Source organism: Lathyrus oleraceus, chromosome 3, assembly GCF_024323335.1.
Source record: "Lathyrus oleraceus cultivar Zhongwan6 chromosome 3, CAAS_Psat_ZW6_1.0, whole genome shotgun sequence".
Taxonomy (NCBI): domain Eukaryota; kingdom Viridiplantae; phylum Streptophyta; class Magnoliopsida; order Fabales; family Fabaceae; genus Lathyrus; species Lathyrus oleraceus.
In genome coordinates this window covers 198,737,845-198,809,933 of record NC_066581.1, presented here as the reverse complement: position 1 = coordinate 198,809,933, position 72,089 = coordinate 198,737,845, and the positions used below count along the sequence as shown (strand labels likewise).

General features: G+C 35.6%; 1 protein-coding gene across 1 annotated transcript; it reads right to left on the bottom strand.

Moving 5' to 3' along the window:
* Positions 1-12,504: 12,504 nt before the first annotated feature.
* On the bottom strand, positions 12,505-71,577 carry LOC127130403 (uncharacterized). The gene is made up of 6 exons (XM_051059419.1): positions 71,471-71,577; positions 15,276-15,607; positions 14,249-14,337; positions 13,704-14,102; positions 13,425-13,610; positions 12,505-13,305 (listed from the first exon to the last, which is right to left on the bottom strand). The coding sequence occupies exons 1-6, from the start codon at positions 71,575-71,577 to the stop codon at positions 12,505-12,507; spliced, it is 1,914 nt and encodes a 637-aa protein (XP_050915376.1).
* Positions 71,578-72,089: the final 512 nt, after the last annotated feature.

The window sequence follows — 72,089 nt, the reverse complement described above, 5'->3', positions numbered from 1 at the left end:
TTAAACAAGGACATCAACTTTTGATGATGACAACTAAAGTATTACAATAAGTTAAGCATGGATTATTAAACAGATAAAGATGCAAACCTATCTTTGTGGTTTGATAAACTTGACGATCCAATGATAGCAAACAAAGAATAATCTAAAGCATCATCTTAAACCCACTCAAGCATGTGTCAACATAAAGAGTAAAATCCGACAAACACTTGAAGCAATATTTGGTGATCTCCTAATTTAGTAATGAGTGAATGATTGTAAGTAAAAATAACTTTATCCTAAAAGTATATGGCTAAAAGCACACACACACACACTAAAACATTTTTCAAATTGTTTTATCAAAGCAAATATATTCAAAAATGTCTTGAAGTTGTGCCAGATGACTTTGGAGCTGTTAAAATAGCTAGAGGGAAAACTTTAGCTTATCTAATTGATTAAGTCCTTTGTCTAATCTATTAAATTATTTCAAACTTATGCCCCAAGAAATTCAGACAACACCTTAGTGATGTACAACTATTAGATATATTTTCCTTCCTTTTATGCAACATACAAATGATTATTTCCATCTTCTAATCGATTAGACATAGGTGATAATCGATTAGATTGTTACAAAATATGTTAAATGAAATTTCCTTTTTAAGCCAACCCCGAGCCTATAAATAGAGGTTTTATTTCTGGTTTCAAATTATCCAGAATTGTGTTTTGACACTTTTATCTCTTACTTTCACTCCTTCTCTCTCTCTAAACATTTCTTTTACATTCTCTAATTGTGTTTTTAGCCTAAGTGCTTTTGTGACAAAAATCCTTATGTTAGTGAGATCATTTTATAATTGTGAAATGGGTAGAATTGTAAAATTTACAAAGGGAACCTTTTGTCTATACGTTGGTTGAATATTGTCCAATTAGATATTTGATTGGATTAAAGCTAAACCCGTAAAAAAAGTTACGCTTGGGATTGGGTATTTCAGTCCTAGTTTAGGTTGGAGATCAATTTGTATAAAATCCCACAGGTTCTTGATCATCTCGGTGTTAAAACCAAGATAAGCTTAAGCTCTCCCCAATACTTAAAAGCTTCACAAGTTCGAGATCATCCCGGTGTTAAAATCTCACAGTTTTTTTGTTAGCCCGATTAAAACCAATGTATTGAGCTCAAAGGTTATGGAACTTGAAGACTAACTGCTCCAAGGTCTGTGTTTGTAGAAACAAGACTAACTGCTTGAATCCACCGTTTGGGAAGGAAGATTGGCCCAATCACTCTCAAGCTAGCTATGAAGAAAAGACGCAAATGTACTCATCAATCATCTTGAATATTGTGATTAAAGATTAATTATCACTTCCTTATATAAGGGGGTTTGTGAGTCTTTCCTACTAAAAGTTCTCATTGTTTAATGCAAACTCTCAAGATCAATTCTTGGGGGGAGGATTATGTCATTTTGTTTTGACTGAACCTCTATAACTCTTGGTGTTTCTCTTTTCCCTTAAGTCCTTTTATTTCCCCAATTTAATTTCTACATTTTATTTTTTAAAATCTGATTTTATTTCACAAAGTTTTCAAAGCCACATTTTTCCAAACCACACAACCCCCCCCCCCCTCCCCCCTCCCCCCTCTTGTGTGTGAAGTCTTAAGTCCAACATCATGATACCATGTTACCTATAATGAAGTATTTTTTGGGTTGAAACAGTATAAAGTCTTCCAAGCTTAGCTTTAATAGATAACTTTTCCATCCTTCAAATTCCTCCACAAGGATATTCAAAGACAATCACCAGTCTCTTATATATACCATTAATGAATCAATGTGAAGCAATAGACTGATCAGATCCAAGAAACAATATACTTTTTTTAAGATGAGGTCTTCCTAAACCAAAAATCCTTACCCTACCCACTCCTATAATTGAGAGATACCCATAACACACTAATAAAATATTGCACTAAAGGCCATCATCATTTGTAAGAAGATTCAAACGTGATTTTCCTTTAAGAACATAGATGAATAGATGCGGATCTATAATACCTATCCCACTTCCACACTTCGGCTTGCAGACATCTAACCACCAAACCTAATAAATATAAGACACCCTTTAACTCCTCCATAATAATACATCCTATAAATTAGAAAATTTACTTCAACATCTTCAAGAAAGAAAGGTAAAATATGAGGATTGAACTCAAGGGGTTCCCACATAGAACATATATTTGAGTCAATTAGAAATACGAGAGGCCAGGGATTCCCACATAGCCTCCAAGAGAGGATTATTGATTAGTATATTTTAATACACTCTATTTTACTTTGTGTTACTACAATTATAGAACTTCTTGCTTTTATTTGATTGGTTTTAGTGTGTTTTTAAAAGTTAAGTTTAAATTTACTTTTATTTTATTTCTGTTTTTTATTTTTGGAATAAGTTTTATTTTGATACTGTCGCAGTGAAGAATCGGAGACCAAGCTATTGATTAGACTTGACTCATGAATCAAAATATCACCACCGAACTTTAATTTATCCAAGGGAAGGGGAAAAGATTCAAAAATAAACCCAATATGTATATGCAAAGCTAGAAGATTAAACTTAAGCTAAGCAAAAGGGGGGAGATTCTAAAGGTACGGGGGTGTGTTAAGAAAAGGGAAGGTATTAGCACCCTAATCATCTGTAGTACTCTACAGGAACCTTTTAAATATATGTGTTTGGTTTAAAATTGTTTGCTATTTAATTGGGGAGATGATAAAAAGAACATCTTTTTATTGTTTGATGATTTGGAAAGACATTGAGTCTTATGCCTACGTACCCGTGAAGGATCAAAACCTCGTAGTTCGAGTTCAAAAGTAAGAAGGGATTTGTTTGGGTTGATTGTATGATAAAGAGACAAATTGTCATCTTAAGGAGAAAACTCACATTTAAACAACCACAAACACGTGGAAGATAGATATTTGCATCAAATTGAAAGAAGGGCTCTCACTTGGATATAAAATCAACAAGTATGCCACATACCTCTTCCAAATGGAAAAGAATCAATATCAATCTGAACAATGTTATGGGGTAGGAAATTTAAATCTCAATTAGGGATGACTCATGTCTAATCCTTTTATGAAAAGGTTTTAAACATGGAAAAGCCAAAGTGGCAAAAGAGTTTGAATTAAGTTTGTGTTTTTTAGGTCTTATGAAAAGATCTTTGAATATGCTTAAGTGCTTTGAAGCATTTGACTAAGAAATAAAAGGGGAAACAATGACCTAAGTTAAAGTTCATTATGAAAGTGGTTATAAGAAGGAGAGAGAGATAGAATCCTAAGGTTTACATTGAGGGGAACCTAAGATTATATCTAGAAGTTTTTGGATTAAGGGGAAACAAAGTTGTATAGAATGCAGATGAACACACACATGCAAAATGACAAAAATGTCATGATCCCTTTCCCTTGGATATAAATAATAACAAGGTTGAACTTGCATTAACATTAAGGCATAAAATATGGCTAAATACAATGGAAATCACAAGGTATGGATGACAATATTAAACATGGTTTTTTAGGGATTGAGATAAGCAAAAACAAGACCTGACGAAGTTTCACACAACATCACAAGACACATCATATTGATGGTGAAGACAAAATCATACTTAACATGGTAAAAGCATTCATTGGTACATGGTAAACACAACATGAATCAATTTAGGTCAAACATGCATCACATTATAAGTCTTCACAAAATAAACATTAGACTTAAATCAAAGTTCATGATAAGACCAAACTTAAGTGGAAACCTAATCCCCTCCTAAGCATGTTTTTAAGGTGAATCAATGGATACATTGTATGAAGATAATCAAGTTCAAACATGTTAAGGATAACAATCAACATTTAAAAGAGTGTGCTTTAATCATACAAACTTTCAACATCAAGAACAAATAAGACATAAGCCGAAAGAATCAATTAGGAGCCTTAAAAAACACTTAAAACACATGTTTTCCATCCAATCAAAAGTGGTGAAATAAATAATATTTTTGGGATTTTTTTGTGTCATCATAAAATAGACACTTTCATGAACACATGGCAAAAAGAATGGGTCAAAAATGTTAAGGGATCATGAAGTTATGGACATTTGAAGTTATGAAGAAAAGTGAACATTTAACAAGTGAAAACAAAAAATTCATTACACTGCCCAGATTCAAACCCACGCCCAGTAACTTAACAAACCAGTGTTTTACCACTGGGTCGCAATGTCAATTCATGTATTTAGTCACATCAATTAAAATATATATTAAAGTGACTTTTAAAATTTAAAAATGGCTCCAAACTTCATTTTCCTCATTCATCCCGTAGTCCATAATTTCCACCATTTTCACTTATTGTCAAAGCTCTAACTCTCTCAATTCTTAACGAAATTAAAAGTTGTAAAGACCAAAACTGCTTAGAATTTCGCAAGGAATCTAATGGTACTCACAAATTTCATTTATTGTTCATAAATATCCAGAAGTCAAACAAAATGCATATGAACCCTAAAAGTTGAATTTAAAATTAAATTCCAAACATCACCGATTAAGACCAATGATCATAGGGGTTTTGTTCCTGACATCTTGGCAAGTGTAATGGTAACAAGAATGATGCAAAATGGTGCGTTAAATTATAAATTGTAGAAATGAATACATACCTCAAAAATGAAAATCGTCCTTTGGAGTAGGGGTGTTCCATATGTGATTTTATGATTTGAATAACTTCCTTACACCTCTAGGAAGGTGTTTGAATGCCTTGCTTGAGCTGAGAGTGCTTGGTTCTTCCTTTCCAAATCAAGTTGCAAGTTATGAAAATGTGATTTGGAAGATGATGGTAGGGCTGTTACAGAAGTTGTTCAAGTGTTTGGACAACTTCTAATGGATGTTTAGAAGTTGTTTGAAGTGTTGGTTTGGAGAAAATACAAGCACAATGGAACTTGGAAGTTTGAGGTTTGGAGAATTTGCTACAATGGAGTTTTTGTGCCAATTCTGGTGTATTGAGTTATGAGGCTTACCTTTCTATTTATAGAGGCTCCATATGGTTCATGTAACTTGCATAAATCAATCTTGGTTCAATTGGAATGCTAGTTTGATGACTTGGTTTCGTTTTGCACAAAAAATCATAATGGATCATGACGAAAAGGTGGAGTGAAAGGAGGAGTTTAGAGGTACTTTTAGGATGTTTCTTCTGGTTTAGAGGTTAAGTGATCAGAAGAAACAAGTTAGAAGCTCAATGCAGGAGTGGTTGGAAAAGTTGGCCTTTATCAAAATGGATATGAAGCTTTTTGCAAAACCATCCAAATATGGCATCAAGACTTGATCGATGGCTCAATCCATTGTGTAATGAATCAAAGGTTTGTGTAATCTTATGATTAAGGTGAGATTTAGAAGCAAGATTGCTTGTAAAGCAAGATCTTGTAGCTTTTGCTCAAGGTTACATGATGAATTTGTCATGAAAATGACCCCAATATTCAGATTTGGATAGCCAACTTTAACTCTTCGAAACCCCTAGCTCAAATACGATAATTTCATGCTCTTGGACTTTTTGGAAAGCTAAGACAATACTCTACAACTTTCATTTTGGGAGTTTTCCTTGAATAAATGTTTATCATGCTGAAAAGGGATGATCTGGTAAGCCACTTTTTGAAGGAAGATTTGGTTGAAAGTTTTTCTAAGTGTTTTAAGTTCATGGTACCAACTTCATGGCTTCATAACTTTAAATCCTTGCATTCTTTGGGAATTAATCATTAAGGAAAAAGTTGAATTATAAAGTAAGACCTTTAATATGATCATTGGAGCAAGGAAAATGGTGGTCTGGATCACAAGTTATGGCCTTGGAAAGATGGGTACTTGAACATGTATTTTTTCATAACTTAGAAAATTTTACAAAACCAAATCTTGCCCTTTTTGCAAGTAACCTCAAATTTCTTCTTTACTCTTGATCAAATGCATCCATCAACCATATTTTAATTATCCTTGAGTTGAGAGGTCCATGGTTGACCAAAAATTTCGAAAGTCAAACTTTGACTTTGCCTCAGTTGACTTTGTATCAGATGAATCCAATTGTTGCAATCTTTAATGAACGGGATCTCTTAGGCATATTGGATGATGTGAATGAATAACTTATGATGTATTTGAAGTATTTGAGCCATACTTTAAGCTTTGGGATCATGCCTTGGCTAAAAAGTCAACCAGTTGAGTTTGGGTCAAAACCCTAACTGAGGGTATCAGATGAACTCTGGCCTTGATAAATTTGAGATGGAATGATCTTGAAATTGATTCTTATTGATGGAAGTCACTTGATTACTTGGGAAGGACGAGGAGTTTGAAATGTTAAAACTCATGCCATGTCTTGATCGATCAATCTTTGAAAGCTCTTGGTGCAAAACCCTAGCTTAAGACAAACAAAGTAGAAAATCTTTTTGTATTTTCAATAGGTTAGTAGTGCAAAGATGCTATATGTCATGCAAATGATACAAGTGATGATGGCATCTTAGGGTTTAAAATTAGGGTATGACGGATGCCCCTATTTAAGTTTCTTCAATCTGGAGATATGAATATTGGAATTTTAATCTCAATGTGATTGAAGAGATTTAAATACAAACATGCATGGTTTTTGGCCCTAAGAGGCCACCAAATGCTTATGATATGATATGCATGCAGGACTCAGGAATTCTGTGAGGAACAATGTCACAGGGGAGTAATATTAGTTGATAAAACACATAGGGATAAAGGAACACCACTATGGGGACAGACAAAAGGAAATTCCACCGAGAAAAAGATTACAACTTCAGTTTGCAAATTCTAATGGATCTGGGATCCCTGGGGAATAGATCATTCCAAATGATCATGACTTCAACTTAAGAAATATCTTCGCAACAGGTTTCTCAAAGGTAGAGATGACAATCTGTTCAAATAACGAGTTCTAGCTTTCGCAATAGGTTTCTCAAAGGTAGAGATGACAATCTGTTCAAATAACGAGTTCTAGCTTTCGCAACAGGTTTCTCAAAGGTAGAGATGACCACCTGTTCAAATAACAAGTTCTAGCTTTCGTAACAGATTTCTCAAAGATAGAGATGACCTTCTGTTCAAATAACGAGTCTGAATAAGCTTACATGATCAAAACATGAATCAACTTCTTCTTTACTTAAGTATTCCACTTAGAAAAGGCAAAATAAACTTATCCGCGATTCGGGTCATAAGCCAGCGAGCGGGCCTTGGTTTCTTCTTTAACCAAGTCTTCCTCTTGGAAAGGATCAATGAACAAGCTCCTAAAAAGGTGACCACTTGTTAGGGAAAGATAAGTAACTCCACCGGGTATCTTCGAAGGATGCGGGTCAGTTAATCTTATAAAAATCTGGAATTCTCAAATAAAGAGAAAATCACAGTAAGGGTCTTCAATAGACTTCCACCGTCATTTACTGGGGAAAGTACCATTGGCTGTAACTAACACCTCACTGGTGATATAAGTCCTTGTAACGGAATACCTCATCGGGGATATAAAGTCATGTGGTAAAAGAAAGGTGCTTGTAGTAGTCTTCAACAAACTTCTCTGACGAAATTTCCTAGGTAGATGGCCATTTGTTGGAAAGAACGATTGATATGTTGATAACTTCATTGGGGATAAACAGACTTCTCAAAAAGAGGCTGCCATTTGTTATCCAAAATGGGCGTCAATAAGCTTCTCGGGAAAAGACAACTACTTATTGGGGATCAAAGATCATGAAATAGGCTTCTCAAATAAAGAGACAGCTACCTGTTGGAAGTCTTTATCAAACTTCTCTGGAGAAAAAACCATTTGATGGAAGAAAACTTCTATATTGATAATTCCTTCGAGATAGAAAAGCTTATAAAAAGAGATAACCACTTGTGTTCATACTGGGGAAAAGGATATGTCTTCACTGGCGATAATGAAGATGTTTCTCCTAGGGAGACAGTGCAAAATAAATGCACTCTCGGTCTAGGTTTAACAACCTAGAGAGATTCACCATTAATTTCCAAATATTTGGCTCACTCCAGGAATAAATTGTGAGGAAAAGAAATCAAACAAGACTCTACAAATGGGGAATGAAGCTCAATTGGGATTTTATCATATCCAAAGATGGAAAAGGACAACTAAAACAACCATCTTCCACGAGGAATAAACTCAGTGGGGAGTTAGAAAGGATATAAACTTCCTGCTTAAGGTTGACGAATCCTATAGGGAAGGAAACATAACACCCAAGGATGAACATATTCAAAGCAATTAAGGTAAATGTCATCAAGGAATGCAAAAATGGATGTGAATTTGGTTATTCATGATATATATGCATGTATGTATATATGCATGTATGCACGTTATGTTTATAATGACAAAAATAGATAAAACAGACACGTTGGGGACATAATACGTTTCATAGCTGAACATTTGGCTAGTCTCATTAAGGTGGAAAACATCACTGGAGATGAGTTAAAGGTCATCAAAGGAAAAAGTCTTGTTGCGAGGTCCAATTCTCTTTAGGGTGAGGAAGATGCTTCATCTGGGGATGAAATGTGAACCTTTGATGGGGCAAAGATCTTGCTACTGGGTTCCAATTTCTCTGGAGAAGAAGACTTCACTCAGGAGAAAAAAATGTAGACTCTACCAATGGCGATTCTAGATTGGTCAAGAAAACCTTCAAAATGATTCTTTTGGGGACATCATCACAATTTGATTCCACAGGGGAAAATGAAGATCACTGAAAAAGCTTGATTGTTAATTTTAAAACTTGATAGAAAATCCAGGCTTAGCACTTTGCTGGGGAACATTGAGTTCCAACATCCAACACTTCATAACTTACTCGTTGCTTGGGGATTTAACTATGAATGTTCTTTTTTTGCATTCAAAAATCAAAACAAAATTTTATTTTGAAAACAAAAACAAATCGTTTTTTTTTTCAAATATTCGTTTCAAGAATTTTTATCAAAATAAAAATGATATTTTTTTGGAGCAAAAACAAAATAAGGATTGCCAATAAAAGGATAAGTCTCGAATTTTATTGATAGAATGGTGATCCGCAAATGGCATGATCCCATGGATATTTACAAAGTTAGAAAAATGGCAATATAGGAAAAGGCTACATTAAAATACAATGAAACTATTCTCCCTAACAAATTTGAACTCCAGATGTATTTGGGCTTCTGATAAGAGCCAGTTGAGAGCTTTGACAGGCAGACATTGCTTCAAGTGATCCAATTTGATCTGATGCAGTTACTTGCCATAATCCTTTGTTTTGCCTAGATTGCCTTTTCACGTTTGCAATCTACCAGGATAATCATTTTCTGTTTATGTCTCTAACTTTTGCTTGGACCGCCCTTTCAGGTTTTCAGTCCACCGAGACGCTCATTTTTGCCTAAGCCGCCTTTTTGGGTTTTCGACTTAGCGAGCTATTCTTTTATTTTTCTAGGCGAAGTATTTCTTGACTGCACCAGTATTCACAGGACGTGGGAGCTCCCCACCATCCATATTTGTAAGAATCAAGGCCCCCTAGGAGAAGGCTTTCTTGACAACATATGGACCATCATAATTAGGAGTCCACTTGCCCCTAGAATCAGATATGAAAGATTGAATCTTTTTAAGCACAAGGTCACCTTCTCTGAATATGTGAGGTCGAACCTTCTTGTCCAATGATTTCTTCATTCTCTACTTATATTACTGACCATGGCATAAAGCCGTCATCCTATTTTCTTCAATCAAATTCAGTTGGTCATACCTGCTTTGACACCATTCAACTTCGGATAACTTAGCTTCCATCAAGACACACATTGACGGGATCTCTACTTCTATTGGGAGCACTGCTTCCATGCCATAGACAAGAGAAAAGGAGGTTGCCCCTGTTGAAGTGCGGACGGACGTACGATATCCATGCAAAGCAAAAGGGAGCATCTCATGCCAATCCTTATAAGTCACTACCATCTTCTGGATGATCTTCTTGATGTTCTTGTTGGCAGCTTCAACAACACCGTTCATCTTAGGTCTGTAGGGAGAGGAATTATGATGTTCAATCTTGAACTCTTCACACATTTCCTTCATCATTTTATTGTTCAGGTTTGAACCATTATCAGTGATGATTCTGCTTGGCACACCATAACGACAAATAAGTTGATTCTTGATAAATCTAACTACCACCTGCTTGGTCACATTTGCGTATGAGGCCGCTTCAACCCACTTTGTGAAATAATCAATAGCCACCAGAATGAAACGATGTCCGTTGGAAGCTTTGGGTTCAATCATACCAATCATGCCAATGCCCCACATAGAGAAAGGCCATGGAGAAGAGAGAACGTTGAGGAGAGTCAGAGGTACATGTATATTGTCAGCATAAATTTGGCATTTGTGACACTTCTTCACATACTTGCAACAGTCAACTTCCATTGTCAGCCAATAGTAACCCGCTCTTAATAGGTAGAATTCCCTTATTCTTTGCATGCTAACATTAGGTAAATGTTACCCTTTGTAAATCCTAACACATAGGTCCATATTGCATGACAACTCTAGAGCAGAGCTTCCCCACTTTTAGACCTTCCGTGCGTCTCCGTTCTTGTGGCATGTCAGTCCGTTCTATTGCAAAGAGGTAACTGCCTAAGACTCGATTCAGCGAGCTGCGACACCTACTGCTAGGACGTTGAACACACTGCCCACCCTCCTTTGACACAGCTGGTGTCCTCTTTTATAAGTCCATGTTCAGATGGCAATCCTTAACCCCTAGTTAGTCGAACTACGTTTTGCTCTGATTCTCATTCCAGATGAGATACGTAGGCATAAGACGCGACGTCTTACCGAGCACACTTCTCTTTAACCCATAGGTAGCCGAGCTACGAAGACTCTGATTCTCATACTCAGATGAGATACGTAGGCAGTGGATGCGACATCCTTGCGAGTCATTTTCTTTTAACCTTCCTTTTAGTAAATAGTACTTTAGATATACCTACACCCTTTAGACTAGAACAACACTTATGAAAAGGGCTCCCTGGGGGTACCTAGGATATTTTGGGTGCTTAAAACCTTCCCATTTCATAACCAACCCCCTTACCCAGATCTCTGACTTTTTTACTAGTTTTTGATTCGATAAAACTTTTAGGTTTTTGTTCGCTTTCTAACCATTCCTTTGGATAAATAGAAGTGCGGTGGCGACTCAACTTGTATGGTTTACCTCGGATTTAGTCAATATCTCTAATGGTAACGAATACCCCGCTACACATAGACCTCAATATCTTTATGCATCATATCATGGAAAAAAGTGGCCATGGCTCTCTGGTATGTTGCACCAGCATTATTTAAACCTAAAAGCATCACTCGATAACAAAATGTTCCCCAAGGTGTAATGAATGTAGTCTTATCCATATCTTCAGGTGGAATCTTAATATGATTATAACTGGAAAATCTATCCATAAAAGAAAAGACTTTGAATTTAGCTGTATTGTCTACCAACATATCAATGTGTGGCATAGGAAAATCATTTTTAGGATTGGCTTTATTCTAATATCTGTAATCAACGCACATAAGAACTTTTTCGTCCTTCTTTAAAACAGGCACAATATTGGCCACCCACTGCGGATATTCGGAGGTAACAAGGAAACCAACATCAATTTGCTTATGTACTTCTTCCTTGATCTTCACTGTCATATCAGGATGAGTTCTTCTCAACTTATGCTTGACCGGTGGACATTCTGGCTTCAGCGGCAATCTATGCTCCACAATATCAGTATCAAAACCTAGCATGTCTTGATAAGACCAAGAAAACATATCAGAGTATTCTCGGAGAAGATCGACCAACCCCTTTTTAACCTATGGATGAAGTTGTGACACAATCTTGACTTCCTTGATATCATCCTCGGAATCCAAGTTGACCAATTCAATCTGCTCTTCAAATGGTTGAATGGTTCTTTCCTTGTGCTCTAGAAATCGGGATAACTCATTGGGAACGTCGCCATCATCATTCTCTTCCTCATCTTCAAACACAGGGAAATCAAAGTTTGGAGAGGGAGTAGGATCATTATGTTCAATGGGTTTGAGAAGCAACCTGCATAATGATTTGATATTTTTATTTTAGAAATATTAAGTGCAACTAAATATTATACAGATATGGGAAAAATTATTGCTTATTTATGTTTTTTATGATTACCATTTTCAGAAAAAGCAAAAAGTAAAAACAACATAAAATGTGGATGAATAAAATTGTATTTTATTGATGATAATTTGAAAATGCCCAACAATGTTTCACTTCTCCCTTAGGCATAGGAGAAGGATTTTTCATAAACAATAAGACATATTACTTTGAACGATGGAATACAATAGAAACGTCAACAGCAACCCAGTTGTTGCAAGTCTGTCCGTGTATCACAAAGTTGGCGTTGTCCCCTTCGTCTTTATCTTTAATGATTGCAGCTGAGTGTTCTTCTTCTCTATGTATGAACCTTCCATTGTGGAAAATTTGCTGCATAGCCTTGGCGTCGCCTTTGAGTGGCCCTTGCTAAAATCCTAAACCATCCCTGTTCTTGTTCCCAATGACTTATACGACACGACCCCACTTGTCAATGCCACCAACTTGAACAACTTCTTTTGCATCTTTTAGATAAGACATGGATGCCCCAGTATTCTGAACTTCATCAACTATAGATAAAGCTTGGAACAGAGTTCTAAGTTCTTCTTCAACTTTGACATAACTGAAGGAAGATAAATGGCTTGCCAACAATGCTTTCTCTCCTCCCACAACAACCAATTTTCCATTCTTAACAAATTTAAGTTTCTGATGCAAAGTCGACGTGACGTCACCAGCTTCGTGAATCCACGTCCTTCCCAGTAAACAGTTGTAGGTCGGGTGAATGTCCATTACTTGAAAAGTAATCTGGAACTCACTCGGGCCTATTTTAACTAGAAGGTTCACTTCTCCGATGACATTTTTACGAGAACCGTCGAACGCTTTCACCACCACACTGTTGTACCTCATGGGTGCGCCCTGATAAGACAACCTTGCCAAAGTGGATTTGGGTAGCAAATTCAATGACGAACCGGTGTCTACCAAAACATTTGACAAAGAATCTTCTTTACAATTTATGGATATATGGAGGGACAGGTTATGATTTTTGTCTTCCCCATGAAGCTCTTCATCACAAAAGCTCAAATTGTTACATGAAGTGATACTAGCGATGATATGATCAAATTGATCCACTGTGACATCTTGCTCACCATATGCTTGCTCAAGCACCTTCTGCAACGCCTCTCGATGTGCCTCAGAGTTCATCAGCAAAGACAAGACAGAGATCTTTGATGGAGTTTGGAGAAGTTGCTCCAAAATATTAAACTCACTCTTCTTGATTAACCGGAGAACCTCATCATCATCATCCTTAACCTTCAACCCGCTGGATTCACCATACTGATAAGTTGGAGCGTTAATAGGATTAACCACATGAACATCGCATCCTTACCTACCACAACATCCTCCACAACCTTTGGAGGTACTGGGCCAAATACACGACCGTTATGGGTCACTTTAACAACATATGGAACACTCACTACTGAATTTGCTGCGGGAAGATGAACCTCTTGCCCATTCTCAATTATAGTAGCATTATACTTATAAGGTACAACTTTATCGAATGCATACGGGACTGGACCCTTTAACCGTATTACCAACAGCAATACTGATATATTATCACTTTTATTGATACTATCAAATTGGATTACTACTCACTCCGGAGTCTTGAACACTGGCACAATAACATTCACATCATTACCCATATCTCTGGGATGAATAATCTGAATAACACCTTCATCTATCAATTTCTGAATGTCGCTCTTGACAATCATACACCCTCGTGGATTAACACTGTAGATAACACAACCATCATGGTCATGTTCACAATCACTGACGAAACATATGGTTCTATGCATCTCTACCAAAGACCTTTGAATACGACGAACACCAAACACCCTGAAATTACCAGGACAGCGATATACCATATCCACAGAAGAATTGCCATGAACTGGCAATGGATTAGCTTTAACATTTGGCGCACGATCCTCAAAGGAAACCATAACACTCTTGATCAACTTATGGACCTCGTACTTCAATTGGTAGAAATTTTCCATATCATGGCTAGGCTCCCCCTGATGAAAAGCACAGTGCATATCGGGCTTGTACCACCATGGTAGAGGCTCAGGCGTGGGCGGAGGATTCCTTGACTGAATCAAATTCTTGACAACCAGGGAAGGATAAGTTTTGCATAAGTCATAGAAATGGGATCAAAAGTGACCTTCTTCCTCTCAAAATTATTATGTTGATTGTTATTGTAGTTATGATTGTTATGGGTACATTGTTGTTGTTGTTGTTGTTGAACTGGTACTGATTGAATAGAATTATTGGTGAATACTAGAATGACAGTTAATACTTGATGATGCTGGCGAGACCTGGAATATTTCTTCATACAAGGCCTCCTTTGCCTCCCCACAGACACTGCATTGGTTTTCCCCTGCTTCTTCTTAGAGAAACTCCCACCGTACTTCTTGCTCATATATGCTTCTTCTTTAGACAAACGGCCCTCTCAGACACTCTCTTCTAAATGCATCCCCATTTTCACCATTTCAGTGAAGTCATTGGGAGCACTGGAAATCATATGTTAGAACGAACTTAGAGTTTTGAGAAATATCTTAGTCATCTCCTTTTCCTTCAATAGGGGACTGATTAAGCGACAAGCTCTCTCTACCTTTGCGCGTACTCTTTGAATGTCTCTTTATCCTTCTGATACATGGACCTCAACTGATCATGATCGGGAGACATATCTATGTTTTACTTGTATTGCTTGACGAAGGGCTCAGCCAAGTCATTGAAAGTAAAGATACTAGCACTGTCTAAACCCATATACCACTTAAGCGCGGCACGAGTCAGTTTATCTTGAAAGTAATGGATGAGCAATTGATCATTATCTGTTTGAGTATACATCTTGTGGGCGTATATTACAAGATAACTCAAAGGACAAGTATTTCCCTTATACTTCTCAATGTCAAGAACTTTGAATTTAATAGGGATTTTCATGTTGGGCATTAAGCACAACTCAACAGCACTCTTTCCAAATAGGTCTTTACCCCTTAGGGTCTTCAATTCCTTTCCTAACTCTTGAAATTGGTCCTTTATTTCATCCATTTTCTCATACACACCAGGGACCTTAGACGGCTCGGAATGGTAAATGGTTTCCTCGACACGAGGCAAAGTATGCACGACAGAAGGAGGAACATACATGACCGAGCTAGATGCCGGCATAGGAGAAAAAGTTGGAGCATAACCTTCAAGCATAAAGTTCGGAGGCATTCCCCACGGGAATCTGGTACGCATAGCTGGTGTAGACTGGATGGAAGGAATTACAGGCACTGATGTTGAAACGACCTCAGAGATGACAGTCCTTTGATGAGGAGTTGCAGGAGTTGGAGATGGTTGATTCTGAGCAGCAATGACAGACTCCATCAGAGCAGTAAGCCTAGGAACTTCTTCCTTGAGCTCTTGTTTCTCTTGTTCCAAATGATCCATTCTTCTTTGATGATTAGCTCGAGTAACGTAGTGATGAGTCAGCTTGTCTGATACAAAGACGAAGAACAGTAAGACATTTGGCTGAAGAAACCTGTTGTGCAAATGATGCATGAAATGCAATGTTTTTACTATATTTTCAAGGAGCATTTAAAGCCTTACTTGAAAATATTTCAATTAATAAAAATCATTAATAACAATTGGATTGGTCATAAAAATCTCTTTTTATTCATATAAATTTGGAAGGATTACACTGAGTACAATTTCAGAAATGGAAAAAAAAACAAATACAAGTGAAAAGGAAAGTATCATCCTAAGGATCCCTAGTAACTGAATCAGCTGAACTGGCCAAGGGAGTGTACTTCCTTTGGATGCGCCTGATCTTTGACTCATAAGCTATCTTCATCTGAGCTTTCTCAATGACGAGCCGATCAATCATCTTCTTCCAAGCACCAGAAGACTGAGGAATGCTAGAGGAAAGTAAATCATCTAGCTATCTATGTCTCTTCATTGCATGCTCTTCAATAATCTTAATAAGTGCATCTTTGATCAAGGGAAGAACCTCACTTGATCAATATTATCCATTCATCTTGAGGGATGAAGTTCAAACTTTATCAACCCCATAAATCCGATAGTATTGATCAATTTGAAGTCCAATTCAACCAAGATCAAGGCCAAACAGAAGATGAGTCAACACAAAATCAATCAAATAGCTCAACAAAATATCAAAGCAATTAAATAATTTAAGTTCAATTTTTAAATAAAGAAAAATAATTTTTAAAAGGCAAAAAACCTCAAATCCCTTCAAATCATCAAATAAATGACCAAGGAATTTATCATAGGCCAAACAAGGTTAAAGGACATTAGGCTAATTTTTTTTGGAATTTTTGAAAAGTCAGAAGTATTTAAAATCAATTAAAAACAAGTCAAAAATCATTAAATTCACTAAAAATATCAAATCCAATCCAAAATATAATTTCAATTCAGAAAATAGAAGAAGAAATTATTTATGGAATTTTGGTGAAAGTCTCATATTTTTTGGATTAAAATTGGATTTATAATTAATTAAATGACAAAAGGTTATTTAAAATATTAATTCAAAAAATAAATAAAAAATAAAAAAACATGGGCCATCAGATCTCCCTCATCAATTGAGGTAGTAGATTTTATGCTCACACGTATTAAGTCCACCATGTTCTAAATTCAATGTGTGTAAGACACCAATTTTGACCCTAACATCCCTCATGCAATCTCATCATATGCATTAGCATTGGGATCATACCTGGGCATCCTCCTTACCCCTCTTTCATTGGGTTTGTTTTGGGAAAGATTACCAAGCACCATGTGATTGTATCATACTTGTATATTTATCATTTTACTAACCAAAAAACCAAAAATATGTCTTTGTATTTTCCTAACTCTTTTGTAGGTAGGGCATGGTCCCCATTGGTCTATCAAGTTCATATCTAGGGTTTAAGACCCTCATGTTTAAGAGCAAAACCAAGGATTGATCCACAAAGTCTCTAAGCATCATATATGAGTCCCCATGATCTCTACATGTTATTTTGATCAAGTTTTCTTCAAGAGTTTGGAGTTGAGTTTCCTTGGAAACCCTAGTTTGTCTAGGTATCCTGAGTAACTTCTTCAACAAGCTTCCTCACCAATTGATCAAATTTCTCAAGGGAGACTCCAAAATTCATCATCTTATGCATATGTGATCTACCATGAACCTAAAAAGTCGAGAGAATTGCAAGTTAGCAAGTTGGTTGATAGTGGTTGGCCAGATAAATTCATCTGAACCTCACTTGATCAATATTATCCATTCATCTTGAGGGATGAAGTTCAAACTTCATCAACCCCATAAATCCAATAGTATTGATCAACTTGAATTCCAATTCAACCAAGATCATGGCCTAACAGAAGATGAGTCAACACAAAGTCAATCAAATAGTTCAACAAAATATCAAAGCAATTAAACAATTTAAATTCAATTTTTAAATTAAGAAAAATAATTTTTATAAGGCGAAAAACCTCAAATCCCTTAAAATCACCAAATAAATGGTCAACGAATTTATCATAGGCCAAACAAGGCTAAAGGACATTAGGCTAATTTTTTTTGGAATTTTTGAAGAGTCAGAAGTATTTAAATTCAATTAAAAACAAGTCAAAAATCATTAAATTCACTAAAAATATCAAATCCAATCCAAAAAATAATTTTAATTCAGAAAATGGAAGAAGAAATTATTTATGGAATTTTGGTGAAAGGCCCATATTTTTTGGATTAAAATTAGATTTATAATGAATTAAATGAGAAAAGGTTATTTAAAATATTAATTCAGAAAATAAAAAAAACATGGGCCATCAGATCTCCCTCATTAATTGAGGTGGCAGATCTTATGGTCACACGTATTAAGTCCACCATGTTCTAAAGTCAATGTGTGTAAGACCCCAATTTTGACTCTAAGATCCCTCATGCAATCTCATCATATGCATTAGCATTGAGATCATACCTTGGCATCCTCCTTACCCCTCTTTCATTGGGTTTGTTTTGGGAAAGGACACCAAGCACCATGTGATTGTATCATACTTGTATATTTATCATTTTACTAAACAAAATACCAAAAATATGTCTTTGTATTAGGCTACTCTTTTGTAGGTAGGGCATGGTCCCCATTGGTCTATCAAGTTCATATCTAGGGTTTAAGACCCTCATGTTTAAGAGCAGAACCAAGGATTGATCCACAAAGTCTCTAAGCATCATATATGAGTCCCCATGATCTCTACATGTTATTTTGATCAAGTTTTCTTCAAGAGTTTGGAGTTGAGTTTCCTTGGAAACCCTAGTTTGTCTAGGTATCCTAAGTAACTTCTTCAACAAGCTTCCTCACCAATTGATCAAATTTCTCAAGGGACACTCCAAAATTCATCATCTTATGCCTATGTGATCTACCATGAACCTAAAAAGTCAAGAGAATTGCAAGTTAGCAAGTTGGTTGATGGTGGTTGGCCAGATAAATTCATCTGAACCTCACTTGATCAATATTATCCATTCATCTTGAGGGATGAAGTTCAAACTTCATCAACCCCATAAATCCAAAAGTATTGATCAACTTGAAGTCCAATTCAACCAAGATCAAGGCCAAACAGAAGACGAGTCAACACAAAGTCAATCAAATAGCTCAACAAAATATCAAAGCAATTAAACAATTTAAATTCAATTTTTAAATGAAGAAAAATAACTTTTAAAAGGCGAAAAACCTCAAATCCCTTAAAATCACCAAATAAATGGCCAAGGAATTTATCATAGGCCAAACAAGGCTAAAGGACATTAGGCTAATTTTTTTTGGAATTTTTGAAAAGTCAGAAGTATTTAAAATTAATTAAAAACAAGTCAAAAATCATTAAATTCACTAAAAATATCAAATCCAATCCAATAAATAATTTTAATTCAGAAAATGGAAGAAGAAATTATTTATGGAATTTTGGTGAAGGTCCCATATTTTTTGGATTAAAATTAGATTTATAATGAATTAAATGAGAAAAGGTTATTTAAAATATTAATTCAGAAAGAAAAAAAAATACATGGGCCATCAGATCTCCCTCATTAATTGAGGTGGCAGATCTGATGGTCACACGTATTAAGTCCACCATGTTCTAAAGTCAATGTGTGTAAGACCCCAATTTTTACCCTAAGATCCCTCATGCAATCTCATCATATGCATTAGCATTGGGATCATACCTTGGTATCCTCCTTACCCCTCTTTCATTGGGTTTATTTTGGGAAAGATCACCAAGCACCATGTGATTGTATCATAATTGTATATTTATCAATTTACTAAACAAAATACCAAAAATATGTCTTTGTATTTGGCTAACTCTTTTGTAGCTAGGGCATGGCCCCCATTGGTCTATCAAGTTCATATCTAGGGTTTAAGACCCTCATGTTTAAGAGCAAAACCAAGGATTGATCCACAAAGTCTCTAAGCATCATATATGAGTCCCCATGATCTCTACATGTTATTTTGATCAAGTTTTCTTCAAGAGTTTGGAGTTGAGTTTCCTTGGAAACCCTAGTTTCTCTAGGTATCCTGAGTAACTTCTTCAACAAGCTTCCTCACCAATTGATCAAATTTCTCAAGGGACACTCCAAAATTCATCATCTTATGCCTATGCGATCTACCATGAACCTAAAAATTCAAGAGAATTGCAAGTTAGCAAGTTGGTTGATGGTGGTTGGCCAGATAAATTCATCTGAACCTCACTTGATCAATATTATCCATTCATCTTGAGGGATGAAGTTCAAACTTCATCAACCCCATAAATCCAATAGTATTGATCAACTTGAAGTCCAATTCAACCAAGATCAAGGCCAAACAGAAGATGAGTCAACACAAAGTCAATCAAATAGCTCAACAAAATATCAAAGCAATTAAACAAATAAAATTCTATTTTTAAATGAAGAAAAATAACTTTTAAAAGGCGAAAAACCTTAAATCCCTTAAAATCACCAAATAAGAGGCCAAGGAATTTATCATAGGCCAAACAAGGCTAAAGGACATTAGGCTAATTTTTTTTGGAAATTTTGAAAAGAAAGAAGTATTTAAAATTAATTAAAAACAAGTCAAAAATCATTAAATTCACTAAAAATATCAAATCCAATCCAATAAATAATTTTAATTCAGAAAATGGAAGAAGAAATTATTTATGGAATTTTGGTGAAAGTCCCATATTTTTTGGATTAAAATTAGATTTATAATGAATTAATGGAGAAAAGGTTATTTAAAATATTAATTCAGAAAGAAAAAAAAAATACATGGGCCATCAGATCTCCCTCATTAATTGAGGTGGCAGATCTGATGGTCACACGTATTAAGTCCACCGTGTTCTAATGTCAATGTGTTTAAGACCCTAATTTTGATCCTAAGATCCCTCATGCAATCTCATCATATGCATTAGCATTGAGATCATACCTTGGCATCCTCCTTACCCCTCTTTCATTGGGTTTGTTTTGGGAAAGATCACCAAGCACCATGTGATTGTATCATACTTGTATATTTATCATTTTACTAAACAAAATACCAAAAATATGTCTTTGTATTTGGCTAACTCTTTTGTAGCTAGGGCATGGCCCCCATTGGTCTATCAAGTTCATATCTAGGGTTTAAGACCCTCATGTTTAAGAGCAAAACCAAGGATTGATCCACAATGTCTCTAAGCATCATATATGAGTCCCCATGATCTCTACATGTTATTTTGATCAAGTTTTCTTCAAGAGTTTGGAGTTGAGTTTCCTTGGAATCCCTAGTTTCTCTAGGTATCCTGAGTAACTTCTTCAACAAGCTTCCTCACCAATTGATCAAATTTCTCAAGGGACACTCTAAAATTCAACATCTTATGCATATGTGATATACCATGAACCTAAAAAGTCAAGAGAATTGCAAGTTAGCATGTTGGTTGATGGTGGTTGGCCAGATAAATTAATGTGAACCTCACTTGATCAATATTATCCATTCATCTTGAGGGATGAAGTTCAAACTTCATCAACCCCATAAATCCAATAGTATTGATCAACTTGAAGTCCAATTCAACCAAGATCAAGGCCAGACAGAAGATGAGTCAACACAAAGTCAATCAAATAGCTCAACAAAATATCAAAGCAATTAAACAATTTCAATTCAATTTTTAAATGAAGAAAAATAACTTTTAAAAGGCGAAAAACCTCAAATCCCTTCAAATCACCAAATAATTGGCCAAGGAAATTATCATAGGCCAAACAAGGCTAAAGGACATTAGGCGAATTTTTTTTTGAATTTTTGAAAAGTCAGAAGTATTTAAAATCAATTAAAAACAAGTCAAAAATCATTAAATTCACTAAAATTATCAAATCCAATCCAAAAAACAATTTAATTCAGAAAATGGAAGAAGAAATTATTTATGGAATTACGGTGAAAGTCCCATATTTTTTGGATTAAAATTGGATTTGTAATGAATTAAATGAGAAAAGGTTATTTAAAATATTAATTCAGAAAAAAAAAATTAAAAAAAACATGGGTCATCAGATCTCCCTCATTAATTGAGATGGCAGATCTGATGGTCACACGTATTAAGTCCACCATCTTCTAAAGTCAATGTGTGTAAGACCCCAATTTTGACCCTAAGATCCCTCATGCAATCTCATCAAATGCATTAGCATTGGGATCATACCTTGGCATCCTCCTTACCCCTCTTTCATTGGGTTTGTTTTGGGAGAGATCACCAAGCATCGTGTGATTGTATCATACTTGTATATTTATCATTTTACTAAACAAAATACCAAAAATATGTCTTTGTATTTGGCTAACTCTTTTGTAGGTATGGCATGGTCCCCATTGGTCTATCAAGTTCATATCTAGGGTTTAAGACCCTCATGTTTAAGAGCAGAACCAAGGATTGATCCACAAAGTCTCTAAGCATCATATATGAGTCCCCATGATCTCTACATGTTATTTTGATCAAGTTTTCTTCAAGAGTTTGGAGTTGAGTTTCCTTGGAAACCCTAGTTTGTCTAGGTATCCTGAGTAACTTCTTCAACAAGCTTCCTCACCAATTGATCAAATTTCTCGAGCGACACTCCAAAATTCATCATCTTATGCGTATGTGATCTACCATGAACCTAAAAAGTCAAGAGAATTACAAGTTAGCAAGTTGGTTGATGGTGGTTGGCCAGATAAATTCATCTGAACCTCACTTGATCAATATTATCCATTCATCTTGAGGGATGAAGTTCAAACTTCATCAACCCCATAAATCCAATAGTATTGATCAACTTGAAGTCCAATTCAACCAAGATCAAGGCCAAACAGAAGATGAGTCAACACAAAGTCAATCAAATAGCTCAGCAAAATATCAAAGCAATTAAACAATTTAAATTCAATTTTTAAATGAAGAAAAATAACTTTTAAAAGGAGAAAAACCTCAAATCCCTTCAAATCACTAAATAAATGGCCAAGGAATTTATCATAGGCCAAAAAAGGTTAAAGGACATTAGGCTAATTTTTATTGGAATTTTCGAAAAGTCAGAAGTATTTAAAATCAATTAAAAACAAGTCAAAAATCATTAGATTCACTAAAAATATCAAATCCAATCCGAAAAAGAATTTTAATTCAGAAAATGGAAGAAGAAATTATTTATGGAATTACGGTGAAAGTCCCATATTTTTTGGATTAAAATTGGATTTGTAATGAATTAAATGAGAAAAGGTTATTTAAAATATTAACTCTGAAAATAAAAAAACAAAAAAAAACATGGGCCATCAGATCCCCCTCATTAATTGAGGTGGCAGATGTGATGGTCACATGTATTAAGTCCACCATCTTCTAAAGTCAATGTGTGTAAGACCCCAATTTTGACCCTAAGATCCCTTATGCAATCTCATCATATGCATTAGCATTGGGATCATACCTTGGCATCCTCCTTACCGCTCTTTCATTGGGTTTGTTTTGGGAGAGATCACCAAGCACCATGTGATTGTATCATACTTGTATATTTATCATTTTACTAACCAAAATACCAAAAATATGTCTTTGTATTTGCCTAACTCTTTTGTAGGTAGGGCATGGTCCCCATTGGTCTATCAAGTTCATATCTAGGGTTTAAGACCCCCATGTTTAAGATCTGAACCAAGGATTGATCAGCAAAGTCTCTAAGCATCATATACGAGTCCCCATGATCTCTACATGTTATTTTGATCAAGTTTTCTTCAAGAGTTTGGAGTTGAGTTTCCTTGGAAACCCTAGTTTTTCTAGGTATCCTAAGTAACTTCTTAAACAAGCTTCGTCACCAATTGATCAAATTTCTCAAGGGACACTCCAAAATTCATTATCTTTTGCATATGTGATCTACCGTGAGCCTAAAAAGTCAAGAGAATTGCAAGTTAGCAAGTTGGTTGATGGTGGTTGGCCAGATAAATTCATCTGAACCTCACTTGATCAATATTATCCATTCATCTTGAGGGATGAAGTTCAAACTTCATCAACCTCATAAATCCAATAGTATTGATCAACTTGAAGTCCAATTCAACCAAGATCAAGGCCAAACAGAAGATGAGTCAACACAAAGTCAATCAAATAGCTCAACAAAATATCAAAGCAATTAAACTATTTAAATTCAATTTTTAAATGAAGAAAAATAATTTTTAAAAGGCGAAAAACCTCAAATCCCTTCAAATCACCAAATAATTGGCCAAGGAGTTTATCATAGGCCAAACAAGGTTAAAGGACATTAGGCTAATTTTTTTTGGAATTTTTGAAAAGTCAGAAAAATTTAAAATCAATTAAAAACAAGTCAAAAATCAGTAAATTCACTAAAAATATCAAATCCAATGCAACAAATAATTTTAATTCAGAAAATGAAATAAGAAATTATTTATGGAATTACGGTGAAAGTCCCATATTTTTTGGATTAAAATTGGATTTATAATGAATAAAATGAGAAAAGGTTATTTAAAATATTAATTCAGAAAATAAACAAAATAAAAAAAATATGGGCCATCAGATCTCCCTCATTATGTGAGGTGGCAGATCTTATGGTCACACGTATTAAGTCCCCCATGTTCTAAAGTCAATGTGTGTAAGACCCCAATTTTTACCCTAAGATCCCTCATGCAATCTCATCATATGCATTAGCATTGGGATCATACCTTGGCATCCTCCTTACCCCTCTTTCATTGGGTTTATTTTGGGAAAGATCACCAAGCACCATGTGATTGTATCATAATTGTATATTTATCAATTTACTAAACAAAATACCAAAAATATGTCTTTGTATTTGGCTAACTCTTTTGTAGGTAGGGCATGGTCCCCATTGGTATATCAAGTTCATATCTAGGGTTTAAGACCCTCATCTTTAAGAGCAGAACCAAGGATTGATCCACGAAGTCTCTAAGCATCATATATGAGTCCCCATGATCTCTACATGTTATTTTGATCAAGTTTTCTTCAAGAGTTTGGAGTTGAGTTTCCTTGGAAACCCTAGTTTTTCTAGGTATCCTGAGTAACTTCTTAAACAAGCTTCGTCACCAATTGATCAAATTTCTCAAGGGACACTCCAAAATTCATCATCTTATGCGAATGTGATCTACCATAAACCTAAAAAGTCAAGAGAATTGCAAGTTAGCAAGTGGGTTGATGGTGGTTGGCAAGATAACTTCGTATGAACCTCACTTGATCAATATTATCCATTCATCTTGAGGGATGAAGTTCAAACTTCATCAACCCCATAAATTTAATAGTATTGATCAACTTGAATTCCAATTCAACCAAGACCAAGGCCAAACAGTAGATGAGTCAACACAAAATCAATCAAATAACTCAACAAAATATCAAAGCAATTAAACAATTTAAATTCAATTTTTAAATGAAGAAAAATAATTTTTAAAAGGAGAAAAACCTCAAATCCTTTCAAATCACCAAATAAATGGGCAAGGAATTTATCATAGGCCAAACAAGGTTAAAGGACATTAGGCTAATTTTTTTTAGAATTTTTGAAAAGTCAAAAGTATTTAAAATCAATTAAAAACAAGTCAAAAATCATTAAATTCACTAAAAATATCAAATCCAATCCAAAAAATAATTTTAATTCAAAAAATAGAAGAAGAAATTATTTAAGGAATTTTGGTGCAAGTCCAATATGTTTTGGATTAAAATTAGATTTATAATGAATTAAATGAGAAATGGTTATTTAAAATATTAATTTAGAAAATAAAAAAAACATGGGACATCAGATCTCCCACATTAATTGAGGTGGCAGATCTTATGGTCACACGAATTAAGTCCACCATGTTCTAAAGTCAATGTGTGTAAGACCCCAATTTTGACCCTAAGATCCCTCATTGAATCTCATCATATGCATTAGCATTGGGATCATACCTTGACATCCTCCTTACCCCTCTTTCATTGGGTTTGTTTTGGGAAAGATCACCAAGCACCATGTGATTGTATCATACTTGTATATTTATCATTTTATCAAACAAAATACCAAAAATATGTCTTTGTATTTGGCTAACTCTTTTTTAGGTAGGGCATGGTCCCCATTGGTCTATCAAGTTCATATCTAGGATTTAAGACCCTCATGTTTAAGAGCAGACCCAAGGATTGATCCACAAAGTCTCTAAGCATCATATATGAGTCCCCATGATCTCTACATGTTATTTTGATCAAGTTTTCTTCAAGAGTTTGGAGTTGAGTTTCCTTGTAAACCCTAGTTTGTCTAGGTATCCTGAGTAACTTCTTCAAAAAGCTTCCTCACCAATTAATCAAATTTCTCAAGGGACACTCCAAAATTCATCATCTTATGCATATGTGATCTACCATGAACCTAAAAAGTCAAGAGAATTGCAAGTTAGCAAGTTGGTTGATGGTGGTTGGCCAGATAAATTCATCTGAACCTCACTTGATTAATATTATCCATTCATCTTGAGGGATGAAGTTCAAACTTCATCAATCCCATAAATCCAATAGTATCGATCAAATTGAAGTCCAATTCAACCAAGATCAAGGCCAAACAGAAGATGAGTCAACAAAAAGTCAATCAAATAGCTCAACAAAATATCAAAGCAAAATAAACAATTTAAATTCAATTTTTAAATGAAGAAAAGTAACTTTTAGAAGGCGAAAAACCTCAAATCCCTTCAAATCACCAAATAAATGGCCAAGGAATTTATCATAGGCCAAACAAAGGTTAAAGTACATTAGGCTAATTTTTTTTGGAATTTTTGAAAAGTCAGAAGTATTTAAAATCAATTAAAAACAAGTTAAAAATCATTAAATTCACTAAAAATATCAAATCCAATCCAAAAAACAATTTTAATTCAGAAAATGGAAGAAGAAATTATTTATGGAATAACGGTGAAAGTCCCATATTTTTTGGATTAAAATTGGATTTGTAATGAATTAAATGAGAAAAGGTTATTTAAAATATTAATTCTGAAGAAAAAAAAACATGGGCCATCAGATCTCCCTCATTAATTGAGGTGGCAGATGTGATGGTCACATGTATTAAGTCCACCATCTTCTAAATTCAATGTGTGTAAGACCCCAATTTTGACCCTAAGATCCCTTAGGCAATCTCATCATATGCATTAGCATTGGGATCATACCTTGGCATCCTCCTTACCCTTCTTTCATTGGGTTTGTTTTGGGAGAGATCACCAAGCACAATGTGATTGTATCATACTTGTATATTTATCGTTTTACTAACCAAAATACCAAAAATATGTCTTTGTATTTGCCTAACTCTTTTGTAGGTAGGGCATGGTCCCCATTGGTCTATCAAGTTCATATCTAGGGTTTAAGACCCTCATGTTATAGATCAGAACCAAGGATGGATCCGCAAAGTCTCTAAGCATCATATATGAGTCCCCATGATCTCTACATCTTATTTTGATCAAGTTTTCTTCAAGAGTTTGGAGTTGAGTTTCCTTGGAAACCCTAGTTTTTCTAGGTATCCTGAGTAACTTCTTAAACAAGCTTTGTCACCACTTGATCAAATTTCTCAAGGGACACTCAAAAATTCATCATCTTATGCATATGTGATCTACCATGAGCCTAAAAAGTCAAGAGGATTGCAAGTTAGCAAGGTGGTTGATGGAGGTTGGCCAGATAAATTCATCTGAACCTCACTTGATCAATATTATCCATTCATATTGAGGGATGAAGTTCAAACTTCATCAACCCCATAAATCCAATAGTATTGATCAACTTGAAGTCCAATTCAACCAAGATCAAGGCCAAACAGAAGATGAGTCAACACAAAATCAATCAAATAGCTCAACAAAATATCAAAGCAATTCAATAATTTAAATTCAATTTTTAAAGGAAGAAAAATAATTTTTAAAAGGCGAAAAACCTCAAATCCCTTCAAATCACCAAATAAATGGCCAAGGAATTTATCATAGGCCAAACAAGGTTAAAGGACATTAGGCTAATTTATTTTGAAATTTTTGAAAAGTCAGAAGTATTTAAAATCAATTAAAAACAAGTCAAAAATCATTAAATTCACTAAAAATATCAAATCCAACCCAAAAAATAATTTTAATTCGGAAAATAGAAGAAGAAATTATTTATGGAATTTTGGTGAAAGTCGCATATTTTTTGGATTAAAATTGGATTTATAATGAATTAAATGAGAAAAGGTTATTTAAAGTATTAATTCAGAAAATAAAAAAAACTTGGGCCATCTGATCTCCCTCATTAATTGAGGTGGCAGATCTTATGGTCACACGCATTAAGTCCACCATGTTCTAAAGTCAATGTGTGTAAGACCTCAATTTTGACCCTAAGATCCCTCATGCAATCTCATCATATGCATTAGCATTGGGATCGTACCTTGGCATCCTCCTTACCCCTCTTTTATTTGGTTTGTTTTGGGAAAGATCACCAAGCACCATGTGATTGTATCATACTTGTATATTTATCATTTTACTAACCAAAATACCAAAAATATGTCTTTGTATTTGCCTAACTCTTTTGTAAGTAGGGCATGGTCCCCATTGGTCTATCAAGTTCATATCAAGGGTTTAAGACCCTCATGTTTATGATCAGAACCAAGGATGGATCCGCAAAGTCTCTAAGCATCATATATGAGTCCCCGTGATCTCTACATCTTATTTTGATCAAGTTTTCTTCAAGAGTTTGGAGTTGAGTTTCCTTGGAAACCCTAGTTTGTCTAGGTATCCTGAGTAACTTCTTAAACAAGCTTCCTCACCAATTGATCAAATTTCTCAAGGGACACTCCAAAATTCATCATCTTATGCATATGTGATCTACCATGAGCCTAAAAAGTCAAGAGAATTGCAAGTTAGCAAGGTTGTTGATGGAGGTTGCCCAGATAAATTCATCTGAACCTCACTTGATCAATATTATCCATTCATCTTGAGGGATGAAGTTCAAACTTCATCAACCCCATAAATCCAATAGCATTGATCAACTTGAAGTCCAATTCAACCAAGATCAAGGCCAAACAGAAGATGAGTCAACATAAAATCAATCAAATAGCTCAACAAAATATCAAAGCAATTCAACAATTTAAATTCAATTTTTAAAGGAAGAAAAATAATTTTTAAAAGGCGAAAAACCTCAAATCCTTTCAAATCACGAAATAAATGGCCAAGGAATTTATCATAGGCCAAACAAGGTTAAAGGACATTAGGCTAATTTTTTTTGGAATTTTTGAAAAGTCAGAAGTATTTAAAATCAATTAAAAACAAGTCAAAAATCATTAAATTCACTAAAAATATCAAATCCAATCCAAAAATTAATATTAATTCAGAAAATAGAAGAAGAAATTATTTATGGAATTTTGGTGAAAGTCGCATATTTTTTGGATTAAAATTGGATTTATAATGAATTAAATGAGAAAAGGTTATTTAAAATATTAATTCAGAAAATAAAAAAAACATGGGACATCTGATCTCCCTCATTAATTGAGGTGGCAAATCTTATGGTCACACGTATTAAGTCCACCATGTTCTAAAGTCAATGTGTGTAAGACCCCAATTTTGACCCTAAGATCCCTCATGCAATCTCATTATATGCATTAGCATTGGGATCATACCTTGGCATCCTCCTTACCCCTCTTTTATTTGGTTTGTTTTGGGAAAGATCACCAAGCACCATGTGATTGTATCATACTTGTATATTTATCATTTTACTAACCAAAATACCAAAAATATGTCTTTGTATTTGCCTAACTCTTTTGTAAGTAGGGCATGGTCCCCATTGGTCTATCAAGTTCATATCTAGGGTTTAAGACCCTCATGTTTAAGAGCAGAACCAAGGATTGATCCACAAAGTCTATAAGGATCACGTATGAGTCCCCATGATCTCTACATGTTATTTTGATCAAGTTTTCTTCAAGAGTTTGGAGTTGAGTTTCCTTGGAAGCCCTAATTTGTCTAGGTATCCTGAGTAACTTCTTCAACAAGCTTCCTCACCAATTGATCAAATTTCTCAAGGGACACTCCAAAATCCATCATCTTATGCATATGTGATCTACCATGAACCTAAAAAGTCAAGAGAATTGTAAGTTAGCAAGTTGGTTGATGGTGGTTGGCCAGATAAATTCATTTGAACCTCACTTGATCAATATTATCCGTTTATTTTGAGGGATGAAGTTCAAACTTCATCAACCCCATAAATCCAATAGTATTGATCAACTTGAAGTCCAATTCAACCAAGATCAAGGCCAAACAGAAGATGAGTCAACACAAAGTCAATCAAATAGCTCAACAAAATATCAAAGCAATTAAACAATTAAAATTCAAATTTTAAATGAAGAAAAAAAAATTTTAAAATGCGAAAAACCTTAAATCCCTTCAAATCACCAAATAAATGGTCAAGGAGTTTATCATAGGCCAAACAAGGTTAAAGGACATTAGGCTAATTTTTTTTTGGAATTTTTGAAAAGTCAAAAGTATTTAAAATCAATTAAAAACAAGTCAAAAATCATTAAATTCACTAAAAATATCAAATCCAATCCAACAAATAATTTTAACTCAGAAAATGGAAGAAGAAATTATTTTATGGAATTTCGGTGAAAGTCCCATATTTTTTGGATAAAATTGGATTTGTAATGAATTAAATGAGAAAAGGCTATTTAAAATATTAATTCAGAAGTAAAAAATGGCCATCAGATCTCCCTCATTAATTGAGGTGGCAGATATGATGGTCACACGTATTAAGTCCACTATCTTCTAAAGTCAATGTGTGTAAGACCCCAATTTTGACCCTAAGATCCCTTATGCAATCTCATCATATGCATTAGCAATGGGATCATACCTTGGCATCCTCCTTACCCCTCTTTCATTGGGTTTGTTTTGGGAGAGATCACCAAACACCATGTGATTGTATCATACTTGTATATTTATCATTTTACTAACCAAAATACCAAAAATATGTCTTTGTATTTGCCTAACTCTTTTGTAGGTAGGGCATGGTCCCCATTGGTCTATCAAGTTCATATCTAGGGTTTAAGACCCTCATGTTTAAGATCAGAACCAATGATTGATCCGAAATTCTTTAAGCATCATATATGAGTCCCCATGATCTCTACATGTTATTTTGATCAAGTTTTCTTCAAGAATTTGGAGTTGAGTTTCCTTGGAAACCCTAGTTTGTCTAGGTATTCTGAGTAACTTCTTAAACAAGCTTCGTCACCAATTGATCAAATTTCTCAAGGGACACTCCAAAATTCATCATCTTATGCATATGTGATCTACCATGAGCCTAAAAAGTCAAGAGAATTGCAAGTTAGCAAGTTGGTTGATGGAGGTTGGCCAGATAAATTCATCTGAACCTCACTTGATCAATATTATCCATTCATCTTGAGGGATGAAGTTCAAACTTCATCAACCCCATAAATCCAATAGTATTGATCAACTTGAAGTCCAATTCAACCAAGATCAAGGCCAAACAGAAGATGAGTCAACACAAAATCAATCAAATAGCTCAACAAAATATCAAAGCAATTAAACAATTTAAATTCAATTTTTAAAAGAAGAAAAATAATTTTTAAAAGGCGAAAAACCTCAAATCCCTTCAAATCACCAAATAAATGGCCAAGGAATTTATCATAGGCCAAACAAGGTTAAAGGACATTAGGCTAATTTTTTTTGGAATTTTTGAAAAGTCTGAAGTATTTAAAATCAATTAAAAACAAGTCAAAAATCATTAAATTCACTAAAAATATCAAATCCAATCCAAAAAATAATTTTAATTCAGAAAATAGAAGAAGAAATTATTTATGGAATTTTGGTGAAAGTCCCATATTTTTTGGATTAAAATTGGATTTATAATGAATTAAATGAGAAAAGGTTATTTAAAATATTAATTTAGAAAATAAAAAAAAACATGGGCCATCAGATCTCCCACATTAATTGAGGTGGCAGATCTTATGGTCACACGTATTAAGTCCACCATGTTCTAAAGTCAATGTGTGTAAGACCCCAATTTTGACCCTAAGATCCCTCATGCAATCTCATCATATGCATTAGCATTAGGATCATACCTTGGCATCCTCCTTACCCCTCTTTCATTGGGTTTGTTTTGGGAAAGATCACCAAGAACCATGTTATTGTATCATACTTGGATATTTATCATTTTACTAACCAAAATACCAAAAATATGTCTTTGTATTTGCCTAACTCTTTTGTAAGTAGGGCATGGTCCCCATTGGCCTATCAAGTTCATATCTAGGGTTTAAGACCCTCATGTTATAGATCAGAACCAAGGATGGATCCGGAAAGTCTCTAAGCATCATGTATGAGTCCCCATGATCTCTAGATCTTATTTTGATCAAGTTTTCTTCAAGAGTTTGGAGTTGAGTTTCCTTGGAAACCCTAGTTTTTCTAGGTATCCTGAGTAACTTCTTAAACAAGCTTTGTCACCAATTGATCAAATTTCTCAAGGGACACTCCAAAATTCATCATCTTATGCATATGTGGTCTACCATGAGCCTAAAAAGTCAAGAGGATTGCAAGTTAGCAAGGTGGTTGATGGAGGTTGGCCAGATAAATTCATATGAACCTCACTTGATCAATATTATCCATTCATCTTGAGGGATGAAGTTCAAACTTCATCAACCCCATAAATCCAATAGTATTGATCAACTTGAAGTCTAATTCAACCAAGATCAAGGCCAAACAGAAGATGAGTCAACACAAAATCAATCAAATAGCTCAACAAAATATCAAAGCAATTCAACAATTTAAATTCAATTTTTAAAGGAAGAAAAATAATTTTTAAAAGGCGAAAAACCTCAAATCCCTTCAAATCACCAAATAAATGGCCAAGGAATTTATCATAGGCCAAACAAGGTTAAAGGACATTAGGCTAATATTTTTTGGAATTTTTGAAAAGTCAGAAGTATTTAAAATCAATTAAAAACAAGTCAAAAATCATTAAATTCACTAAAAATATCAAATCCAATCCAAAAAATAATATTAATTCAGAAAATAGAAGAAGAAATTATTTATGGAATTTTGGTGAAAGTCGCATATTTTTTGGATTAAAATTGGATTTATAATGAATTAAACGAGAAAAGGTTATTTAAAATATTAATTCAGAAAATAAAAAAAACATGGGACATCTGATCTCCCTCATTAATTGAGGTGGCAGATCTTATGGTCACACGTATTAAGTCCACCATGTTCTAAAGTCAATGTGTGTAAGACCCCAATTTTGACCCTAAGATCCCTCATGCAATCTCATTATATGCATTAGCATTGGGATCATACCTTGGCATCCTTCTTACCCCTCTTTTATTTGGTTTGTTTTGGGAAAGATCACCAAGCACCATGTGATTGTATCATACTTGTATATTTATCATTTTACTAACCAAAATACCAAAAATATGTCTTTGTATTTGCCAAACTCTTTTGTAAGTAGGGCATGGTCGCCATTGGTCTATCAAGTTCATATCTAGGGTTTAAGACCCTCATGTTTAAGAGCAGAACCAAGGATTGATCCACAAAGTCTCTAAGGATCACGTATGAGTCCCCATGATCTCTACATGTTATTTTGATTAAGTTTTCTTCAAGAGTTTGGAGTTGAGTTTCCTTGGAAGCCCTAATTTGTCACTACGCCAAAAACTGGAATAGACAGCGCACCTTAGAGGGCGCTTTACTACAAAAGCGCTCTTTAAAGTGAAGCGAAAAATAAGGAGCAATAGACAGCGCACTTTAGAGAGCGCTTTTGTAACAAAGCGCCCTCTAAGGTGAAGCGAAAAAATAAGGAGGAGATAGAGGGACAACATGGCGCTTTTTAGAAAGCGCCCTCTAAGGTTACCCTTAGAGGGCGCTTTTAATAAAGCGCTGTTATAAGTCCATGTGCATTTCCAGCTTATAAAGCGCTTCTGGAAAGCCTTAGAGAGCGCTTTCATAAGCGCCCTCTTAGGCCCCCTTTAGAGGGCGCTTTGTTTCCACAAGCGCCCTCTAAGGTGAAACGAAAAAATAAGGAGGAGATAGAGGGACAACAATACATGGAGCTTTTTAGAAAGCGCCCTCTAAGGTTACCCTTAGAGGGCGCTTTTAATAAAGCGCTGTTATAAGTCCACGTGCATTTCCAGCTTATAAAGCGCTTTTGGAAAGCCTCAGAGAGCGCTTTCGTAAGCGCCCTCTTAGGCCCCCTTTAGAGGGCGCTTTTTTTCCACAAGCGCCCTCTAATGTCCCCTTTATAAAGGGCGCTTTATTACAAAAGCGCACTCTAAAGTGAAGAGAAAAAATAAGGAGCGAACAACTTGAATAGACAACGCACTTTAGAGGGCGCTTTTGTAACAAAGCACCCTCTAAAGTGAAGCGAAAAAATAATGAGGAAATGAAGGGACACCAATAGAGGACGCTTTATTGAAAGCGCCCTCTAAGGGTAACCTTAGAGGGCGCTTCTAAAAAAGCGCTCTCTATGTCCATGTACATTTCCAGTTTATAAGGCGCTTTTGGAAAGCCTTAGAGAGCGCTTAAAGCGCTCTCTAAGACCCCCTTTAGAGGGCGCTTTTGTAACAAAGCGCCCTCTAAAGTGAAGCCAAAAAAAAATGGAGGGACAACAATAGAGGGCGCTTTTGTGAAAGCGCCCTCTAAGGTTACCCTTAGAGGGCGCTTTTGAAAAAGCGCTCTCTAAGTCCATGTACATTTCCAGTTTAGAAGGCGCTTTTGGAAAGCCTTAGAGAGCGCTTTCAGAAGCGCCCTCTTAGGCCCCCTTTAGAGGGCGCTTTTTTTAAAAAAGCGTCCTCTAAGGTCCCCTTTAGTAAACATTAAAAATATAACATATACTGCATGTCTCTTTATTTTCCCTCTCTATAAGCTATTTCATTTTCTCTCAACTGCGATTACTCTCTACTGCGATTACTCCCTCACCGTTCATCGTTCGTTCTCCCTCCCTCACCGTCATCGTCGCCGTTCGTTCTCCCTCCCTCACCGTTCACGTTCACTGCGTTATCCTCTTCCACCATCACTGTTCACTTTCTTCTCCATCGTTACCGTCACCTTTAAGGTATTTCTCTTCTCCATCGTTACCGTTCACTTTCTTCATGTGTTTGATTATGGCATTTTCTAAACTTAGTTTTTCATTTTGTGCATTATGTTGATTAATGTTGTTTAGGGCAAACTGAGTTTTTTATTTCTGATTGAAAACTGATATATTTGAAGTGTGTTTGAGCTTGTTTTTGGAAGTTTGATGATTATGGATACAAGTTTGTTCATGTTCCAAACACCATAAGTTTGCATTGGTCTTTTGCATGCAGTAGGTGTGTGTGAGTTTGTATTCAATAATGATAAAAAAAAGAGTTTAGATTGTTGTAACATGAGAGAAATGGAAGGTATATGAATGTGTTCACGTATTGAATCATTGTCTTACTTGGGTCTTATTGAATCATTTCTATATTACAGATAAAATGGCTAACCAAGACGATACCAATGCCGCGAATGAATCACGTAATAATGTTGAAAAAGAAATCAAACGAGGATTGACTGTTATGAAGTCAATCATTCGTGCAAGAGACAAGGGTGTAAAATTTGAAGTACATTGGAGTGCTGAAGACCAACTAATTGAGCCTAACGGTTCAATGTTGGCAAGTTACATTGGTTTCCTTGTTCGCCAACATATTCCGATTACATGTGATAATTGGAGAAGTCCGGACTTGAAGGTTGGCAAGGAAAAAATATGGTCGGAGATAAAGGTACTTACCATATATTGTTATATGTTTTTTTGTTGACTATTTGTTAACCATATATTGTTATAATATTACTTTATAATAACACACTCCATTTGTATGTTTTTTAGAGATCCTTTCACATCGATGAAAGCCGGCAAAAATATTGTATTCAATTGGCCGGAAAAAGACTCCGAGGATTTCGATCCTTTTTGTGCAACAAATTTCTCAAGGATGAGGAAGGAAAATTTGTTGAAGGAGAACGGCCAATGAAGTATGCCGAGATTATTTCAGCCGATGAATGGAATAACTTTGTCGCCAAACGAAGAAACGAAAAATTCCATGTAATGTCTATTAATTATGCTATTATACAATTGTTAAGTTACTAAGTTCTAATATGCCTTAAACTTTTTTATCCAGGAAGTAAGCGACATAAATAGGAAAAGGGCATCAAAACCCGCGTATCCGTACAAAAAAGGGCGTATGGGTTATGCACGGTTACAACAAAGAATTGTGAGTATATTCAAATACTATGAGCTTATACATTGTCACAATATGTTATAATTGATGATCTTATAATCTAATTCAATGTGTAGCTAGCCGAGGAGAAAAGTGACGCAACATCTCTTCCGGATCACGTATTATGGAAGGCTGCTCGGGTTGGGAAGGATGGGGCTGTCGTTGAAGCGGTCCAAAATGTTTATGACGAATGTGTAAGTATATGTAACATTATTTCTTTAATTATATCGAAAATTTTGTTAGACATATAATTCATTTTTAATCTCCTCTAATAATATTTCAGGAGACTTTATCCCAAACCGTACCTTCAACCGAGGTCCAGGATTGCAGGAGCGTACTTAGTCGAGTACTAAATGTTCCTGAGTATTCCGGTCGTGTGAGGGGTAAGGTTTTGGTGTGACTCCGTCGTCATTTTATAAAAAAACAAAAACAAAAAATCCTACCAACAAAGAGGTGATGGAGACCTTGGCGGAGTTAAGGGCACAAGTACTCCAACTGCAAAACGAGAATGCAAGGTATAGAGAGGAAAGGTGCGCTTCCGAGGCAAAAGATACTAGTGACCGAGCTAGTATCAATCATCAACCGAAATTTCCCGAGGTAATTATATATGTTATTATGAAATTAAAATAGCACTTTTTTACTTGACACATATACAAGTTAACAATAACATTTATTATTGGTTTAGGGCATTTCACCTTGTCAGCTGTATCTATCGTCACCAACTTATCGCATGGTTGGCAAGGGAAAAGTGCACAATACTTCGGGTGAATTACTTCACCATAATCCCCTCCCGGTGGGATTTATGAAAGTTTCGGTTGACCTCGTATTCGATACGGACGCCCGTCTACCATTACCTGACGTTGTTTCAGAGACAACGTTGATGCGAGATGCAGTCGGATCCTTTGTTGGTTGGCCGTCAGAGCTAATTTTCCCTGATGCCGAGGTATATATGTTCTAAATGATTATGAATATTTAGTATTCACATTTCAATTCAGCTACAATTATGATATTTAATCAATTATATGGTAATGTTAGACTCCTACAAGACCCACACATAAAGTTGGTAAAGGGATTTCAAGACGCATCGAGTCGGTTGCATCTCAAAAAGAGGTACAAATATATATACCCATTGAATTATATACGCAACGATTTGTTGCATCACAAAAAGTCATGATTTATTTTATATGAATTTTTAGGTTCCCGGTCGAGAGTTGAAAAGCGCTGCTAAGGATATTCCAACGACGTCCGGGACAAAATCTCAAATTTTGATGCGTCTTGAGAAAATGGTGGAGGAGTCCAATATTATGCATGGGGGGGCCATTCGTACTATAAATTTGATGAAGGTGTTTTCGGAGCTGCTCATTTCGAAATAATTGGAAAGGAGGACTTCCAACAACTTTTTGAACACACCGAATTGGGCATCGCTGTCATTCATACATACATATGGTACTCCGATCAATCTATAATTTACTTAGTTGAACAATTTATTTACACATTTCAATGAGTAGTCTAATGTTTATTATGTTTCTATTTAAGGTATATGTATGTAACATTGATGCGGGGAACTGAATTGTGTAACCGTTTCAATTTTATTGCTGCTTCCCGTATCAACGCAACGTTAATAACGAATAATTCAACATCCGTAAAGAATGATCTAGTCGATATATTCATGGCGGCCGGCGATAAGTCTACACCCAGTTTGTATTTTTTACCGTTTAATTCTGGCAACGGGTTAGATTTTCTTTCTAATAATTTCATTCTAATCTATGTATATCTTTTACGTAGAAAATTTTCATTCATCTAAATTTTGTTTTATTTTACAGTGGTCACTGGGTGTTGGTTGCTATGGATCTTTCGAGACTAATAGTGTATTATCTCGATTCTTTATCGGGTGATTGGAGTAAATATCCGAGTATGAAGAAGACGGTTGACGCGTAAGTGAAATTCCCCTAAATAATCGTGTGTATTTGTATATTTAATTATGTCTGTCAGATTGATCTCAATATACGTTTTTATTTTGTTAGGGCAATAATAAAATTTAGATTGAAAAAGAAATACCGCAATAGGAAGGACATTACCTGGATCAGAGTTCAGGTATATATTAAGTATCTTATTTTTGCTTATAATAGTGTTTGTTTTTTTGCTTATAATAGTGTTTGTAAGAAATTAACTATATATATATTGTTTGTTTTTCTGTGTAGTGTCCTCAGCAAAATAATTCGGTCGATTGCGGATTTTTTGTAATGAGATTTATGAGAGACATCATTGCGTTGAATCGTATAGACATCCCAAAAATGGTATGGAATAATAACTTAGGGTTTATTTTAATATTATCGGATATTTCATCTAATTTGTTACTAAATCATGAATATGTTTTATTCTCTTAATTGTAGTACTTTGAGGAATACAAATCTTACTCAAGAGCTCATTTGGATGAAATCAAGGATGAATTGTGTCAATTCATTGTTGATCAAAGAATCATATAGCTAGGTTGTATATTGCTGTACATATATGTATGGAATGTTGTTGTTGTATGCTGTTGTTGTATATATGTTGTATATTGTTGTTGTAATTTTACTAAATCATGAATATGTTGTTGTATATTTTGATCAAAGAATCATATATTAATGTTGTATATATGGAGGATTAATGTTGTATATAAATGGATTCATGTTGTATATATCAATGGATTAATGGTGTATAACATTGGATTAAAGGATGAAATCAATATGAATTTTACACTTTTGCAGCATGCGAACAGGTTACCAATTAAATATCCACTGTTTTTCAAACAAATTTTTTTTAAAATAACTAACACTTTAGAGGGCGCTTTGTCCAGAAAGCGCCCTCTAAACACTTTACATTGACAACTTTAGAGGGCGCTTTTTCCTGAAAGCGCCCTCTAAACACTTTACATTGTCAACTTTAGAGGGCGCTTTTTCCTGAAAGCGCCCTCTAAACACTTTACATTGACAACTTTAGAGGGCGCTTATTCCTGAAAGCGCCCTCTAAACACTTTACATTGACAACTTTAGAGGGCGCTTTTTCCTGAAAGCGCCCTCTAAGGTGTCTCTTTATGGACCACTCCAGAGGGCGCTTTTTTCTTAAAGCGCACTATAATGTGGCCCTTAAAGGGCCACTTTAGACAGCGCTTTCTCCAGGAAAACAAAGCGCTGTCTTTACCTATGCCAGCGCCACTTTAGAGGGCGCTTAAAAGCGCTGTTATAGGCCAAAATAAGCGCCCTCTTTTCCCTTATTTGGCGTAGTGTGTCTAGGTATCCTGAGTAACTTCTTCAACAAGCTTCCTCACCAATTGATCAAATTTCTCAAGGGACACTCCAAAATCCATCATCTTATGCATATGTGATCTACCATGAACCTAAAAAGTCAAGAGAATTGTAAGTTAGCAAGTTGGTTGATGGTGGTTGGCCAGATAAATTCATTTGAACCTCACTTGATCAATATTATCCGTTTATCTTGAGGGATGAAGTTCAAACTTCATCAACCCCATAAATCCAATAGTATTGATCAACTTGAAGTCCAATTCAACCAAGATCAAGGCCAAACAGAAGATGAGTCAACACAAAGTCAATCAAATAGCTCAACAAAATATCAAAGCAATTAAACAATTAAAATTCAATTTTTAAATGAAGAAAAATAATTTTTAAAATGCGAAAAACCTTAAATCCCTTCAAATCACCAAATAAATGGCCAAGGAGTTTATCATAGGCCAAACAAGGTTATAGGACATTAGGCTAATTTTTTTGGAATTTTTGAAAAGTCAAAAGTATTTAAAATCAATTAAAAATAAGTCAAAAATCATTAAATTCACTAAAAATATCAAATCCAATCCAACAAATAATTTTAACTCAGAAAATGGAAGGAGAAATTATTTATGGAATTTCGGTCAAAGTCCCATATTTTTTGGATTAAAATTGGATTTATAATGAATTAAATGAGAAAAGGTTATTTAAATCATTAATTCAGAAAATAAAAAAAAACATGGGACATCTGATCTCCCTCATTAATTGAGGTGGCAGATCTTATGGTCACACGTATTAAGTCCACCATGTTCTAAAGTCAATGTGTGTAAGACCCCAATTTTGACCCTAAGATCCCTCATGCAATCTCATTATATGCATTAGCATTGGGATCATACCTTGGCATCCTTCTTACCCCTCTTTTATTTGGTTTGTTTTGGGAAAGATCACCAAGCACCATGTGATTGTATCATACTTGTATATTTATCATTTTACTAACCAAAATACCAAAAATATGTCTTTGTATTTGCCAAACTCTTTTGTAAGTAGGGCATGGTCCCCATTGGTCTATCAAGTTCATATCTAGGGTTTAAGACCCTCATGTTTAAGAGCAGAACCAAAGATTGATCCACAAAGTCTCTAAGGATCACGTATGAGTCCCCATGATCTCTACATGTTATTTTGATCAAGTTTTCTTCAAGAGTTTGGAGTTGAGTTTCCTTGGAAGCCCTAATTTGTCTAGGTATCCTGAGTAACTTCTTCAACAAGCTTCCTCACCAATTGATCAAATTTCTCAAGGGACACTCCAAAATCCATCATCTTATGCATATGTGATCTACCATGAACCTAAAAAGTCAAGAGAATTGTAAGTTAGCAAGTTGGTTGATGGTGGTTGGCCAGATAAATTCATTTGAACCTCACTTGATCAATATTATCCGTTTATCTTGAGGGATGAAGTTCAAACTTCATCAACCCCATAAATCCAATAGTATTGATCAACTTGAAGTCCAATTCAACCAAGATCAAGGCCAAACAGAAGATGAGTCAACACAAAGTCAATCAAATAGCTCAACAAAATATCAAAGCAATTAAACAATTAAAATTCAATTTTTAAATGAAGAAAAATAATTTTTAAAATGCGAAAAACCTTAAATCCCTTCAAATCACCAAATAAATGGCCAAGGAGTTTATCATAGGCCAAACAAGGTTATAGGACATTAGGCTAATTTTTTTTGGAATTTTTGAAAAGTTAAAAGTATTTAAAATCAATTAAAAATAAGTCAAAAATCATTAAATTCACTAAAAATATCAAATCCAATCCAACAAATAATTTTAACTCAGAAAATGGAAGGAGAAATTATTTATGGAATTTCGGTCAAAGTCCCATATTTTTTGGATTAAAATTGGATTTATAATGAATTAAATGAGAAAAGGTTATTTAAATCATTAATTCAGAAAATAAAAAAAAAACATGGGACATCTGATCTCCCTCATTAATTGAGGTGGCAGATCTTATGGTCACACGTATTAAGTCCACCATGTTCTAAAGTCAATGTGTGTAAGACCCCAATTTTGACCCTAAGATCCCTCATGCAATCTCATTATATGCATTAGCATTGGGATCATACCTTGGCATCCTTCTTACCCCTCTTTTATTTGGTTTGTTTTGGGAAAGATCCCCAAGCACCATGTGATTGTATCATACTTGTATATTTATCATTTTACTAACCAAAATACCAAAAATATGTCTTTGTATTTGCCAAACTCTTTTGTAAGTAGGGCATGATCCCCATTGGTCTATCAAGTTCATATCTAGGGTTTAAGACCCTCATGTTTAAGAGCAGAACCAAGGATTGATCCACAAAGTCTCTAAGGATCACGTATGAGTCCCCATGATCTCTACATGTTATTTTGATCAAGTTTTCTTCAAGAGTTTGGAGTTGAGTTTCCTTGGAAGCCCTAATTTGTCTAGGTATCCTGAGTAACTTCTTCAACAAGCTTCCTCACCAATTGATCAAATTTCTCAAGGGACACTCCAAAATCCATCATCTTATGCATATGTGATCTACCATGAACCTAAAAAGTCAAGAGAATGGTAAGTTAGCAAGTTGGTTGATGGTGGTTGGCCAGATAAATTCATTTGAACCTCACTTGATCAATATTATCCGTTTATCTTGAGGGATGAAGTTCAAACTTCATCAACCCCATAAATCCAATAGTATTGATCAACTTGAAGTCCAATTCAACCAAGATCAAGGCCAAACAGAAGATGAGTCAACACAAAGTCAATCAAATAGCTCAACAAAATATCAAAGCAATTAAACAATTAAAATTCAATTTTTAAATGAAGAAAAATAATTTTTAAAATGCGAAAAACCTTAAATCCCTTCAAATCACCAAATAAATGGCCAAGGAGTTTATCATAGGCCAAACAAGGTTATAGGACATTAGGCTAATTTTTTTGGAATTTTTGAAAAGTCAAAAGTATTTAAAATCAATTAAAAATAAGTCAAAAATCATTAAATTCACTAAAAATATCAAATCCAATCCAACAAATAATTTTAACTCAGAAAATGGAAGGAGAAATTATTTATGGAATTTCGGTCAAAGTCCCATATTTTTGGATTAAAATTGGATTTATAATGAATTAAATGAGAAAAGGTTATTTAAATCATTAATTCAGAAAATAAAAAAAAAACATGGGACATCTGATCTCCCTCATTAATTGAGGTGGCAGATCTTATGGTCACACGTATTAAGTCCACCATGTTCTAAAGTCAATGTGTGTAAGACCCCAATTTTGACCCTAAGATCCCTCATGCAATCTCATTATATGCATTAGCATTGGGATCATACCTTGGCATCCTTCTTACCCCTCTTTTATTTGGTTTGTTTTGGGAAAGATCACCAAGCACCATGTGATTGTATCATACTTGTATATTTATCATTTTACTAACCAAAATACCAAAAATATGTCTTTGTATTTGCCAAACTCTTTTGTAAGTAGGGCATGGTCCCCATTGGTCTATCAAGTTCATATCTAGGGTTTAAGACCCTCATGTTTAAGAGCAGAACCAAGGATTGATCCACAAAGTCTCTAAGGATCACGTATGAGTCCCCATGATCTCTACATGTTATTTTGATCAAGTTTTCTTCAAGAGTTTGGAGTTGAGTTTCCTTGGAAGCCCTAATTTGTCTAGGTATCCTGAGTAACTTCTTCAACAAGCTTCCTCACCAATTGATCAAATTTCTCAAGGGACACTCCAAAATCCATCATCTTATGCATATGTGATCTACCATGAACCTAAAAAGTCAAGAGAATGGTAAGTTAGCAAGTTGGTTGATGGTGGTTGGCCAGATAAATTCATTTGAACCTCACTTGATCAATATTATCCGTTTATCTTGAGGGATGAAGTTCAAACTTCATCAACCCCATAAATCCAATAGTATTGATCAACTTGAAGTCCAATTCAACCAAGATCAAGGCCAAACAGAAGATGAGTCAACACAAAGTCAATCAAATAGCTCAACAAAATATCAAAGCAATTAAACAATTAAAATTCAATTTTTAAATGAAGAAAAATAATTTTTAAAATGCGAAAAACCTTAAATCCCTTCAAATCACCAAATAAATGGCCAAGGAGTTTATCATAGGCCAAACAAGGTTATAGGACATTAGGCTAATTTTTTTTGGAATTTTTGAAAAGTCAAAAGTATTTAAAATCAATTAAAAATAAGTCAAAAATCATTAAATTCACTAAAAATATCAAATCCAATCCAACAAATAATTTTAACTCAGAAAATGGAAGAAGAAATTATTTATGGAATTTCGGTCAAAGTCCCATATTTTTTGGATTAAAATTGGATTTATAATGAATTAAATGAGAAAAGGTTATTTAAATCATTAATTCAGAAAATAAAAAAAAAAACATGGGACATCTGATCTCCCTCATTAATTGAGGTGGCAGATCTTATGGTCACACGTATTAAGTCCACCATGTTCTAAAGTCAATGTGTGTAAGACCCCAATTTTGACCCTAAGATCCCTCATGCAATCTCATTATATGCATTAGCATTGGGATCATACCTTGGCATCCTTCTTACCCCTTTTATTTGGTTTGTTTTGGGAAAGATCACCAAGCACCATGTGATTGTATCATACTTGTATATTTATCATTTTACTAACCAAAATACCAAAAATATGTCTTTGTATTTGCCAAACTCTTTTGTAAGTAGGGCATGGTCCCCATTGGTCTATCAAGTTCATATCTAGGGTTTAAGACCCTCATGTTTAAGAGCAGAACCAAGGATTGATCCACAAAGTCTCTAAGGATCACGTATGAGTCCCCATGATCTCTACATGTTATTTTGATCAAGTTTTCTTCAAGAGTTTGGAGTTGAGTTTCCTTGGAAGCCCTAATTTGTCTAGGTATCCTGAGTAACTTCTTCAACAAGCTTCCTCACCAATTGATCAAATTTCTCAAGGGACACTCCAAAATCCATCATCTTATGCATATGTGATCTACCATGAACCTAAAAAGTCAAGAGAATTGTAAGTTAGCAAGTTGGTTGATGGTGGTTGGCCAGATAAATTCATTTGAACCTCACTTGATCAATATTATCCGTTTATCTTGAGGGATGAAGTTCAAACTTCATCAACCCCATAAATCCAATAGTATTGATCAACTTGAAGTCCAATTCAACCAAGATCAAGGCCAAACAGAAGATGAGTCAACACAAAGTCAATCAAATAGCTCAACAAAATATCAAAGCAATTAAACAATTAAAATTCAATTTTTAAATGAAGAAAAATAATTTTTAAAATGCGAAAAACCTTAAATCCCTTCAAATCACCAAATAGATGGCCAAGGAGTTTATCATAGGCCAAACAAGGTTATAGGACATTAGGCTAATTTTTTTTGGAATTTTTGAAAAGTCAAAAGTATTTAAAATCAATTAAAAATAAGTCAAAAATCATTATATTCACTAAAAATATCAAATCCAATCCAACAAATAATTTTAACTCAGAAAATGGAAGGAAGAAATTATTTATGGAATTTCGGTCAAAGTCCCATATTTTTTGGATTAAAATTGGATTTATAATGAATTAAATGAGAAAAGGTTATTTAAAATATTAATTCAGAAAATAAAAAAAAACATGGGACATCTGATCTCCCTCATTAATTGAGGTGGCAGATCTGATGGTCACACGTATTAAGTCCACCATGTTCTAAAGTCAATGTGTGTAAGACCCCAATTTTGACCCTAAGATCCCTCATGCAATCTCATTATATGCATTAGCATTGGGATCATACCTTGGCATCTTTCTTACCCCTCTTTTATTTGGTTTGTTTTGGGAAAGATCACCAAGCACCATGTGATTGTATCATACTTGTATATTTATCACTTTACTAACCAAATACCAAAAATATGTCTTTGTATTTGCCAAACTCTTTTGTAAGTAGGGCATGGTCCCCATTGGTCTATCAAGTTCATATCTAGGGTTTAAGACCCTCATGTTTAAGAGCAGAACCAAGGATTGATCCACAAAGTCTCTAAGGATCACGTATGAGTCCCCATGATCTCTACATGTTATTTTGATCAAGTTTTCTTCAAGAGTTTGGAGTTGAGTTTCCTTGGAAGCCCTAATTTGTCTAGGTATCCTGAGTAACTTCTTCAACAAGCTTCCTCACCAATTGATCAAATTTCTCAAGGACACTCCAAAATCCATCATCTTATGCATATGTGATCTACCATGAACCTAAAAAGTCAAGAGAATTGTAAGTTAGCAAGTTGGTTGATGGTGGTTGGCCAGATAAATTCATTTGAACCTCACTTGATCAATATTATCCGTTTATCTTGAGGGATGAAGTTCAAACTTCATCAACCCCATAAATCCAATAGTATTGATCAACTTGAAGTCCAATTCAACCAAGATCAAGGCCAAACAGAAGATGAGTCAACACAAAGTCAATCAAATAGCTCAACAAAATATCAAAGCAATTAAACAATTAAAATTCAATTTTTAAATGAAGAAAAATAATTTTTAAAATGCGAAAAACCTTAAATCCCTTCAAATCACCAAATAAATGGCCAAGGAGTTTATCATAGGCCAAACAAGGTTATAGGACATTAGGCTAATTTTTTTTGGAATTTTTGAAAAGTCAAAAGTATTTAAAATCAATTAAAAATAAGTCAAAAATCATTAAATTCACTAAAAATATCAAATCCAATCCAAGAAATAATTTTAACTCAGAAAATGGAAGAAGAAATTATTTATGGAATTTCGGTCAAAGTCCCATATTTTTTGGATTAAAATTGGATTTGTAATGAATTAAATGAGAAAAGGCTATTAAAAATATTAATTCAGAAAAAAAATGGCCATCAGATCTCCCTCATTAATTGAGGTGGCAGATCTGATGGTCACACGTATTAAGTCCACTATCTTCTAAAGTCAATGTGTGTAAGACCCCAATTTTGACCCTAAGATCCCTTATGCAATCTCATCATATGCATTAGCATTGGGATCATACCTTTGCCTCCTCCTTACCCCTCTTTCATTGGGTTTGTTTTGGGAGAGATCACCAAGCACCATGTGATTGTATCATACTTTTATATTTATCATTTTACTAACTAAAATACCAAAAATATGTCTTTGTATTTGCCTAACTCTTTTGTAGGTAGGGCATGGTCCCCATTGGTCTATCAAGTTCATATCTAGGGTTTAAGACCCTCATGTTTAAGATCAGAACCAATGATTGATCCGCAAATTCTCTAAGCATCATATATGAGTCCCCATGATCTCTACATGTTATTTTGATCAAGTTTTCTTCAAGAGTTTGGAGTTGAGTTTCCTTGGAAACCCTAGTTTGTCTAGGTATCCTGAGTAACTTCTTAAACAAGCTTCATCACCAATTGATCAAATTTCTCAAGGGACACTCCAAAATTCATCATCTTATGCATATGTGATCTACCATGAGCCTAAAAAGTCAAGAGAATTGCAAGTTAGCAAGTTGGTTGATGGAGGTTGGCCAGATAAATTCATCTGAACCTCACTTGATCAATATTATCCATTCATCTTGAGGGATGAAGTTCAAACTTCATCAACCCCATAAATCCAATAGTATTGATTAACTTGAAGTCCAATTCAACCAAGATCAAGGCCAAACAGAAGATGAGTCAACACAAAGTGAATCAAATAGCTCAACAAAATATCAAAGCAATTAAACAATTAAAATTCAATTTTTAAATGAAGAAAAATAATTTTTAAAATGCGAAAAACCTTAAATCCCTTCAAATCACCAAATAAATGGCCAAGGAGTTTATCATAGGCCAAACAAGGTTATAGGACATTAGGCTAATTTTTTTTGGAATTTTTGAAAAGTCAAAAGTATTTAAAATCAATTAAAAATAAGTCAAAAATCATTAAATTCACTAAAAATATCAAATCCAATCCAACAAATAATTTTAACTCAGAAAATGGAAGAAGAAATTATTTATGGAATTTCGGTCAAAGTCCCATATTTTTTGGATTAAAATTGGATTTATAATGAATTAAATGAGAAAAGGTTATTTAAAATATTAATTCAGAAAATAAAAAAAAACATGGGACATCTGATCTCCCTCATTAATTGAGGGGGCAGATCTGATGGTCACACGTATTAAGTCCACCATGTTCTAAAGTCAATGTGTGTAAGACCCCAATTTTGACCCTAAGATCCCTCATGCAATCTCATTATATGCATTAGCATTGGGATCATACCTTGGCATCCTTCTTACCCCTCTTTTATTTGGTTTGTTTTGGGAAAGATCACCAAGCACCATGTGATTGTATCATACTTGTATATTTATCATTTTACTAACCAAAATACCAAAAATATGTCTTTGTATTTGCCAAACTCTTTTGTAAGTAGGGCATGGTCCCCATTGGTCTATCAAGTTCATATCTAGGGTTTAAGACCCTCATGTTTAAGAGCAGAACCAAGGATTGATCCACAAAGTCTCTAAGGATCACGTATGAGTCCCCATGATCTCTACATGTTATTTTGATCAAGTTTTCTTCAAGAGTTTGGAGTTGAGTTTCCTTGGAAGCCCTAATTTGTCTAGGTATCCTGAGTAACTTCTTCAACAAGCTTCCTCACCAATTGATCAAATTTCTCAAGGGACACTCCAAAATCCATCATCTTATGCATATGTGATCTACCATGAACCTAAAAAGTCAAGAGAATTGTAAGTTAGCAAGTTGGTTGATGGTGGTTGGCCAGATAAATTCATTTGAACCTCACTTGATCAATATTATCCGTTTATCTTGAGGGATGAAGTTCAAACTTCATCAACCCCATAAATCCAATAGTATTGATCAACTTGAAGTCCAATTCAACCAAGATCAAGGCCAAACAGAAGATGAGTCAACACAAAGTCAATCAAATAGCTCAACAAAATATCAAAGCAATTAAACAATTAAAATTCAATTTTTAAATGAAGAAAAATATTTTTAAAATGCGAAAAACCTTAATCCCTTCAAATCACCAAATAAATGGCCAAGGAGTTTATCATAGGCCAAACAAGGTTATAGGACATTAGGCTAATTTTTTTGGAATTTTGAAAAGTCAAAAGTATTTAAAATCAATTAAAAATAAGTCAAAAATCATTAAATTCACTAAAAATATCAAATCCAATCCAACAAATAATTTTAACTCAGAAAATGGAAGAAGAAATTATTTATGGAATTTCGGTCAAAGTCCCATATTTTTTGGATTAAAATTGGATTTATAATGAATTAAATGAGAAAAGGTTATTTAAAATATTAATTCAGAAAATAAAAAAAAACATGGGACATCTGATCTCCCTCATTAATTGAGGGGGCAGATCTGATGGTCACACGTATTAAGTCCACCATGTTCTAAAGTCAATGTGTGTAAGACCCCAATTTTGACCCTAAGATCCCTCATGCAATCTCATTATATGCATTAGCATTGGGATCATACCTTGGCATCCTTCTTACCCCTCTTTTATTTGGTTTGTTTTGGGAAAGATCACCAAGCACCATGTGATTGTATCATACTTGTATATTTATCATTTTACTAACCAAAATACCAAAAATATGTCTTTGTATTTGCCAAACTCTTTTGTAAGTAGGGCATGGTCCCCATTGGTCTATCAAGTTCATATCTAGGGTTTAAGACCCTCATGTTTAAGAGCAGAACCAAGGATTGATCCACAAAGTCTCTAAGGATCACGTATGAGTCCCCATGATCTCTACATGTTATTTTGATCAAGTTTTCTTCAAGAGTTTGGAGTTGAGTTTCCTTGGAAGCCCTAATTTGTCTAGGTATCCTGAGTAACTTCTTCAACAAGCTTCCTCACCAATTGATCAAATTTCTCAAGGGACACTCCAAAATCCATCATCTTATGCATATGTGATCTACCATGAACCTAAAAAGTCAAGAGAATTGTAAGTTAGCAAGTTGGTTGATGGTGGTTGGCCAGATAAATTCATTTGAACCTCACTTGATCAATATTATCCGTTTATCTTGAGGGATGAAGTATAAACTTCATCAACCCCATAAATCCAATAGTATTGATCAACTTGAAGTCCAATTCAACCAAGATCAAGGCCAAACAGAAGATGAGTCAACACAAAGTCAATCAAATAGCTCAACAAAATATCAAAGCAATTAAACAATTAAAATTCAATTTTTAAATGAAGAAAAATAATTTTTAAATGCGAAAAACCTTAAATCCCTTCAAATCACCAAATAGATGGCCAAGGAGTTTATCATAGGCCAAACAAGGTTATAGGACATTAGGCTAATTTTTTTTGGAATTTTTGAAAAGTCAAAAGTATTTAAAATCAATTAAAAATAAGTCAAAAATCATTAAATTCACTAAAAATATCAAATCCAATCCAACAAATAATTTTAACTCAGAAAATGGAAGAAGAAATTATTTATGGAATTTCGGTCAAAGTCCCATATTTTTTGGATTAAAATTGGATTTATAATGAATTAAATGAGAAAAGGTTATTTAAAATATTAATTCAGAAAATAAAAAAAACATGGGACATCTGATCTCCCTCATTAATTGAGGTGGCAGATCTGATGGTCACACGTATTAAGTCCACCATGTTCTAAAGTCAATGTGTGTAAGACCCCAATTTTGACCCTAAGATCCCTCATGCAATCTCATTATATGCATTAGCATTGGGATCATACCTTGGCATCTTTCTTACCCCTCTTTTATTTGGTTTGTTTTGGGAAAGATCACCAAGCACCATGTGATTGTATCATACTTGTATATTTATCACTTTACTAACCAAAATACCAAAAATATGTCTTTGTATTTGCCAAACTCTTTTGTAAGTAGGGCATGGTCCCCATTGGTCTATCAAGTTCATATCTAGGGTTTAAGACCCTCATGTTTAAGAGCAGAACCAAGGATTGATCCACAAAGTCTCTAAGGATCACGTATGAGTCCCCATGATCTCTACATGTTATTTTGATCAAGTTTTCTTCAAGAGTTTGGAGTTGAGTTTCCTTGGAAGCCCTAATTTGTCTAGGTATCCTGAGTAACTTCTTCAACAAGCTTCCTCACCAATTGATCAAATTTCTCAAGGGACACTCCAAAATCCATCATCTTATGCATATGTGATCTACCATGAACCTAAAAAGTCAAGAGAATTGTAAGTTAGCAAGTTGGTTGATGGTGGTTGGCCAGATAAATTCATTTGAACCTCACTTGATCAATATTATCCGTTTATCTTGAGGGATGAAGTTCAAACTTCATCAACCCCATAAATCCAATAGTATTGATCAACTTGAAGTCCAATTCAACCAAGATCAAGGCCAAACAGAAGATGAGTCAACACAAAGTCAATCAAATAGCTCAACAAAATATCAAAGCAATTAAACAATTAAAATTCAATTTTTAAATGAAGAAAAATAATTTTTAAAATGCGAAAAACCTTAAATCCCTTCAAATCACCAAATAAATGGCCAAGGAGTTTATCATAGGCCAAACAAGGTTATAGGACATTAGGCTAATTTTTTTTGGAATTTTTGAAAAGTCAAAAGTATTTAAAATCAATTAAAAATAAGTCAAAAATCATTAAATTCACTAAAAATATCAAATCCAATCCAACAAATAATTTTAACTCAGAAAATGGAAGGAGAAATTATTTATGGAATTTCGGTCAAAGTCCCATATTTTTTGGATTAAAATTGGATTTATAATGAATTAAATGAGAAAAGGTTATTTAAATCATTAATTCAGAAAATAAAAAAAAACATGGGACATCTGATCTCCCTCATTAATTGAGGTGGCAGATCTTATGGTCACACGTATTAAGTCCACCATGTTCTAAAGTCAATGTGTGTAAGACCCCAATTTTGACCCTAAGATCCCTCATGCAATCTCATTATATGCATTAGCATTGGGATCATACCTTGGCATCCTTCTTACCCCTCTTTTATTTGGTTTGTTTTGGGAAAGATCACCAAGCACCATGTGATTGTATCATACTTGTATATTTATCATTTTACTAACCAAAATACCAAAAATATGTCTTTGTATTTGCCAAACTCTTTTGTAAGTAGGGCATGGTCCCCATTGGTCTATCAAGTTCATATCTAGGGTTTAAGACCCTCATGTTTAAGAGCAGAACCAAAGATTGATCCACAAAGTCTCTAAGGATCACGTATGAGTCCCCATGATCTCTACATGTTATTTTGATCAAGTTTTCTTCAAGAGTTTGGAGTTGAGTTTCCTTGGAAGCCCTAATTTGTCTAGGTATCCTGAGTAACTTCTTCAACAAGCTTCCTCACCAATTGATCAAGGGACACCAATTGGAATTTTTGAAAAGTCAAAAGTATTTAAAATCAATTAAAAATAAGTCAAAAATCATTAAATTCACTAAAAATATCAAATCCAATCCAACAAATAATTTTAACTCAGAAAATGGAAGAAGAAATTATTTATGGAATTTCGGTCAAAGTCCCATATTTTTTGGATTAAAATTGGATTTGTAATGAATTAAATGAGAAAAGGCTATTAAAAATATTAATTCAGAAAAAAAAATGGCCATCAGATCTCCCTCATTAATTGAGGTGGCAGATCTGATGGTCACACGTATTAAGTCCACTATCTTCTAAAGTCAATGTGTGTAAGACCCCAATTTTGACCCTAAGATCCCTTATGCAATCTCATCATATGCATTAGCATTGGGATCATACCTTTGCCTCCTCCTTACCCCTCTTTCATTGGGTTTGTTTTGGGAGAGATCACCAAGCACCATGTGATTGTATCATACTTTTATATTTATCATTTTACTAACTAAAATACCAAAAATATGTCTTTGTATTTGCCTAACTCTTTTGTAGGTAGGGCATGGTCCCCATTGGTCTATCAAGTTCATATCTAGGGTTTAAGACCCTCATGTTTAAGATCAGAACCAATGATTGATCCGCAAATTCTCTAAGCATCATATATGAGTCCCCATGATCTCTACATGTTATTTTGATCAAGTTTTCTTCAAGAGTTTGGAGTTGAGTTTCCTTGGAAACCCTAGTTTGTCTAGGTATCCTGAGTAACTTCTTAAACAAGCTTCATCACCAATTGATCAAATTTCTCAAGGGACACTCCAAAATTCATCATCTTATGCATATGTGATCTACCATGAGCCTAAAAAGTCAAGAGAATTGCAAGTTAGCAAGTTGGTTGATGGAGGTTGGCCAGATAAATTCATCTGAACCTCACTTGATCAATATTATCCATTCATCTTGAGGGATGAAGTTCAAACTTCATCAACCCCATAAATCCAATAGTATTGATTAACTTGAAGTCCAATTCAACCAAGATCAAGGCCAAACAGAAGATGAGTCAACACAAAATTAATCAAATAGCTCAACAAAATATCAAAGCAATTAAACAATTTAAATTCAATTTTTAAATGAAGAAAAATAATTTTTAAGAGGCGAAAAACCTCAAATCCCTTCAAATCACCAAATAAATGGCCAAGGAATTTATCATAGGCCAAACAAGGTTAAAGGACATTAGGCTAATTTTTTTTGGAATTTTTGAAAAGTCTGAAGTATTTAAAATCAATTAAAAACAAGTCAAAAATCATTAAATTCACTAAAAATATCAAATCCAATCCAAAAAATAATTTTAATTCAGAAAATAGAAGAAGAAATTATTTATGGAATTTTGGTGAAAGTCCCATATTTTTTGGATTAAAATTGGATTTATAATGAATTAAATGAGAAAAGGTTATTTAAAATATTAATTTAGAAAATAAAAAAAAAACATGGGCCATCAGATCTCCCACATTAATTGAGGTGGCAGATCTTATGGTCACACGTATTAAGTCCACCATGTTCTAAAGTCAATGTGTGTAAGACCCCAATTTTGACCCTAAGATCCCTCATGCAATCTCATCATATGCATTAGCATTGGGATCATACCTTGGCATCCTCCTTACCCCTCTTTCATTGGGTTTGTTTTGGGAAAGATCACCAAGAACCATGTAATTGTATCATACTTGGATATTTATCATTTTACTAACCAAAATACCAAAAATATGTCTTTGTATTTGCCTAACTCTTTTGTAAGTAGGGCATGGTCCCCATTGGCCTATCAAGTTCATATCTAGGGTTTAAGACCCTCATGTTATAGATCAGAACCAAGGATGGATCCGGAAAGTCTCTAAGTATCATGTATGAGTCCCCATGATCTCTACATGTTATTTTGATCAAGTTTTCTTCAAGAGTTTGGAGTTGAGTTTCGTTGGAAACCCTAGTTTGTCTGGGTATCCTGAGTAACTCCTTCAACAAGATTCCTCACTAATTGATCAAATTTCTCAAGGGACACTCCAAAATTCAGCATCTTATGCATATGTGATCTACCAGGAGCCTAAAAAGTTAAGAGAATTGCAAGTTAGCAAGTTGGTTGATGGTGGTTGGCCAGATAAATTCATCTGACCAAAACTGGGTCTCCCTAGACCCTATCTCATATAATTTTCACCATATGAAAATCATTCCACAAGAACAATTAGTCTAAATGACATTCCAAACAACTTTCATGTTGAAGTCTAGAGCTAATTTTGCTTGGAAAGTTATTTTCTAAGTTGAAACATTATAGGTCATTTTGTCTAAACCCTAATTTGAAAGTCAACTTCCCAAGGCCATAACTTGCTCAAATTTTATGAGAAGAAAGATTTCTAAGTTTCACAATCAAATTCAAGATGTCTACTTCAACTTTTATGTTTGGAGTGAAAGCTAAATCAACTGTTATGAGCATGTGATATGGGGATACATTATAGGTCATTTTGGACCAATACCATTGAACACGTGATTTTCCTCAGCTTCCAAAATGCATAAATCTCTCATTCTAAATCCAAAAAATGACAAATTGGTGATCATTTTTAAGGTCTTTGAAATATATACGATTTTGATGAATACACGTTTCTCATTTGAAGCTCACATAAAAAGTTTTGTAAGGTGGAACGTTGAGGTATATGGCTTGACACTTAGAAAATTTGTCAACATGTTGAAATTTCCAAACTTCCACCTCAAAATTCACCTTGATCCAAGTTCCAAATGGAAAAGTGATCAACATAAGATTTGTTCCTCTTGATCTAAGCTTTCGAAAGAGTCCTAATTCATTCATTTTGGACCAAGTTTTCTAGGGTTGCGCATGGTTTTAACAGGCTTGCATCATTGGTGGAATTCAAAGTTCAAATGATCACATAACATTGCCTTGCCATTCAAGCTTCATTCCAACCTCATTTCAGATGCATTTGGACCTAATTGGATTGCTTCATGGGCATGTACACGCCCATGCAAGCTTGTGCATGACATTGCCAAATTTGGAAGAAAATTCAAGTGTGCAAATAACAATCCCAAATGCTATAAATATGGACCCTCTGAGATCATTTTAAAGGATCCTTGCACGCCAGCTTTTCCCCCTCTCTTCAAACCCTCACAATTCAAAGGAAAACCTGATATTTTTCACTTGAAAATTGAGTTTGAATCTCACTATTTGGAGATTCAAAAACTCCAGGATCCAAAGCTTCTTTCCATTCCTAATCCACTTCTGCAAGTCATTGGAGCAAGATCAAACAAGAATTGAAGCAAGGAAGAGCAAGTTCTGCACAGCATTGACGGTATTTTCCAGAAATTTTCTTCTCTTCGATTCTCACCCAATTCTCATCAATTCTCTTGGATCTTTGGTTGTCTGAAGTCCTACCAATATAGGCAAGAAGATTGAGTTGCTTTGAGGTCAAATCTAAGCAACTCAGTTGACACACCTCAAAATTCAACTCCTCATATCTTTCTATATATTTGGAGTTAGTTAAAATTGAGGTCAGATTCGTGCTCTACGCCATTTTTTCTTTCAGATCATGTCCTTCTTTTTCATTTATGTGATGGTGATGATTGAACCAGTCAGGTGAGGTTCGCCTGAGAAGGTGACCGGAGGTTTAACGCTGATGATATGTTGGCATGGTTCAGAGCCATTGATCCTTTTCAAATTGTTTTAATCTCGTGTGTTGCTTGTAAATACCACTTGTGTTACACGTTGACTAGTGACTATGGTGGAAAGCGCGCTTGTGACCACTTGATATGCCACCTTAATTAATGAGGGAGATCAAGTGGTCCACGTTTTTTTGTATTTTCTGATTTTCATTTTATTCATTTGATTTTCATTAATTCATATTAATTTTAATATTGATCCAAAAAATATGAGAGTTTCACCAAAGAAAATTAAATAAAATCCTCTTTCATATTTTGAATTAAAATTATTTTTTGGATCATTCTTAATATTTTTCATGATTTAATTGATTTTGTGATTATTTTTAATTATTTAAAAATACTTTTAAGTCTCTAAAAATTCTGAATTTTTTCTCCAAGGTCCTTTGACCTTGTTTTACCTATGATAAATCTCATGGCCATTTCTTTGGTGTTTTGATGAGGTTTTAGGAATTTGACAAACCATATTTAATTTAATGCATTATTTTTAATATTTTTAAATTGAATAAATGCCAAATAATTGTGTTGAGTCATTTTGATTGTTTGTATAAGTTTGACTTGTGTTGTTGGGCCTTGGTCAAGGTTGATTTGACTTTGTTAAGTTAAGATCATTGGATTTAGGGGATTGATGGAATGTATGTTCCATCTCCCAAAATGAATGAATGATCTTAATTTGGTAAAAGTCCTCCTTTGTCCAATTTGAGTTTTGATTTATTCCCCTCCCTCTTCATCTCATTCTCCTTCTTTATGTATTCATATCATGGACCTATGATATCTCTACATCCTAAGGCTAGTTGATTGCAAAATCAACATAAGTATGGATGAGATTAGGCCACCATTTTTGCATATTCTTTTTGTGTGTGGTATGTTTCATGAGCATAGTCCATTATACTATGTCTCTAACATGCATTAACACCAAGATTCTATTGCCCGACCTCAAATAGTTGTGACTTCTACATAAGTCCAATTACGATTTCTTAACATAGCGCTAAATTTTTGATACAAAAGGCATAGCATTCTAGTTAGTGAGATTGTAAGTCTCCCCTTTTTCATGGTATTATGTGGAAACTTGGCCTTTTTTCCTTCCTTTGGAAGATGTCTTGGTTCAAGGATCCATGCTTGTGATAAGTGAGTTGAGTGTTCTCCAAAGAATGACTTAAAATAAAAAGCAAAAGCAATACTAAATTCTAACTCATTAACAACTAACATTTAACTTCAAGTTATTTACTTTAATGCACTTTATCTTTAAGCCTTATTCATTTGCCATTATTCATATCATTCTAATTATTTATGTTAATGTCCTTTTCACTTTGTCCATTTGGACAATATTTTGTGATATATTTTGCTTGTGTATATTTTGCTTGTTTGTGTGGTCTTTGACCATTAATGTACATAATAAAAATCAAAACCATAAAAAACATCTTGTGTGGACTGTTGGTTTAGTATGAGACAATTGGACTTAGAATTTAGGCAACACTCCCTATGCAAAGGACTTGGCCAATACCAACTTTCATGTAACCAAGTGCTTGTAATCTGAAACTTCATTTGGTACATCATTGAAGATCCATTTAAGTTCATCTGCAACATGATCCTTATGAAGCTGTTATTTTGAACCTGTGACTTATGGCATTGTGGAATTCATCTGCTACATGGGCAAATTTGAAGAAGATCATGGAGTTTCGAAGCTTGGATGTGGCTATCTTTATTTCATGCCTTGATCTTCAAGTTAATATTGTGTTCATTGTTTGTTGCTTTATTCTAATGTCCAAGGGGAATTTGGGTTTCTATATGACATTCTTGTCTATTGGATTGCAGCCCATTGGTCATAACTTTTCAACTCTTAACTTTAGATATTTATGCTTAGGATTAGTCTCTTCATTTCCTCCCCACTTCTTTAATTTCAAAATCTCTTCCTCCTTTTAAAAACTTCTTTGTTTGTACTTGTTTTTTTCTAAAACTTAGACCATTTTGCAAACTAGAAACTTTGGCCTTATTCCATTTCATTTTAAACTTCTTTTCTTAAATAAACATGTAAATAAATTTAACTATACTTGACTTAAAGACTTCAAAAGCCAAAAATAACTAACTCATTCAAACCTTTTTTTAGGCCTTTGTGCCTTTCAAACCTAATTTTTGTTAAAAGCAAAGCATCCACTTTGAAATTTGTATCACGAACTACGAGGTTTTGATCCCTCATTTTTATGTTTGTACGCAGGCACAAGTCTGAAGGTCTTGTCAAACACAAAAATATAATTAATGAATTCTTTTCTCATCCCCCCATTCTACTTACTTGCAAACATCATTTGTACAAAATACACAACACACAAGAAAGGGCTCCCTCGGAGTACCTAGGACACTTTGGGTGCTAACACCTTCCCTCTGTGTAACCAACCTCCTTACCTATAATCTCTGGCATTTTATTAGTTTTGATTTGAAAACTTCTTATTTTTGGGTTTTGTTCGTACTTTTCCCTTTTCCATTGGAAACAATAAAAGCGCAGTGGTTTCTAACAAAGTGCCATTTAGTGGATTGGAAGAGATTCCCAGATCTCATCTTATTGCTGAAGCTCTTCACCTGAAGAAGTCTGAGATAGAGGCTCATTGGGTGAAGAAAGGAGGATTAGTTGGATTGCCAACTTATTTCCTCATTAAGGAAGGTACTGCCTTTGCTCAAGTCGGTAGTGTGGATGCTTTTGAAGCTATCTTTGTGTTGCTCATCTATGGATTAGTTTTGTTCCCTAACATTGACGGTTTTATTGATGTTAACGCCATTAGTACTTTCTTGATTGGGAATCCTGTGCCTACTCTGCTAGGGGATATGTACTTATCTTTGCATTTGAGGAATTCTAAAGGTGGTGGAACTATTGTGTGTTGTGTTTCTCTTCTGTACAAGTGGTTTATTTCGCACTTGCCTCAGACGCCTGCTTATGTAGAGAACAAACAATGTCTACAGTGGTCTCAGAGACTTATGTCTCTCACTAATGATGATATAGTTTGGTATGATCCTTCTCTGAGCAGTTTGGAGATTATTGATAGTTATGGTGAATTCTCTAATGTGCCTCTCATTGGTACGCAAGGAGGAATCAACTACAACCCTGCTTTGGCTCGTCGTCAACTTGGGTTCCCCTTGAGAGACAAACCTAATAAAACTTTGTTAGAAGGTCTTTTATATCAAGAGGATAAAGATCCCCAACATTTGAAGTAGAAGATTGTGCATGCTTGGCATAATGTACATAGGAAAGGAAGATCCGAGCTTGGTCTGCGCAATTGTGTAGCTTTAGAAGCTTACACTCTTTGGGTGAAGAAGAGAGCTTTGGAGTTGAAGAAGCCTTATCCTTGTGAAAGACCTATATATACGGTTGTGGTTGAGCCATTAGCTCTCCCTAACCAAGATATAGAGGAGTTGAAAGACGCGCTCGCCAAGATGAAGAGAGAGAAGGATATATGGGAAGAGCATTTCCATGCTTTGAGAAAAAAGCATGAGGAGTTGCGGCTTGAGTCTAAGAACAAAGATGCATTTATTGAGCTACTTGAAGACCGAGTGACGAAGATACAGAGAGAGCCGGAGGTTTCATCTTCCTCTAGCATGCCTCAACCTTCCATTGCTTAGAAGAAGATTATTGATCAGCTTGTCCTCGAGAAGACTCAGATGAAGGCTTCTTTTGAGACTGAGATTCGACGCATTCAAAGGAAGTACGCGCCTATAGTCAGATCTTCTGACGTTGTTATTAGGGATCCTCAGGATGACTAGTCTCCTTTTTTCTTGTATTTTTCATTTGGTTCCTGAAATTGTACTCAGTGTAATCCTTCTAATTATATAAATAAAAGAGAATTTTTAGTCATATCAAATTGTTGCGATTACTGTTGTATATATATATATATTTGCAAATAATATAGTAAGTTCCTTGAAAATAAAAACAATCAAGCATTGTATTTCATGCATCATTTGCATAAACAGGTTTATCTTTCGCCAGATGTCTCATTGGTGTTTCTTTTGTGCTTCAGCCAAGCTGACTCATCGGTACAATACTCGCGCCAATCACTCCAGAATCATAGAACATCTTGAGCAAGAGAATAGAGACTTGAAATAGGAGATCGCCCGCCTGACCGCCATGATGGAGTTAGTTTTAGCCGCGCAGAGCCAATCTTCTCCAACACCTGCAACTCCTTCTCCTCAGAGGACTTTCATTTCAGAGGTGGCTACCTCTACTGTTCCCGCAACTGCCGCTCATTTCGCGCCTGCTATGCCTGCCGGATTCCCATGGGGAATGCCGCCAAACTTCATGCCTGAAGGTTTTACACCTACATTTGCTTCTATGTCGGCATCTATCCCGATCATGTCTGTGCCACCGCCTGTAGTGCATACCTTGCCTCGTGCAGAAGACACCACTTATCATTCCCAGCCATCTGAGGGCCTGGACGTATATGAGAAAATGGATGAAATGAAAGATCAATTTCTTGAGCTGTGCAAGGAGTTGAAAACGTTGAGAGGTAAGGACCTTTTTGGGAAGAGTGCTATTGAATTATGTCTGGTGCTGAATGTGAAGATTCCAGTGAAGTTCAAAGTCCCTAACTTTCAAAAATACAAAGGGAACACATGTCCGCTTAGTCATTTGGTGATGTATGCCCGCAAGATGTCTACCCAAATAGATAATGATCAGCTGTTAATCCACTACTTTCAAGACAGTTTGACCGGCGTTGCGGTAAGATGGTATATGGGGTTGGATAGTGCGAGGATCCGCACTTTCTACGACTTGAGAGAAGCATTTGTCAAGCAGTACAAGTACAACATTGATATGGCTCCCGACCGAGATCAATTGAGATCACTATCTCAAAAGGACAAAGAAACATTCAAAGAGGATGCTCAGAGGTGGAGGGAACTCGCTGCTTAAATCAACCCTCATTTAGAGGAAAAGAAGATGACCAAGATTTTCCTAAAGACCCTTAGCTCATTTTACTATGATAAGATGATCGCCAGTGCCCCCAGTGATTTTACCAAAATGGTAAATATGGGAATGAGGCTAGAAGAAGGTGTCCGAGGAGGACGGTTGTCAAAGGAGGAGGTATCATCCAGCAAGAGATACAACAGCAGTTTCGGTAAGAAGAAAGACAATGAAGCCAACGCAATAACTAGTGGGAGGCAGAGAAGGCCTCAGATCAGAAGAAGTTAACCACCCCGTCAACATCATCATCAAGTATCTTCAGTAATTCCCGTTTTTTCAGCTAGTCAATCAGTACCAGTTCAACAACAACGTCAACAACAACAACAACCACAATAACGAACTAACGCCTACAACAACAACAATACCAACAATCATCAACAACAAACTTTCAAGAAGAAGAAGGTCCCTTTCGACCTGATTCCTATGACATATGCAGAGCTCTATCCATCATTGGTTCTCAAGAACCTGCTACAACCGAGAAATCTGTCGCAAATACCTAAACCACTTCCATGGTGGTACAAGCCTGACCTCCGTTGTGATTTTCATCAAGGAGCACCCGGAGATGACATTGAGAACTGCTACCCTCTCAAATATGAAGTCCAGAAGCTAGTAAAAAGTGGAATGGTGTCTTTTGAGGATCGTGCACCCAACGTAAAAGCTAACCCACTTCCCGCTCATGGAAGTTCATCTCTCAACATGGTAGATGGCTGCCCTGGGGAGTTCAGAGTGTTTGATGTCCGTTTTATTCGAAGGTCCTTGGTGACGATGCACAAAGATATTTGTTTGGTGAGCGATTGTGAGCATGACCATGATGGTTGTGCTATCTGCAGTGTTAACCCAAGAGGTTGTGAGATTGTGAAAAAGGACATCCAGCGGTTGATGGATGAGGGTATGATCCAGACTATACAATCCCGTCACGTAGATGACGATGTGAATGTGATCGTTCCTGTGTTTAAGAATCCCGAGAAAATGGTGATTCAATATGATAGCAACAATAGCAACAACATCATCCAAAGATCGGTATCATCGTTGGTCATACGATTGGCGGGTCCAGTCCCGTACACATCCGGTAAGGTTGTTCCTTATCAGTATAATGCAACTATGGTGAAGGATGGTCAAGAGGTTCCATTACCTATAACTAATTCTGTCGTGAGCATTGCTGATGTTACCAAGGTGACCCGCAGTGGTCGAGTGTTTAGGCCGGTGTTCCCAAAAGATGTGGAAGATTCAACAGCCAGTAAGAAAGTGGAAGTTCCTGCAACAGATCCAGTTAGTGCTCCAAAGCGTCAGTCTGGTGAATCCAGCAATTTGAAGACTAATGATGATGATAAGGTACTTCAGTTAATAAAGAAAAGTGAGTTTAATATGGTGGAGCAGCTGCTCCAAACCCCCTCGAAGATTTCAGTACTGTCTCTGCTTATGAATTCCGAAGCTCACAGAGAAGCACTGCAAAGAGTTCTAGAGCAAGCGTTTGTGGAACATGATGTTACGGTGGATCAGTTTAATCATATTGTGGCTAACATCACTTCCTGTAACAATCTCAGTTTCTGTGATGAGGAACTCCCTGAGGAGGGTAGGAATCATAACTTGGCTTTGCATATCTCGATGAATTGCAAAAATGACGCTTTATCCAATGTGCTTGTTGACACCGGATCCTCGTTGAATGTGCTGCCGAAGTCAATATTATCAAAGTTATCATATTAAGGAGTGCCTATGAGGTATATTGGCGTAATCGTCAAAGCTATTGACGGTTCATGCAAAACAGTGATAGGTGAAGTGGACCTTCTAGTGAAGATAGGTCCGAGTGATTTCCAAATTACTTTCCAAGTAATGGATATTCACCTGGCCTACAGTTGTCTGTTAGGAAGGCCATGGATCCACGAGGCGGGAGTTGTTACCTCCACGTTGCATCAGAAACTCAAATTTGTCAAGAATGGAAAATTAGTCATTGTTGGCGGGGAAAAGGTGTTGTTAGTTAGCCACCTGTCATCTTTCTCTTATGTTAAAGCTGAGGATGAGGTTGGAACTCCGTTCCAAGCCTTGTCTATTATTGTCGAAAAGAGAGTTGGGGCACCTATGTCCTCATTGAAAGATGCAAGGAAGATTGTTGAAGAAGGAATTGTTGATTAGTGGGGGCGAGTGGTAGAGGTCGCCGATAACAAAAACAGAACCGGTCTGGGTTTTCAGCAAGGATCGTTTTGCTAGATCAGAGGATATGCAACTCATCTTCCGTAGCGGAGGGTTCATTCATGGAAATGAACAACACTTAGCTGTTGTGCTAGAGAATGACGAAGAGGAAGACTGCACCAATTTTGTGACGCATGGAAAGGCTTGCGGCAATTGGACTGTTGTTGATATTCCTGTTATTATGCATCGATCTAAGTAATTGCTCTTATTTGTTTTAAAAATCCTTCTCCTATGCCTAAGGGAGAAGTGAACATTGTTGGGCACTTTCAAATTTGATCATCAATAAAATTAATTTTATTCATCCACGTCTATGATGTTTTGTTTTTTGCTTTACTCTGAAAATGGTAATCACAAAAAACATAAATAAATAAATAAACTTGTCCATCTGCATAATATTTGGTCACAAATCACTTCTCTAAAATCAAAATAGCAAATCATTATGCAGGTTAGTTTTTAACCCCATTGAATACAATGATCCTTCTCCTTCTCCAAATTTTTAATTCCTTGTGTTTGAGGCAGAGGAGGAAAGTGATGAAGAAGTGAGTGATAAATTGTCTCGTCTTCTTGAGCATGAAAGAAACCAGGCTTGTCTTGATGTGAAGGAGTTCAAGATTGGGTCTCGACTGTGTCCGGATGTTAAGAAGGGGTTAACTGATCTTCTCCGAGAATATTCAGATGTGTTTGCTTGGTCATATCAAGACAAGCCTGGTTTGGATTCTGAGATTGTAGAGCATAGATTGTCGTTGAAGTCAGAGTGCCCTCCAGTCAAGCAGAAGTTGAGAAGAATGCATCATGATATGGCAATAAAGATTAAAGAAGAAGTGCTGAAGTAGATTGATGTTGGTTTCCTTGTGACCGCCGAGTATCCGCAATGGGTGGCCAATATTGTGTTTGTTCCTAAGAAAGACGGAAAAGTCTGTATGTGCATTGATTATAGAGATTTGAATAAAGACAGTCCGAAAGATTATTTCCCTCTGCCACACATTAATATGTTGGCAGACAATACTGCTAAATTCAAAGTCTTTTCATTTATGGACGGATTTTCCGGATATAATCAGATCAAGATAGCACCCGAAGATATGGAGAAGACCATATTCATTACACCTTGGGGAACAATCTGTTATAGAGTGATGCCTTTTGGTTTGAAGAATGCTGGTGTAACTTATCAAAGAGCAATGACTACTCTTTTTCATGATATGATGCATAATGAGATTGAAGTTTATGTCGATGACATGATTGCTAAATCAATTGATGAAGAGAAACATGTTGAGCATTTGTTGAAGCTTTTCCAGCATTTGAGGAAGTATAAACTCCACTTGAATCCCAATAAATGTACTTTTAGTGTTCGTCCTGGTAAGTTGTTGGGCTTTATCGTCAACGAGAAGGGTATTGAAGTTAATCCGGCCAAGGTCAAAGCGATATAAGAGATGTCTGCACCCAAAACTGAGAAGCAAGTCAGAGGTTTTCTCGGCCGTTTGAATTACATCTCAAGATTCATTTCACACATGTCTGCCACATGTGCGCCTATATTCAAGCTTCTTCGGAAAGATCAGTCTTGTGATTGTACCGAAGACAGCCAGAAAGCTTTTAATAGTACCAAAGAATATCTGCTTGAACCTCCGATTTTGTTTCCACCTGTTGAAGGAAGACCATTGATCATGTATTTGACTATGCTCGAAGATTAGTATGGGTCGTGTTCTTGGTCAGCAAGATGAGACTGGAAAGAAAGAATTTTCAATTTACTACCTCAGTAAGAAGTTCACCGACTGTGAGACTCAGTATTCTATGCTTGAGAAAACTTATTGCGCATTGGCTTAGACTGCTAAGCGTCTGCGTGAGTATATGTTGAATCATACCACTTAGTTGATATCCAAAATGGATCCAATCAAGTATATATTTGAGAAGCCTGCTTTAACTAGGAGGATTGCCCGTTGGCAGATGTTGTTATCAGAGTATGATATTGAATACCGATCTCAGAAAGCAGTCAAAGGTAGTGTCTTGGCTGACCATTTAGCTCACTAACCGATTGAAGATTACTAGTCAGTACAGTATGAATTTCTTGATTAAGAGATCTTATACTTGAAAATGAAATATTATGATGAACCATTGCTTGAAGAAGAGGCAGAACCTGGTTACCGTTGGGGCATGGTATTTGATGGAGCTGTTAATCAGTATGGTAATGGCATTGGGGCAGTGATTATTACTCCTCAAGGAACACATTTTCCATTTTCAGCTAGATTGACTTTCAAGTGTATAAACAATATGGCAGAATATGAAGCTTGCATTATGGGGCTCGAAGAGGCCATTGATCTCAGAATTAAGCATTTAGATGTCTTTGGAGATTCAGCTTTGGTTGTGAATCAGATCAAAGGTGAATGGGAGACAAATCAACCCGGTTTGATACCATATAGAGACTATGCGAGGAGGATTTCAACTTTCTTTACAAAGGTTGAGTTTCATCATATCCCTCGAGATGAAAACCGGATGGCAGATGCTCTTGCAACGTTGGCATCAATGGTTGTAGTGAAGTATTGGAATGAGGTTCTCAATTTGACTGTGATGCGTCTTGATAGGCCAGCTCATGTGTTTACTATTGAAGAGATCAAAGACGAGAAGCCGTGGTATTATGACATCAAGTGTTTCCTCCAAAGTCAGATTTACCCGCATGGAGCATCTTTGAAAGATAAGAAGACTTTGAGGAGATTAGCCAGAAATTCCTACCTGAATGGTGATGTATTGTACAAAAGAAACTTCGATATGGTTCTGCTCAGATGCGTGGATAGACACGAAGTAGACTTGTTGATGACTGAAGTCCATGAAGGTTCCTTTGGTACTCATTCCAATGGGCATGTTATGGCGAAGAAGATGTTGCGAGCAGGTTACTATTGGCTGACAATGGAATCTGACTGTTGCAAGTTTGTGAAGAAATCCCACAAGTGTCAAATATATGCAGATAAGATTCATGTTCCTCTGATAGTGTTGATCATCATTTCCTCCTCATGACCCTTCTCCATGTGGGGAATTGATATGATTGGCATGGTTGAGCCCAAAGCTTCGAACGGACATCGTTTCATTTTGGTGGCAATTGACTACTTCACAAAATGGGTTGAAGCAGCATCGTACGCAAACGTAACTAAGCAAGTTATTGTGCAGTTTATCAAGAATCAGATTATATGCCGTTATGGTGTGCCAAGCAAGATCATTACTGATAATGAATCGAACTTGAATAATAATATGGTGGAAGCTCTTTGTATAGACTTCAAGATTGCACACCATAATTCTTCTCCCTACAGACCCAAGATGAATGGGGTTATTGAAGCTGCGAACAAAAACATTAAGAAGATTATCCAGAAGATGGTTGTGCCATATAAGGATTGGCATGGGATGCTCCCATTTTATTTGCACGGGTATCGAACATCCATCTGCACTTCAACAGGGGCAACCCTTTTCTCACTTGTATATGGTATGGGAGCAGTGCTCCCCGTAGAGGTTGAGATTCCTTCATTACGTGTGCTCATGGAAGCCAAATTGACTGAGGCTGAATGGTGTCAGACCAGGTTTGACCAGTTGAATTTGATCGAAGAGAAGAGATTGACTGCCATGTGTCATGGTCAGTTATATCAACAGAGAATGAAGAAAGCTTTTGATAAGAAGGTCAGACCTCGTGTGTTTAGAGAAGGTGACCTTGTGCTAAAGAAAATTCTATCGTTCAAACCAGACTCTAGGGGAAAATGGACTCCTAATTATGAAGGCTCATATGTTGTTAAGAGAGCCTTTTCAAGTGGTGCTTTGATTCTTACAACTATGAATGGTGAAGAGTTCACTCGTCCTATGAATGCAGATGCAGTCAAGAAATACTTCGCCTAAAAAGAAAAGAACAGCTCGCTAAGTTGAAAACCCGAAAGGGAGGCTTAGGCAAAAATGAGCGTCCCGATGGATTGAAAACCCGAAAGGGAGATCCAAGCAAAAGTTAGAGACATAAAACAGAAAAATTATCCCGATAAATTGAATACCCCCACCTTGGGGTAATTTATGCAAAAATTAGGGATTATTGCAAGTAACTGCATCCTGCTGATCTTCAGATTTTGAAGACTTTGTTGAGCACAACGGTCAACGATGATTCATCATCCCAGTAGCGGCCAAAAGCACAGTGGATGTCAAGAGTTGGTGGAAGGATTAGTGATCATTATATTCAATGTAACCCTTTTCCATGAAAATTACCATTTTCAACTTTGTAAAAATCTATGGAGTCTTGTCATTTATGGACTACCATTCCATTAAATAAAGTTGAACTTTTATCCAATTGTTTCTACTCTTGTTTATTTCAGCAAATAGTTTTAAATTTTATTATGATCATTTTTGAAATTAAATTTTTTAATCAAAATCATTTTTCTTAAACATGTAAAAGCATGAATTTTAAGCAATCAGTTTCATTTAAAAGGAATATCATCAGTGGTTCGAAAGCAGTAAGCCCTAAGTGTGGAGCATTATTGGTCTCCCCGAGCAGTAGGCGTAATTTCTCTTTCATCCTCAATAGCATTTTTAGCATTCAGCAATCATTGTCCTCTATTCCCCAAAAGGGTAACCAGCAGAGTTGGTTGATTCAGTCCCCTGCGAAATGTTTATTCCTCGACAGAATTTGTGTTTATTCCCCAGCTGAAAACCGGTTTCCTCAGCAGTTCGTGTGGTTGCGGTAGAACTTTGATTTCCCCACCAATCGCCATCCGATTTTCTCCCGGTTAGAGTTTCCTCCTAGTTTCTGAGCAGCTATTTAGGTTTATCCTCTGCATGGTTGTCTCCCATTTGATATGGTGTGGACCTAAAATTCCCCGCAGACTCGATAACGAGTTTTCTCAGCAGATCTCTTCTTTCCCCAGCTAGGTTTGAGCCTTTGGGATGATGCTCTCTTTTTTCCAGCAAGTCGTCTCCCTCTTTTATGGATTGACCGAGAATTGTATCGATGATTCAAATTTGTGACACCTTTGTATCCTTTACGATCATTTTGTTAGCATGATTGATCGTGTTGATTCCCAAGTGCACGAATTACGTCAAAGTAATATAAAAGAATATCGATCCCACAGAGACCAATCATCAATCTATCGATTACTATCGTTATGGTGTTTATCTAAGGTGGTGTAAAAGAGATATTGGGTTTGCAAAATAATGGTAAATAATAAATGCAGGTAAACACAGGTTGAATGTATCTCACGTCGGTTAAGTGATGTTTCGATTGTCTAAATAGAATTACTTATGACACAATATTTTCTACTCTTGAAAAGAATCCATTTAATAGGAACTGTCGCTTTCGCGTATTCAGAACCGAGTTTACCCTTAAATTAAGGCATTTTATTGTCACTTATAAAAGGTGCGCAGAACGCTAAAGTAGTAAAGTTATTTTTAAGAAATGAGACTCGTAAACTTAGTTGAAAAGTGATTTTGATTTGGAAAGTTTACCCAAGGAGTTTCCTGATTTTAAATCTATTAACGTGTCCGAAAATAGTTTCAAAAATAGTTTTTCCTTAAAGTGATAAAAATTACTAGTTATTAAACCAGGGTGCTTTCGCACTCCTTGAATAATTAAAACTAACCAAGTTTGTTTTAGAAAACTCAAGTTAAAAACCAAAACAACCTTTAAAGTATTTCTACATATTCAATATGTGAAACATTACTTTAACCGCGATCCTTACATTCTAACCTTTAAAAGATTTAGCCAGACATGATAACACAAACAAACACAACGGTATTAATCATGATGAAAAGTTTGTTTTAGAATGTGAGGCGTGGAGAGGGAGTAAAGTGCGTAAAGTAAATAAAGTAAAGCGAGTGCGAAAAGTAAATAAAGTAAAGCGAGTGCGGAAAATAAATAAAGTAAAGCGAGTGCAGGAAATAAAATAAAGTAAAGCGAGTGCGGAAAATAAATAAAGTAAAGCGAGTGCGGAATATAAATAAAGTAAAGCGAGTGTGGAAAATAAATAAAGTAAAGCGAAGACAAAAAGTAAATAAAATAAAAGCGATGCGGGAACTAAATAAATAAATCGATAAATAAGAACCTGCTCTAAATAGAGGCTTCAATTCTGGTACAAAAATAAACCTCCGACTCCTGAAGCTAAAGACGACAGCAACTCGAAGTGACCCAACTCAATCTCACTAAGGTGTGATAACCCCCCGATGTGACGGATTATCGCTATTACAAATGATAAATATATGCTTAGTGTTGTAAAACTAAGTTGGATGCTTTGAAAGTGAAATGGAACGAACTATTTGTAGAGCATTTCAGCAGCTTGCAAAGTACATGGGGCCCTCCAACTTCTCCTTAGTGGGAACGTGATTACCAAAGGTGGCGCCCACCATCCCTTCATGGCACCCGCCATGTGTGTAAATGGGGAAGATCATAGGAACGTGGCGGTTACCTCCTAGTTGAGGGTTGATGACTCATGGCTCCTCCTATAGCGGCTACCATGTGCAACGCCATGTGTGTAATTTCTCCGAAAAACCCTAATTTTAGGTCTTTTTGCTTCGTTTCTTCCAAAAGAGTCTGAAAGTGCTAAATATCTGAAAACAAGATAAAAGAGAGCATAATACAAACAAAATGATAATAAAATCCTAATAAACATGTGAAATCCGAGTCAAAAACACGGTGTAATTCAGTGTGATCAAATTCTCCCACACTTAAACCTTTGCTTGTCCTCAAGCAAAACTCTTTATAGTTTATGCAAGAAAAACATTATCAACTAGAATTAATTTGAGGCAAAAAGACTTACGAGTTCATTCAAGGAATGTATCGATAGGTACTAACGAATCGAACTCAGGATATTGTAGTGACACTTCCCGCAATTACGGTCGTGGGCTTCGTTCCTATACAAATCAATCCACATCACCCCACCATACCTAAGCCTTCTTTTCGTTTTCTTAAAGTCCTTTTCATTCAGGTGCAATCACATTAAGCTCGTTATCCGTATATACTCATAGTAAAGTGACCGGTTAGTGATTATGATCTTAAGCATGGGGCTCTGGTACAAAAGTTGGTATAACCCTTTTATTCAACCTAATTTGCAGTTGTGGGGGATTGGATCGTAATCCACCCTACCAAGTTCAACACCAGATACCACTGAACCAACAAACAAATAGGCTTATTATTTTACTTTTCTAAGCATGGGGCTCCGGTACATAAATTGGTGTAACCCCTTTATTTAACCCAATTTGCAGTTGTGGGGGATTGGATCGTAATCCACCCTACCAAGTTCAGCACCAGATACATCTGAACCAACAAACAAATAGGCTTATTTGTATATAATTTTTCTTCTACATGTTTCACATATGTCTTTATTTTGCTGGGTTAAATGACCGTGTAAGAGTCACCTAGCCCGAATTTTCATGCGATTTGAGAACAAAGCAGGAATTTTTATGATCATTCACTTATTTTCATCGGTCCCCTACGTAGAGCATGCTTAAGCCGGAGTTGACTGCAAGGATAAACTACTTAAGGACTTATTTGAAACAAAAATTGGGGCTACAGCATATGGGGTATCGGGATCGACTCTTATAATCATGAAGCCTAAGGTGTTAAGATAATACCGATTTTTTGAAAAAGTTTTCCCAAGTCTTTTACATCCTGTTATAAACCTGTCTTATAGCCTGAATGTTCAAGATGTACTGTTTTCTTGGCTAAAATTATTTTGGTAAAGTTAAAGAAATGGGGGAAATAAGGATAGACTACACAGATGACTCGTCAAACACATGTTATTTTGTTGAAAGGGAAAAAACAAATAACTAAAACATAAAATATACTAAAATTTAAAGAAAAGCGATAAAAAGCGATAAAAATAAAGGAAAGATGAAAAGCGATAAAATCTCCTCCCACACTTAAACCGAACATTGTCCTTAATGTTTCAATATGAGATAGGGTAGGAGTAACCTAGAAGAGAGAGAGAGAGAGAGAGAGAGAGAGAGAGAGAGAGAGAGAGAGAGAGAGAAAGAGAAAGAGAGAGAGAGAGAGAGAGAGAACTAGGGGTGAGCACTGGTACCGTCACCGTCACCGCCCTGGTCAGAATGCCTGGGTCGACGACATCTGGTTCGAGTACTACGTCCTTCTTGTAGCTGCTGAGAGCAAACTAGGAGAGATCCTTGGGTGGCCTCGATGAAAGCGAAGTGACGCTCATTAGCCTGTCACCAGCGTTGCTGCTCATTAGTGATCGCGAGCAAGGACTCAGTGACAGTCTGATGTGCTTGCTCACTACGCTGCTGGGAAGCTACCATAAAACTCATATTATCTGACAATTGTTGGTTTATGGTATTCAGGAGGGTGTCATTCCTTTCCTCACGAGCTAGGTGCTCGCACCATATCTCCTCGGTGATGTAGAAACCGGGAGTGGTACCTGCAAAAGGGTTAGAGGAAGAAGGTGCGATGCGTGCAGGTGATGCAGCAGGAATATCATGAGCCGGTGACTGGTCGGGCTGGTCATACTCATCATCGGTCCCTTGCCCATCGTCCATAGGAATGTTAGGTGGCAAAGGACCGGTAAAGGGTGGAGCATCAATATCGTATGTCCAGTTCCTCGCATGTCACACATTCGCACACTGAGAGCAACGTAGGACAACATTGGGTACAGTTGCACCATGTATCATGAGGTAGAAACCACATTCTCGCCGCATCTTGCATAATTTCATATCTTTCAAAAACTTCAAGTTAATGGTGCGGTGAGGGAGTGGTTCCAAGGTGGCTAACTCAGCGTGTAGATTCAACGCTCTAGCAATGGAGGTAATCAAACCACCGAAAGAGATGGTTCCTCCTTTTTTAAGGATGGCAGACATATGGGCCAACATGAAAGGAACAAGATTGATCCTGCGATTAGTGAGGCAACCTTGTAGAAATAAAAATTCTCGGGCATTTACTTTGTTAGAATTTTCCCGGCCAAATATAGTAAATGCCAAAAGGTATCGAAAAATACGTATGGTCGTGTTATGGATATTAGAAGCCAAAATTCCTTCAAAGGAAGTGACGTTCACATTAGATAGTTTGTTCCAAAAAGTAAATGCCTCGAGTGCCCATTCAGTATCCAAGGGTGTCTCACAGATAGCGCCATCACCATAAGGCATTCCGAGCAAACCCGCTAAAGCATCGGTAGTGTACTCGTATTCTACATTAAATATTCTAAAACAGACGGTACCTATCGTGCTAGCAGTGTCGGGGTAGACAGTGTAAATTAGGGAACTCAAAAATTCCCTAGTGAGCCTATCGTAGGTGGGTGCTTTACTAGCAAAAATATCGTGTAATCCTAGATTATCAACCATGTGGAAAACACTATGGTATGTGCCTAGAGTGTACAAACAGTCTTCATCGACATACCTGGTAACGAGGATCTCCCGAGTTTGCAATCTTTGTAAAATCTTGTTTTGTCGCTCACCGGGCTTTCCTCCACGAAGAATGATGTTGTTAAACTCCATTCCGGCCATTAATGGTGATTGTAGAGAAAAAAATGAGAATTTATAGAAAAGAAATGAAAAAATGGAGTTAATGGATTTTTGGTGGAGAAATGGAGAAGTGAAGTTGGGAAATTGTAATGGTTTGTAGTGAAAATGAGAAGGTTGGGAAGTTTTTATGAACTTTGGTGGAGTTGGGAGAAGAAGAAAATGGGTTTGGAGAGGTTGAAGAAGGTATAAATGGTGAAAAAGGAAAATCTGCCTGTTACGTCATGGCGCCCGCCATGAAGCCTATGGTGTCCGCCATGTCTTCGGATTTGGTTTGGACCGGCTTGGTGTTTGCTACTTGGGTCTCAATCCTCTTGTCTTCATTTTTGTAATGGGGGATGCACATAGGTTGCTATGAATGCTGTTTTTTTTATTTAAGTTCGATAAAACAAAATAAAACAAAATAAAATAAAGCAAAATAAAACAAAATTAAATTAAATTAAATTAAATTAAATTAAAAAAAAATAAGATAGTAAAGTAAAATAAAACAAAATAAA

Bases quoted from the DNA above. Each gene is read 5' to 3' on its own strand.
- LOC127130403 (XM_051059419.1), bottom strand. From the start codon at position 71,577: ATGGCCGGAATGGAGTTTAACAACATCATTCTTCGTGGAGGAAAGCCC. The intron at 14,338-15,275 runs GTTATGCTCCAA...CTATTCAATCAG, and splicing joins TCCGAACTTTATGCTTGAAG to TACCAGTTCAACAACAACAA. The intron at 13,611-13,703 runs GTGTTCAAGACT...ATACGGTTAAAG, and splicing joins ATGTGAATGTTATTGTGCCA to GGTCCAGTCCCGTATGCATT.